Source organism: Gossypium arboreum, chromosome 3 (assembly GCF_025698485.1).
Source record: "Gossypium arboreum isolate Shixiya-1 chromosome 3, ASM2569848v2, whole genome shotgun sequence".
Lineage (NCBI taxonomy): Eukaryota > Viridiplantae > Streptophyta > Magnoliopsida > Malvales > Malvaceae > Gossypium > Gossypium arboreum.
In genome coordinates, this window is record NC_069072.1 from 4,618,591 (window position 1) to 4,688,224 (window position 69,634).

Below are 69,634 nucleotides of genomic sequence, written 5' to 3' on the forward strand. Positions count from 1 at the left end.
GTGACTCGGGGCCTGGAATCGTGGCCTTGATGAAAGGTAGCTGGAACGACGGAAACCGAAGGGTCGTGAGGCTTGGCTTCTGGAACCTTCTATTTGCGGCACGAGGAGAAAGAGAGCTAGGGTTTCTAACCCTATCTGAAAGTCATTTGGGCCCCTGCTATTTGGGCCTTCGGGTTTGGGTCTGCTGTAGGTTTAGGTTAGGTTTGGGTTTGAAAGTTATTTGGGTTAAGGTTGTAACTGGTATAGGGTAATGGGTTTGCTGGGTAGTTTTGATTTTGGGCCTACTGTTTGGGCTTTGTAACCTGGACTTTTAATGGACTGTTAAATAAATATTTATTTATTTATTTCTTTTTGTTTTATTTAAGCCCGGTCAAATTTGGGCTGCTACAATATTATTTTTTCCTTTATTTTTTTTAGATTCAATGTAATTTTCCTTAGTTTTTGGCTTAAATGTTTGTGTAATTATAATTATCAAATTTTCAATTATATTTACATGTCAATTTTTTATTGGTGACACATGGTATGCTCTAAAGTTTTTATTCATGTGTTAAAACCTTGTTTATATATATATATATATATATATATATATATATATATATGATTAACTAAGGATGATAAAGGAGTGCATGGGCAAATTAAATCCATCACCACTTCATAGTTGACATTCTCTGTTTTATTATCCGCCTTGTTTCATTATGAATGTATAATCTTAAAAATTATTATTATCTCTGAATATTGGGTCACTCTCCTTCAATTTAAATTTTGCTACTTATCTTTAATATTTTCAATTTTTCAGTCAATTAAATATTTAAACATAATTCTTCAAAAAAATTAAATATAAAATATATAGATTTTTATATTACGTTATTACATTTTACAATTTTAGAGTATATATATATATATATATAAGAATAAAATGATAACTTCATATAATGGAGCGAGTTGGAGTGGGTAAACAATTACCATAAGTGCTCTAAATCCACTATCCAAAAGTAAAAATCCACTCCACCTTGTCTTGCATTGACTTTTCAAAAGAAAAAAGATCTGCGGATTAATTTGAAATCAATAAGACAGGTTGAAAGTACTAAGTGGGTATCCAAGAAGAAGAAGAAGAAGTATGAGATTTCGAATTATGAAAGTGCTTTGACTACTCCAACACCTCCATATATTCAAGAGATTCCACAAATTCTAGATAATTTGGGTCATTTTCTCGGTTACTATTTCATGCATAAATTTGCACAACTTTTTTTCATAAAAAAATTAAAATTATAAATTATAAATTATAATGATGAAAATCATAATTTTTTCTTATATTTATGTTTAAAGTTCTACTTAAATAATAATTTTGTCGTAAAACTACAACAACTCTTTTTAACTAATAATTGTAGCGTACATCCTAATTTTTTAAAATTTCTAATTACTGTAATTTCTTTAAATTATAATTTTTAAATGTATAATTTTCATAAATTTTATTTTATTTAAACTAATAATTCTAAATTAAATCTTATAAATAATTTCTTTCTATATTTGTCTAATTTAAAAATGAAAATCCAATGAAAGTACACAACATTTTATTATTATCAATTGAAACTAATTATTTTAAACAACAATCAAGTGACAAATAGAAGGTCCAAGAATTAAAAAGAGAGATAAATTTCAAATTTTCAAGAGTACAGGGACTGGAGGCATAGTTAGACAAAAAAGGGAAAACTAAAGGAAGAATATAAGTTTGTTCACGCAGAAGAGACGAAAACTCTCTATCCCTGTACCAAAGGTGAATTACGAATGGATCGCTTGGAAACCTCAAATGATTCGTCTTCCGGGGCTTTTCGTCTTGCCGTAAAGATTAAGGTTCTTTTTTCCTCCAATTTTCTATGTTTCAAAAAAGAAATAAACTTTGCTCTTTAGCTTAGTTTTCTGGGATTCTACTGCTTAGGATTTTGTTTGTAGCTGTTTTATTGGAAATTTTATCCCTTGGAATAGAACATAGAAGGTGGGTTCTTTCATTTCTTTTTCTTCAATTTGTTTCATCAGTGTTACTATTAGATCGATTGTAGATACATGTACTTAATTTAGCTGTTCCCCCCCCCCCCCCCTGCTTTTAGATTAATGCAGTTTTTTTGTTTAATTAATTGATGACTTAAGTGAGGAGCCCTTTTTGAATCGTTTTAATTGGGAATTTGGGGATTTTAGTGGTGTTGTTGTTCTTGCTGGATGGGAAGTGATCAAAACATTGACCTTTTTATTTGACTTTATCTGGTCACTGCGAAAAATTAAGGATTCGTGAGGAGAAGTAACTTCTGAATCTTTTCTTTATCATTGTCCTGATCTTGGTGACCTTATAGGAAGAAAGATATTATAATCTATTGAATAATAAGGAAAAACTTACAAAAAATTAACCTCCCAATTTCTTGATGAGTATTTGTTCTGAAACTGATTTATTCGATAGAATTAAGAAAGGGATACCATTTTTTGACGGTCTCTCGTAACTCTTAAGTTACCCTTGTGCTCTATGCTCTTTCCTGTTGAACATATACTGGATGTTTTTTTTAGAGAGGGTCTTTGATATTTCTTACACTTCCCATATTTTCTTATCAGGAGGTTGTGAGGTTTTGATTGGTGAGATATAATTATTTAGCTGAGAACTTCTTGCCGTCATTGAGAACAAACTAATTTAACTGGGAACAGTTCTATTCCATTTCTCAGCTTTATGGTAAAGTGCGGTGTCTCTTTGTTTCGCCTTTCTTTTCTTATCATGCTTTCCAATTGTACACAAGGCATTCCAATTCCTTTGCTCCTAATACAATTGGCCGAGGGGATGGTATCACCCCCCATTGGTACTTATTGTTAAATGCTTCTTCTTCTTCTTCTTTTTTTTTTCAATTTGGTGGATTATATTATTTTTTGATGGTCTTCTTTCATGTAAATGGTTGTACTGAAATAAATTGAAGGTTTTGGCCTTTTAATTTGACTCTGACACCTTCCATTTTACTCTGTTTTTTTCTGTTCTTATCTCAGATACTAGATAGAGTCTTGGTGGTTTTGAGCAGATTCATCTAGGATAACCTTTTCTTCTGATTAAGATATTTAGCCATCAAAGGTTGTTCTGGAATTGATTTACTAATATATTGCAACCAATAAGATATTGATGGGGGCATTCTTAAGTCTAAACAATTCCAGGGCTGGAATGAGTGAGCCCTTAGATGTTTCACAAAATGGAACATGCAAAAGGCAGAAGTTGTCATCATGTCTTTCTGAAGAGAATCCAAGATTGATTCCTAGCCTTCCTGATGAGATATCTTATCAGATTCTTGCCAGAATTCCGAGGATTAATTACTTGAATGTGAGGTTAGTATCTCGAGCCTGGAAAGCTGCCATCATGAGTACTGAACTTTTTAATACAAGGAAAGAACTAGGAACAACAGAAGAATGGCTCTATATATTGACTAAGGTTGAAGGTGACAAGCTTTTGTGGTATGCTTTGGATCCATTGTCAAGAAGGTGGCAGAGGTTGCCTCAAATGCCCAATGTTGCTTTTGAAGCTGAATCCAGGAAACGTTTAGCTAGCCTTCGGATGTGGAATGTGGTTGACTCTGGCATAAAAATTGCAGATGCCATTAGGGGTTGGCTTGGGAGGAAGGATGCATTGGACAGAATGCCCTTTTGTGGGTGTGCTATTGGTGCTGTTGATGGCTGCCTCTACGTGTTAGGAGGATTCTCTAGAGCATCAGCCCTGAGCTGTGTTTGGCAGTATAATCCAGTTCTAAATTCGTGGAATGAAATAAGTTCAATGTCAACTGGTAGAGCCTACTGTAAGACTGGCATCTTAAATAATAAGCTATATGTTGTTGGAGGGGTTACCAGGGGCCATGGTGGATTAACTCCACTTAAGTCTGCTGAAGTGTTTGATCCTCATACTGGTATATGGTCCCAACTTCCAAGCATGCCCTTTTCAAAAGCTCAGATTCTACCCACGGCCTTTCTGGCTGATCTACTCAAACCGATTGCCACAGGAATGACATCATATAGGGGAAGGCTATTTGTGCCTCAAAGTTTATATTGCTGGCCATTTTTTGTTGATGTTGGAGGGGAGGTATATGATCCCGATGTAAATTCTTGGGTTGAAATGCCAGCTGGCATGGGTGATGGTTGGCCTGCAAGACAGGCAGGAACAAAATTGAGTGTCACCGTGGATGGTGAGCTGTATGCACTCGATCCATCTAATTCTCCTGAAAGTGTGAGGATTAAGGTATATGATTACCAAGATGATGCATGGAAAGTTGTAGTCGGAGAGGTCCCCATTCCTGACTTTACTGATTCAGATTTTCCCTATTTACTTTCTGGTTTACTGGGAAAGCTTCATGTGATCACTAAAGATGCCAACAACAATATTTCAGTCTTGCAGGCTGATGTGCAAAACCATTTTACTTCCCTATCATCAGCTTCATTGAATAGCTCACCTGGTGCACATCCCGAGTCTGCAGAACCTGCAACAGCATTTGAACTGGATCTTTGGAGGGTTATTGCTACAAGGACAACCGGATCTTCCGAACTAGTAAGTTGTCAGACACTCAATATCTAGTGCCACTGTTGGACTACTTAGGGATCTAAGTTTCAACTTTCCGAAAATTATTTGGTTGCCCTTATTTGTTTCACTAGATCTGTTGATTTTACAAGCGGCACATTGAAATTGTGATTTATGTAAGTTATAACCTTTACTCTTGTATCCTTGTATAATATAAAGCAAAGGAATTCTCTTGAACTGGAAAACAAGTGCCTGTTGTTTATCTTACGTTGATTTCACGGCTCCTTTAAGTGACGGTACAATATTCAGTATTCTTATGACTTGGCAATTGATCTTTCTAGTGGCCCACGTATTTAGCCACTTTTGTAGTTCGAAATTATGCATACGCCTGTATTAAGCCCAGTTTATGCAACACATTGAAAAGAACCACCAGATAATGGATATTGTAGTTCCTGTAGAATAGCTTAAGTTACAAATAGGATGCCTGCAAATAACATAAAGGATTATAAGAAAGACTTATAGCCAACCAATATTTAACACTTGAATATCATCAGTCCAAGGGATCCAACTTACATGGCACTGGTTATTTTATTATTTTACACAATGATTACACCATGAGATGGCATGGCCGGTGAAACACACCATTTTTTTTTTTAATTTTATTTTAGACAGTTACAAAGGGGTTTTCCCTTGGAGAATAGTTTTTCCAGCCTCCATGATGCTTCTATGATGTGCTTTCTTTTCCCAAAAGCACTGATTCTGATATACTCTGCACCACCAGGGCCAAAACCAGATCCTGGTACCGTTATTATATGAGTCTTTTCAAGAATTTCTGCAAATATATTCCATGATTTTGAACCAGGAAAATGCACCCAAACATACGGGGCACTGACACCGCCATAAACTTCTAAGCCAAGAGAGGCAAACGTATCTACCAATATCTTTGCATTCTCCTTGTAGTAGTCGATCACTGCACAGATAGCCTGAGAATCATAAAAAATACAAATTCAGCAGTCCTCTAGAATACTCAATCATAGAGCAGTTAAAAGAGTATAGATTTTATTTTGTTAGACTTGCATGCCAAAATAATGTTCTTTCACCAACTATTGTTTCTTCCTCAAAGGTTTGGCTCAAATCAGAATCGACTGCAGCCATTTCAACAGAACTAATTTGGCCATTACGATTCATTACTATCATCAAGTATACCTATGCCCGCAAGCAGAATACCAGCACGCCCTCATACTCCTTATACACATTTGACTGAAAAGCTGAACATTTATGTGCAAGGCTTTCTTGGACTTACCTGGAAACCTTCTGGAGAAAGGCATGCTAGTCCACCAGCCTGAGCTATATTGGATGCTCCATTGAAACAGGTGCATACAATGCGGTTGAAATCATGTATGACAGGAAACCCACCTGAAAACAAGAGTTCTTCAGGCACTACCGTCCAACCAAGACGAACTCCAGTGAACCCAGCAATTTTGGAGAATGATGAAATTTCAATTGCAACCTGAGGAAATTTTCTTTTCTTTTTCAGTCTCAAGACAAAAGGGTAGGTTCAAAACTAAAATTGATATACTATGTTTCAAGGACCTGAGAGATTGATTTCAAATTCACTTTTCCATCCAGGTATTTCATTAATCTATAAACATAAAATTTATGTTCTCATGAACCCTCTAGAAACAATTATACTTTTGAAAATCCAAATCCTTGTTAAAATGGTGAGAATCAGTTTTTACAAGCTGCCATAAGCAGTTCTATCAAGTCTATTTAACAATCCCAAAATGAAGAGATCCTTTTTCAAATGCTTTCTATATTCGTAAATAACTAATCATTAGTCAACGCCTTGCAAGTAACTGTACTCGAACAAATGTTGACTGGTGTCTAGGATTTAGTTCCACTTCATTAGAGCTTAATCTATTGAAAGGCAAAAGGGTCAAATGTCGTTGGTTAGCTCTCAATTATAGAACCATTACACCCTGACATTCAGAAGACTGAAGCAGGACTTTTTTTCTTAGCTAGATGACATGTCAGCAACGTACCTCTTTGGCACCAGGAATTTCAAAGATTGATTTAGGACTGTCATCAGAGATATAGGCTGCATAAGCGGAGTCAAAAATAATAATTGATCCATTATCCCTTGCAAACTCTACAAGGTGCTGCAATTGCTTCCTTGTAGCTGCATGACCTGTAGGATTATTTGGTGAACAAAAGAAGATGATATCCGTTCTTGGAGTGACCGTTAAATCAGGGAAGAAATTATTCTGAGGGCCAAGCTGCATGTACTCAATGTTTTGATACTTCCCAGTTTTGTCTTGAAAATTACCAGCCTGGCCGATTATGACACTTGAATCTATATAACCCTGTTACAAAGTACATTTTCCATATTAAATATTACAGCTCTAATTCAAGGATCCATCGTAAATTGTTGCAAAAGGCAAATATGATCAGATATCCTTTTTATTTTTTTCCCTTTTGATCATATTAAAAGATTAGTTCAATTTTGGGAAACTAAATTAAGAAAATGGTACAGACAGAACAAAAAGTATGACGACGATAGGCAGATCTAAATTGTGAAAAGTAGACTACTTTGGTTCCTGTAACGCCTAATCTTTAGGCAGAATTCTAATTTCTTTCTATGAAAAAATTAGTTTCACGTTTTGTGATTTTTTTGTATTTTCAAATGCAAGTGCCCCACATTAGTATAGAACATCTTCAAAGTTACAAGCAAGACATTGATTAATTATGGCAGTTTATTACTAAAATTATATCCATATTCAGCTTGCTCGAGGATATTTTCCGCTATTAGAAAAGCAACATGCAGTGGAACATAAGGTTAAACAAATAGAAGCATGATAACATCACCGGAAAAGATGGATCCTGCACGGCTATTGTCACTTTTGAACCTAAAAGCAGCTGCAAATATCGACAGAGAAAAGTATTTAGTACTTTTAACACAAGAAATCTGCAGGTTGGCTCAGTTGTAACATTACTTGCATAAGATGCAGGCAGCTGGCTGAAGGAACAAAGACGGGGGCATATAAAAAAAAAAAAAAAAAACAATCTTATATGAAGAGTCACCTGAAGGCGGGAAATATCACACTGAGAACCATCTGATACAAAAACTTCCGTATCCTTTACGGCGACATCCTTATAAAATGTTTCGGCAATTGCTTTCCTCAATGCCTGTTATTCATACAACGTTAATATTTGAAACGTTTACCTGATAAATAATTGTTTAAACAATCATTCCTACTAAAGCACAATAAGCGCAAAGTTACAACTTAGGCATCAGAAGGGAATTCAGTATATTAGAGCAGTGTTAAACTTCCACAAAGCATCATTCTGTTTCAAAACTGTATAATACCGTCTACTGGAAGCAGGATAAGTAAATGATTTATCCACCGAATTTCCAACTAGGCTTAGAAAACAAATCTAATACTGGAGAAAGTCATACTACTGTCAAATACTTGGCATGAGTCGGCTACAAAGAGACAAAAGGGTCTAAGACTCATAACTAATGGTAGTAACAGATGTGATGAACCTCAAGAAATGAATCCGATAGAGTAATCAGCTAACAAACAAGTCTTCTTTACAATAAACCAGAACAGGTGAAACAAAGACCTATACCTGATTCCCTTGCTCAGCTCCATAGCCCCTATAACCGTCAGCGGTTGAAAGGGCATGTGCATACTGCAAAATAACAAAGAAGTGAAATATTTATCTCTCAATAAATGAAGCAACCTTCCTTTGCTCCCGTCACAAAGACAGACATTGGATTATTTAAGATAGCCGTAGAAGGCGTAGGCGCTTTTGTTTATGTGTGCAGCACCTAGGCGTGCACCTTGACAACGCTGGCCTTAGGTTCAAAACACTTTCTTCAAGCGGGACAAGAGGTGGCTTATCCCATGGACTCGTTATCAGGAACAGGCCTCTTAAGTATTAAAGCTTAAACTCAGAACAGACTGATGACTGCCAAAACATATCGATAGGTTCAGAAAGAACATTTCGTATGTAGGGTTGCAATTTTACGGGTTTGGTTGCACTGGGACGAACCCTGAATTAGATCGCAATCAACTTGCCAACCATCAAGTTTAACAGCTATACGTGTGAAAATTTTGAAAGTTAATGATAACATAAGCTAGTTGCATAGAGACCGTAGCAACACAAATAACAACAGACTGGAATTGACCAAGACTTACATTAGCCATGCTAAGGCTGATTTGCTCGGGAATTGGCTCTGTGGTATCACCAATTCCAAGGCTAATTACTTTTGCATTTGGGTACTTTTCCAGGTGCTGCAGCTCCCGCTTTGAAATCTGGTTAGAATCCAATTAGAATAAATAGAATCATCAAATGGTAAATATTGGGTCACATTGGGACACCCAAGAGAAAATCCAAGCAGTGGTAGTTTTAAAGTCAGTAAAGAGCTTGGTAGAATGAATGTAACAAAGAAACAAGCTGAAAAGGCAACAATATTTTGTCCTTAAAGAATCAATTTGATCATTTAAAAATACCTGCGGTATGAGAATAAATAAAATGTCCATCACCAGTGACAAAAGAAGGGCTACAAGTATTCTCCCCTCCTATTATATTGAAGTGCTACTATGCAGAAGCTAAAATTTTAAAATGGTAAAAATAGCTGACTTAAAAGCCTTTAATGATGTAATATGAGATTTTAACAACCACCTCAGGAAACAAATAGTTATTTTGCAGCTTTTCCAAGTTTACATTACGGGGTACATTTGTGCAACGACCTGCGATCAGACAAGTTAGACAGTTCAAACCAGTTTGTAGCTAAAGAAACCTTAATAAGAAAATTAAAAAGAAAAACAAGAAGTTAAGAGGGATATAGACAAATGCAATACATGGCACGTACCGTTTCCCTGCTTACGTACTCTCAAACTGTATGCCAATCAACAAACAATGGCACAATTTTAGAGAGTGAAATGCATAAAATAATAGCAGGGATGTAAGAAAATTTTATCCATGTTTCAAGAACATATACCTGGCCAGGACCATCTTAGGCTGCAAAGAAATTCCACAGGCCATAGAACTGCAAGCTGATAGCTTGTTCATTTTGGTTTCGGATTTTTTGCAAAAACACAAGCTCCTTTAACCTTCTTGCTTTTATGCGGGATGAGTAGTAAGAATGCAACCCATCCGCTTTGACAAATATATAGATCCATGCCACAGTCAAACAACACTCTAAAACTTCATATAATAAGCCATATGTCACCCTCAACCTGGATATAATATAAACATCAAGGAAGTGACCCATGCAGAACCCAGTGCCAGGAAGAAGACGCGTGTGAAATCGATCATTTCACACCAGATGTCAATTTTCATAGCTTTGTCTATATTCCACACCTTCACCCAATGTCCTCCTTTATTTCTTTTTCCCCATTTGCGTATTGCTCTTTACTTATACAAGGTGCCCAAATGTATAGTCTAGTCTCAAATTTTTTTTTCTATATAGAGAAAGGTCAATCAACCTCTAATAGCAAGCTATTTTTATACATTTTTTTCATAGACATAGCCAATCAACTAAAAGTTAACATTGAAGGATATATTTCACCCTCAGCCTGGATTTATTATGGATATCGAGGAGGTGACCTATTCAAAAGTCATTATTCAGATATTTTCATTTTGATAGTAGTTATTGCACTACAGCATGCATTGATCTTTCAATATTAATTCAGCAAAGAGTGACATGTCTATTTCCATTGCTTCACCTAATATCTTCCCTTTGTCCTTTTTCCTCATCTCCATGATGCACTTGCCTTTTATCATTCAAAGGATCCAAAATTTTCCCGAGGTGTTTGATTTGAAACAACTGAAGTGCCACAATCTCTTTTGAAAGGAAAAGCACAATATACCAGTCCAAATGAAATGTTCTAAAAAGGAACATAGGGATTGCTTTTTGTCAATAAGATCTTTCTTTTCACCGACCATCGCTTAAAACTTAGAATCTACAGAGTTTTATGCATGATGGCCTCTCACTTAGTCTAGTCTTCGAAAATATTATTACCTATAGAGTGAATGATAAGTCAGCCCTAAACATTATTCTAACTCCCATTCGAGTTTAGGCAAGTACTGCTTCCACTTATTTCATCAGAGCTGCCAATATATAGAATCAACCTTTAAATATTTACATGCAACCGTTGGCTAATTGATTACTTTGTTACATGTTGGGAAAACCATATTCCAACTTGAATGTTAAAAGTAGCAATGTAGCATAATCTGGAAGCCTACTACAGGGATTGACTCCATAATTGATAAGAGTTCTTTATCCTCTTTGATAAGTCAAGTGAGCACTCCCTCCGTCATGTCTCGCTTCATGTAAATGCATGCACCATAGGAAAATCTTGACTCAAAAGTTTCTAGTCATTCAAATAAAACAACACATATCTACTCCTACTATTAACTTTTGAATTTGGTGTACTAAGTATAATATATTCGTTTGTATACTAGTAATTTTTTCGACCAGATTTGTTAATAAAATTATTCATTAATTACATTAATACCCTTTGTATAGTTTTTTTACATAGTTTTTACATGTTAAGCAAAATAGAAATAAATATTAGCTCATTAGTTGTCTAATGTTTAGTTAATACTAAGTAGTATTACGTGGTCGGACCGTAATATGGAAAGACAACTTATATTAGTAAATGAATCTAAATATGTCCTTAGTCTAATCGGAAATTAGCAAACCTATTGAAAGATTAATATATCATCTATCAAGTCCAATTGGGGAGATACTTTTTCTTGGATATCAGAGCGGATAACTCCTAGAAGATAGAAACATAAATGTGACTAACTGGATTAACAATATATCGGATAAGGCCTAAGTAAAATAGATCCTGAATCCATTTATGGGTTTATTCATTTGCGATGTTCATAGTGTGGCATACCTTAATCCTAAGTGGATGATGGACTATGCATGTGCGAATCGCATATTTTGATGTAAATAAAAGTTTGAGTTCAAATAAATAATTAATCGAAAGTTAGTGCGTTGGACATATGACTTCTATAGTATGTAGCATCATTCAAAATAGTGGAATTCATAATCCAAGATATAGGTAAATGATATCCTCTCATTAACATTACATGATAAATGAAAAGTAAACGTGGCAACATGTCATTTGTCTTTATGATAAATGACTTAATTACTAAATAATAGTAATAGAAATGGGTAAATGATATCCTTTTTTTCCTGATCAACAAGTGCCTGCCCAGGCCAGTCATTCACACGACCAGTCGAACAAAGTGCAACATCCCTCAACTAGGTGTTCGCATGCCTGGCCCGATGTTGCTGATAGGGTTGGTTAAGACCCCTAGCAGGCTGTTCGAACAGCTTGCTATCATGGTTAAGTCATCATCGGCTAGGCATTTGCATGCCTGGCTGGCTGGTGGGATAATCGGTTTGGCTCTTGCCAGTTCAATCTGGGCCAGTGACGGCTTGAACAATCCGATCCAGCCAGCGGTTGGACCGTCGACCCAGTTTCATATGCCAGACCCGGTTCAACCAGTTTAGGGTCTCAATCTTGATTTTTTATTTTCGAGTCCAATTTTTAAGTTCAATTACCCATTGAGCCAATTGTTTGATTTGAAAATTAATTTTCAAAAATGTCATATTTATTTTAATTAATTTGATTAATTCAATTTTACTTAATAAAAATTAACTTTTCTAAAAATCATTAAAATTTTCCAAATTATTTTTTCAAGAAAATTTTTTAATCAAATCTCTAGTTTAAAAAATTCTCATGACTGTCTAATTTAATTCCCCATCAAATAAATCAACTCAATTAAATTATTTCCAAAATCGTAAAATTTTCTTCTGATTCAAATGCAGTCTGGTCGAGCTTTAGTTGAGCTAGAAGAGGGACCAATCAGACATATACAATTAAGCTTGAGTAATTGCAATTATGTCTAGAAGTATCGCTCAAATAATTCGCAATTTACTTAATCATGGAGTTAGTCCACAAGAAGTACCATGATCAAAAACTTCTTATTCTATATTTTTACGAAAACAATTCATGAAGAAGGCTTTAATATATATATATATATATATAAAGGGAGAAATTGAAAAAATCTTAAACCTTAAGGGGCCTATTTATATTTTTGGGAAGGCTATAGTATATTTACAAAGGACTAAATTAAAAAAAAAATTAAACTTTGGGGGGACCATGGCCCCCCTAGGCCTCCACATGGCTCTGCCCTTAAATTCATCCAATTGCTTTGTCTGATAACCTTATCATGTATGTGTTACCCTCATATGATATCATTGATTCCTTTGAGTTAAATACGTTTACTTAATACTGTAACAGCCCATTTTTCGCTAAATCGAAACAGTGGTTTTGGGACTACAAATCCAAGGTTAAAAAATTATTTTAATATTATTTTATGTGTTTACAGTATGTGAATAGGTATGTGTGAAAGTTTCGTGTGCTAATTTTACTGTTTGGATGTTTAATTTGACAAAATGACTATGCATAAAATGCAAAAGTTGCATTCTATATAATAAAGGTGTCTATTTGCTATGGATTATTAATTGAAAGGTCCTTATGTTGTAATTAAACCTTGGATAGTGAGAATGGACATAAATGGGCATTAAATGGATGTTTATAATGGTTTTTAACCAAGGTTAATTTTTGTAAAATGTTTATTAACATAACATAAAAAAAAGATGATAACATGTTCATCTTTACTTGTTTTTCAATCGAAAATTAGAAAGAAGAGAGCCAAAAGATTAGGTTTTCATTTGGCACTTGCATAGCTTGATTGAGGTATGTTTTGAGCTCAGTTTTTGATAATTTTTATATTTTTATGATCGTTGCTTTGAGTACTAGCTAGCCCGTGTCTTAATTTTTGAAACTGTTAAAGATCTTGAGAATTGACATTGATGAGTTATTGTGTTCTTTGATTTTTTATGATGAAATATGAATTTTTGATTTTAGATTGTAATGTTTTGTAAAGTGATTTTTAGTGGAATTGCATAAAAGGGATTTATTTGTGAAGAGTGTAAAATGTGTAGTTAAATGTGTGAAATATTAATAAATATGGGCTTTTATGGAGCCTATAGATATTCGGCTAGCTTGGGTTTAGTTGAAATTGTTGTAAATTGTATTTTTATGAAATAGGGACTAAATTGAGAAAATATGAAATTATAGGGGTTAATGTGTAAAATGTCTCAAATTGTGTGTTTTGGATGAAATTGAATGAATTGAGGAATAAAAGATTTAATTTTGAATTTATATAGATCAAGAACAAAAGAAATCAGATTTAGATCGAGGGAAATCGAAAGTTATTGAGTAAGTGATCGGATTTGTCTATTTCGACTACGAGGTAAGTTCATATGCAAATAAATGTTTTGATTTGAATTATATATGTTTTATTATCATTTAATTGATATGAATGTCGAACAAGCAAATACAAGCATGAATTTACGAAGTTACGACATCCGAAATTCCCGTATGAACCTTAGGAATAGCATAGGATACAAATGTCATGACATTAGGTTACCGAGATGCGATTACATGTAAGACCATGTCTAAGACATTGGCATTGTATTGAGATTACGTGTAAGAACATGTCTGGGACATTGGCATCTTTAATCGAGTTCGTGTAAGACCCTGTCTGGGATAATGGCATCGATATGGGTTAACATGTAAGACCATATCTGGGATATGACGTTGTACGAGCTTATATGATTTCTGAGTATCCTTAACGATTTCGAATGGTTCAACGGGCAAAGTAAAGTCGAGAAAGAATGTGTGAATGGGTTAAATGACTCAGGTACGTATGAGATTTATATGAGTATGGAAAGGTGAAGTATATGATGAATTTGATTAAGATATAGAATATGTGTTCAAGATGAAAGGTTTATGAACTTGTATATGATTTTTTATGCTTAACGTATTTGAATTGATGTGCAAGTGTTCATATGATGACTTTATTTGTATATGGCTTACTAAGCTTTTAAAACTTACTTTGTGTGTTATTTCCATGTTTTATAGATCATCGAAGCTAGTTCGGACATCGGGGATCATCGAAAACCATCATCACACTATCGAACACTTGTTGGTATTTTTAGTTGCTTGTAAATATGGTATATAGCATGTATAGGCTAGTGAGTTGATGATATGTATTAAGATTAGATATAGCCATGAGATTCGGCTTATTTTTTGTTGAAAATGTTGTTATGTATTTGGTCTTATAATTTGGCCTAAGTGTTATGTTTGAAAGTGTAAAAGTATGCCCAAAGATCAATCACGAAATGGTTGTAATAACATACTTGGTTTATCATGTTTATTAATATAAGGCATTGCCATTATTATTTCAGTTTCTTTTCTGTTTGCATAAATAAACTGTTTTATAATAATGTCCTGAGAATAATATGATTATTCTTAAAAGATCCCTAGTCAAGTATTATTGTTTGCTAGGACAATAATAATGCATTAAGACTAACATGTAGTTGATTGATGATAAAGAGTTGTCATTGATATGGAGTGTCAGAATCAATGCATGAATATATGTGTTAGAGAATAACATATTGGACTGACCCGCTATGAGTATGTTTCTTGGATTATTATGTAATTGTCACTACATTACTCATAGTGATTAATATATATATGATCCTCATACTTGAGATCATCTTTATCCCAACATCGTGAGTTGTATATTTTGATACAGTCAAACAAACACCGTAACTGGTTGTTCTATAAAGACTGATGTCGGATATACCACAATCTATGTTGAGGGATATAGTTGATCAATATAGGATAAGTCCCTCCTACATAATGGGAGTAATATCTCAGGCCACTTGATTGAGTGAGGCTAGAAATGCATGGCCATGCTCAAATAAGTTGATATGAGGTCATACTTATTTGTGTATCATAGTCTACTCAAGGTATCAATAAACATGGGATGGACTATGCAAGTGTGACTATTCCATGACTTGTATCCATTCCAAAGATATAGGACTTAAGGATTAATGCATGAAAGGTTAATCACAAAAGGTTATGTCGAATCATGACTTCTTGTAACTTAGGTAGCATTGATGCATTGCTAGATGCCACTCGTTGTTTGTAACATTAGAATCGTTCTAATATTACTGCTAACGTTACAAGAACCTATAGGGTCACACCCTATGGTTGAAATGAACGAGGTAAAACATAGTTGGTATATTGCTTGGTTGTCACATGAATTAAATTAATTATAGAATTAATTTAATTGGGCAATCAAATTGTTGAACATACTATATGTACAAGGATGTTGTACACATAATCAGAACATAATTTTATTGATATATGAATTTAGTTCGTATATAAGTTTAAATAAATATAGTTTATCAAATCTTTATTATAATTAATGTAATTATAATTTTCGGTTAAACAATATTATATTTATTTGAATGATAATTATTATGTTCGGATTAATTTTAATGAATTAAAATTAGTTATAAATATATACCAATTAAGAGGGAGTTATATATAGCAAGGGTAAAACCCTAAAAGGATATATAAAAACTAGCGGAAATATGCAATGTGGTCTAGCAATAGTTTAGCAAAATACTCTCTGAAAATAGTTTTCTGGGATTTCTACCGTTCATTGTCAATCGGGTGGACTACGTAGAGGCTGACATCGGAAAAGGTTGCGGCTTGGTTCGATAGCGGTTCAGCATTCCTGTTGCCTAGGTGTCGCTGTCTACTCATATTGAAGTTTCGGTAATTTCGAAACCTTTTTATCACCCCGATTCGTTCCTTACACATGGATCCTTGGTTTGGATCGCCGGAATTTTTTTTTTAATTTTTCGCTGCGCCTTGGAGGCACCGGTGTTCCAACAGAAAGGTGATATATGGGATGTGTATAATGGCTTATATATTGGAATGTTTTGGAAATATTTGCCTTAGTGATTGATATAGATAAATGGTATGTTTATATGGCATGGAGTATATAATAATATGATGAGTTGATGTAATTGAAATTTATGCAAATTGTGATGATTTTGGGTATATTGAATTGGTATGTTTGTGATTATGGAATTTAGTAATGGGATTGGTTGATGATAGATAGCATGATATGTCATTGAATTGGTATGTCTTGGTTGCCTATATATGTGTTAAAGTGGTACCATTTTGTTAGCTAGTTGAACATGAGAAATGGGTGACAAAATGGCTTTACAAATGGCCTATTTTTTACCATACGGGCAGAGACACGGGTGTGTGTCTCAGCTGTGTGCGACACACAGTCATATTACACGGTTATGTGTCCCCTGGAGAATAATTAGAAATTCAAGCCAATCTCGAGCACGGCCTAGACACACAGGCATGTCTGGTGGCCATGTGAGGCACACAGCCTTGGCACATGGGCGTGTTTGGCCATTTTGAAGGGTACACAGGATAGACACACAGGCATGTGGTCGACAGTGTGACCCAAGTCAGTATGTATGCCCTGTTTTCACACGGTCTATGGCACGAGCGTGTCTAATAACCGTGTGAGGCACACGGTCTGTTCAGACGAGTGTGTGACCTATGATTTCATGAAATTTTTCTAAGTGTTCGAAAACTTTTATATGTGATCGGTTTAGTCCCAAACCACTCTTAAGAATGTTTTAAGGTCTCGTAGAACATTATAAGGGATAATGTGAATGTTTGTGAATGGTTATGATAATGATTGTATAATGCATGTGATTGAGGTGTATCATCCGGTAATGCCTCGTAACCCTAATCTGGTGACGGATACGGGTTAGGGGTGTTATAAATATAATCTTATTTTATCTCATTGTCATCATTATGTCTTCCTAGTAATTAATATATGATCACTGTCAACTAATAATTTTGATAAATTCCTCGTTCCACATATTTATGAATTCCATTGTTGCTAGTAAAGTCATGCCATACACAAATCATGTACTTAACATATTGGTTATCGACACTATCATCTTTAGAGCATATGCCTCTACTTATATAAAAGCACATAAGTTACATACACATAGTCAATTACTAACTCAAGATTTAGGTAAGTCACACCATAAACGTCACAAGTGAATCAATTTACAAACGAATTCAAGATTAACTCAACTTGGATCCAGTTCAATGTATCATTCTTCCAATTAGTATATCTATGTCTCCACCCGTGGAGTCAACTGCTCAACCAAGATTAGTCATCTACCTAATTGGAATTGTAGATGACATAATAATCCTTCTAAGTATTTGAATCAAATGCTCACTTTGACTCTTTTACGGGATTATGAACTCGTTTAGATTATCTATTGAAGTAAGTTATCTTTCTTACAATGTAATCATTCTTAGAGTGTCACTTATCATCAGTTTGAACTTAGATAATTAATGAGCTAATATTTACTTGTCACAATTTTGCTATATATGCAAAACATGAAATGCAAAAACACAAAATATATAATAGTGAAATGTGAAATTAACTTTATCTATTTATTTATCATTCAAATACATAAAAAACATTTACATGTTTAATACAAATGGGCACATTTCCTATCACATTGGACAAGCACTGACTGAATAGCTTTCGTAATGGTATGTTATTAAGGAAAGCTCAATCATGATACTATAGTAGAATGACTTCGTAATTAAATGAGTTTATAATTAATAGGCGAAAAGATGGAATTAATTATAAAACATTTGAGTCCTAATTACTTATGTCCAATCAGTCTCTCCGCTAACTTGTTAAAACCATAAATGAAATGCATATTGAATCAAGTGAACAGAAATAGATAGAAATGATAGAATTAAATAAATGAGTTACATTCATAAATGAATGTGGGATTCACTAAGTATGGAAATGACTCGAGAATTAATTTAAATTTTTAAAATTATTATTTAATTAATTGAAGTTTAAAAATGAAATTAAATTAATTAGTCATTATGAATCTATTGAATATAGAAATTAAATATATTTTTATAAAAATTTTACGGTAAAGTTGTTATAATTTTAATGAAATTAGAATTGAGTTAAGAAAATTATTTAATTGAAAATTTTAATTTAATAAATAATACTTATTTTGGGAAATAGAAAAACATGTATTGAGTTAAGTTAAATTATAAAGTGTTGGATTAAAAGTCTAAAAACACATATAATTAGACCCAATACAAAAAGACTCAAATCTCTATTAATACATATGAAACACACCTCTTCTCTTCTAGTTCAACTAGGGCATTGCCTTCTTCTATTAAACAAATATTATTTCTATTAATTCAACTAAGATTTTACTTCCTTTCCTTATAAATAGATATGCTAAAAATATAATAAATTATACACAACCTCGAGATATTGTTATTTTACCCTAAAATAGTTGGAATTTATTTTTAGGTGTAAGTTATATTTTCAAAAATAAAAATTCTACCGATTTCTCTAGGAAAGAGAAATAATTTGTGGCAAGAGAATAGTGAAGAAAATCATTCTGTTGAAAAAAATGACAAGAACATATATTATTTCAAAAAAAATTATTACTATAAAAATAAAAAACAAATTTAATTTTTTTATTTTTTTTATTTTTCCGTTATATAAAAACACCGTTTTCAAACCGATTTTTTTCCAAATTTTTCGAGGAGAATGTATTCTGCCAATCTCCACTAGGAACCACACAGTTCATTCCAAGAATCATGTTGAAATTTTCCAATCTAAATTTCATAAATCCTCCAAATGTTTTTAAAAAACAATATCTTAAAAGGTCATCCTCGCATGCCACAACCAAAATTCCAAGAAACTTCAAACAACCAACCATCAAACGCCAAAAAAAAAAAAAAAAACCTTGACTAAAAATGTCAACATATTCAAATGCAATTTTAGTCTACCCAAATTATTGTGGAAAAAAAAATCCCATTTTGACTTCCATATATATGGTCAACCCTATAGTATTTAATGCATAAAAGCTTTGAAATAACTAAGAAATTATATAGCATACGACATGTTGATGGTATGAACAGCATTTTCAGGGAAGGCAATGAGTAAACACCTACCTTTCAACCCATTCCAATTAATAAAGATAAAAGAGATGGCTTAAAATATTTATGAAACGAAAGGGTCATTGACATTGTGGAATAATAAATTAGTATTCGACAGAAACCAGGATCTGAAACATGGAAAATAACAAGTCAATGAACACCCACAAGATATTATTTGAATCTAAGCATTTTCTAAACGGAGAAATTTGCATAAAACCAAAACAAAAAATGTAGAAAATATTAGATAGGAACAAAAATGACGGGAAAATGAAAACAACTAAGCACCTAATCATAAACCTGGAAAGTATCATACAAAACCAAATAAAAAAGAGACAAAAGCTAAAGATTGAGACATTTCACCAGTGTTTTTTTTTTTACCCTGTTTTTCCTATTGCAGGAGTGCTTTGTAATCATCTTCCACTTTCCGACCTTGAATAGGTCTTCCATTATTATCCAAAAAAAAAAAAGGTGGGGGAGGGAGGGGGGGAGCTGCTCTGCCTGTATATCAACTTTCAATGCAAAAAAACCATGAATTTTGGAAATTCCAAAACTGTGTTCCGGAGAAAAAATATAATAAAGAAGCTTTGGGAACTGACAAATTATTGTACTATGTTTGGAATCTTGTCGAGTTTGGACTTTTAAGCCATACGGGTCATTCACTCTCTCGCTGCTTTTCTGGGCATATACTTAGGTGAATAACATTTGGCACCATGATTGCAGGGGGGCCTCGGCCCCCTCCAATTCTTTTAGTATTTTGACATATTTTGGATCAGTAAAGGAATGTAAGGTAAAATTTAAATCTTTTGTAATAGTTAATGAGTTTTTTTTAAGATTTTGTTTCATTATATTTTGTTTCTTTTATAATTATGTTTTGTATTAATTTGATTTTAATTTATAATTATTACATATGTATATACAATTATGATTATATTATATTTATACTTATAAACTCTAAAAACGTTATTTAAATTAGAAAATTTATTTAATATATTATTAATATAGTTTTTATATTTTAAAAATAGAAATATAAAAACTAAATTCTTAAAAGCATAGGTAGAGAGATTAAGAAAAACTAAATTCTTAAAAGCATAGGTAGAGAGATTAAGTTTAAAAAATATAAGTGTATTATGAAAATTATTGCCATCAAAATGCAGAAGTTTTGCCTACTATCATTTTCAGCAATCAAAGCACCTTTATGGAAGGAAACTTGTGAGTGCTGTTTTAATTGCCCATGAAGTGATTAATGGTTATAGTAGAAGGAATTAGTTTCTACGGTGTCCTTTGAAGATTGATCTTAAGAGAGCATTTGATTTTTTTCAATTAATTTATTCTCTAAATTTTGTCTCAAAATAGGGTCAAGACTTAAATTCCATGTGCTGATTTTATAGTTAGGGTGTTAACTGCTTTAAGTATGGTTTGAGTTCAAGTCACATTACTGTTAAGGCTTTATCTTTTTATTGTAATTCACCAAAAAAAAAAAAGTCAAAATATCAATTTAAACAAAAAAATTTATGTGTCAACTGATAGTATCTAATCTTTTAGATTCCACATCATACGGATTGAGGGTCTGACAAGTATCACATTTATATTTATGATTAATTTTTTTTTAATTTACCATACCTTATAATACATTTATCAAACCTTTAATCTTATTTCAAGACACTTTTTAAAACTTAAATATTTTCAAAATCTAGAAAATAAATTATTAATTCAAAAAATCAAATACTTCCTAAAAGTCAATTTTCAAAGCACACCGTCGAAACAAATTCCTTCTACTATAACCATTAATCACCTAAGCAAAACGTTACTCACAAGTTTCCTTCCATAAAGGTGCTTTGATTGTTGAAAATGATGGTAGGCAAAACTTCTGCATTTTGTTGGTAATAATTGTAGCCACGTAAAAATTTTAGCTTAGTCGCTAATTGTGGTGATTGAGTGAAAATTTGATAAATTGAAATTTGATTTTAAAATAAACAGGGAGTCGCCACTGATCCTTTTTCCTAGGTGTGATCGGACACCTATTAGATTTTTTTTTTAAAACAAAAAGAAGGCCGAGTTTAGGTCTACGTCAAAAGCCAGATAAAAATTAGGATTCGGGAGTCGGTTACGTGCGAGGAAGGTATTAGCACCCTCGCAACGCTCAAAATTGGTATATGGTAAACATGTGTTGTTTTGATTTTCAAAAATACAAGTTCAATATAAGATTTAATCGCGATCCAATTGAAAAGACATGAAATTTTAGTTTTCGGTTTTTGAGAAGGATATACCGTTTTAACACGAGCCGACAAATTCCATCCAACATAACGATGAAACTTACGGCTTAATTTTAAATCGATACATTGCCTCACTTATTAAAAAACAAGAATAAGATTTTCGAAATAATGCAATGCAAATTGATGTGAAATAAAAATAAATAAAACAGTCAGAAATACATTGAAGCAAATAACGAATATGACAGTAATAAAAAAAACAATAACAATACATGCAAGATTAAATGTAATAATAGTATCAAATACGAGAAAACAATGAATATACATATATAAAAATGATATTAAGAGTATGTACGTAATATATTTTGTACACACATATATATAAGTAGTAATAATGTTAGAAATAAACTATATATATTATTTGAACTATACATGAAGTGATAAAATATATAACTAGTAATGTTAAAGTATATACATAATAATAAATATTGAAAGATGTATGTACGTAGCGTATATAAGAAATATATATATATATACATAATATAATATGCAAAAAGATAACATAGTTATTCAAAATATATGCACGATAAAAATACAATATTAAAAAGTATATATACATAAAAATGCATGTAATATAATATTGACATAATATATACATATTGGGAATAATGATATATATATAAAATCCTATTACGTAAATATACATCTATATATATCAAATATACATATATAATAAAACAGTACTAAGATTAATGACAATAAATAAGGATAAAAATATATACATGGGAATAGTATATCAAATATAACTAAGAATATTAAAATATATACATAAGATGACATATAATTCAAACAACAATATTGAAAAATATATATATACATAACATAGAATAAATATATATATATGCAGCACATGTTAAAAGAATACATATAATATACATAAATTTCAAAGAAGATAATAATAATAATAAAAGAATAACTATTAATATGTTGCATAAAGTATATATATATATATATATATATAAATAATAATGGTGTTAGGAATATACTATAATAGTATAAAGATACATAACTAATAAAATTAATGTGTGTACATAATAATATATAAAAGTATGGTATTAAACATATATATAACCTATATAAAAGATATATGTAATATGATACATAAGTATATTAAATTCACATACATAGACATAATACAAAAATATTAAAATAAAGTAGAAAGTAATACTATATACAAATATATATGTATGCATATATAATAAAATATACACTAATATTATATAACATTAATACAAAAATGATGATGTAATATAAAAATAAATATAATATAATAATAATATTAAAATAAAGTAATTAAGATAATTCTATATATATATACATACATAATAATAATATACACTAATATTTTTAAATAATAAGAGTAAATATAATTATAATAATAATATTAAATAACAATGATATAATAATCTAGCGAAATTAATATTACAAATGCTATTTAAGAACAAAAAAAAAACAAAAAAAAGGACGAAATTGAAGTCAAAACTGAATTCTTGGGGTGAAATTGGAAACAAAATAGGGAAATCGGACCAAATTGCAACGCGCGTGTGACCTAAAGGGACCAAAAGCGCAATATTCTCGACTGTTAAAACGCTGCACTGCACGGAGGGACTAAATTGAAAACCATGAAAAATTTTGGGGCCAAATTAAAACGTAAAAACTTAATTATAAATGCATGAAAAAGCGGAAGGGCCGATTGCGCAAATAGCCCTTCCGTTTTAAAAACACGCGGATCCTGCTCGGAACGGGTCAGGTCAACCCAATCCAGGGCAAAACGACGTCGTTTTATGCCCTGGATCCCAAGGTCAAAACGGCGTCGTTTCATTAACAGTATAAAAGTCAAGTTTTTTTTCTAATTTTCATTTCAGCTGAGTTTTAGGAAAAAAGAAAGGGGAAAGGGTTTAGGGGGCTCTGGGCATGGACGATTTCCGGTGATCGGACCGCCGTCCGTCCGTCTCCGGCGATCGTCGAATACGGCGGCCGGAGGTGCAAAATCGACCCCCTTTTAAGCCCTTTTGTTTCCCCACCCTAGATCTATAGTTAAAGTGTCCAAAAACCTCAACAAAGCCGACGGAAATCAGGAGAAACCTTTCGGTTCTACTCTCCGATCGTCCCAAACGAGGTAAGATTTGATATCTTTCATTTATCTATTTAAGGATAATAGAAATAAAGAGGAAAAGGAACAAAGAAATCACCTTTCCCTTCGATTGCTTCTCAATATTAGTTGTCTTTGTATTGATTTGTTTTTTTTTTTAAATATTCGAAAAAAAAAGAGCCCCCATTACAAACGTTTTCAATCGGCTTTATAGCCTATTTTGTCACACTGTCTGCTTTCTTTTTGTTGCTGTTGCGTGTCTTTCTTGTTTTGCAGGTGGAGCAGGTGGTGGATGTGGCAGACGGCATGGGTGTTGCGGCGCTGAGGTGACCTTGTCGATGGGGTAGGTGGCTAGGGTTTCATACCATTCTGTTTTGGTTTTTTCTCTGTTGTTGGGCTAGGTCTAGATTTATTGGGCTTGATTATTGGGCTCCGGGTATGGGTTTGAATAATGGGTTAAGGGGTTTAGGTAATTGGTATTTAGGTTATGTTGTTTGGGTTAGTTGGGCTAATGGTTGTAAATGGGTCAAACGGGTTTGTAAAAGGGGTAAATGGGTTTGTAAAGGGTTTAATTAAATGGGTCAGAATTAGCCTGTATAAAATAATTTTCATAATACACTGATAGACAATAATTTGTTATTTGGCATGGTTTTGGAATTTAACTTTTAACATATAATTTTTTGTATATTACTCTTAATTTTAATTAATTCACCATCAATTAGAAATTAATTATATAATTATCTGTACTTTATTTAATAATTAAAGTTCAGTAAAATTTAATCGTATTTGGACATTTTAATTTAAACTAACCTTTTATGATAGTAAAAAACAAGATTTAATATATCATTTAGTACCAAAGTTTGACTATTTTTCTAATACGGTACCAGTGTTATTTTTGGTCCAATCCGTACATGTATTTGATAAAAGTTATATATTTTGATACCTAAATGTAATGGTGTTAACTTTGTAGTGTCTAATTCGGTTTTATGATTAATTTGATGAAAGTTAATTGATAATATTATTGAGTTTTAATTTTTCATGATTTTGTTAATAGAATAAATTTAGTGTTACTTGTGAATTTGATTAATTTTACGTTTAATTTATCAAATACAGTCCAATAATGTAATTTAATATGGGTATTTGGATTTATTTGATGAAAGTTAATTACTAATATTAATAGCTAACTTTGTATTTTTATCAAATCAACTCCTAAAACTCGAATTAATTACTACAAAGTTAATATTGTTACCTTTGGGTACCAAAATATATAACTTTTATTAAAATAAAAATACCAAATTTGATCAAAAATAACACATATACCACATTAGAAAAATAGTCAAACTCAAATATCAAATTATATATGATGCGAAATAATAATTATAAAATTATTTTTTACCAATAATATCTAATTATTTGTATCATATATATTTAATATCTATATATTTCCAACAATTATACATATATCACTATGGTATTGAAATGTCAAACTTATAATTATTGATTTCAAATCTAAAATTTATTAAAATTGATCTCACTGTCCGTAAGGTAGATTCAAGTCTACTATTGTTTTTATTTCCTTTAATGACAATACGATGCCAAAAGTGATCCTACAATTCTCTATTCTTATTTTTTAATTTTTATATATTTTTAACAATAGTTACCTTATTTTATGTAGCCTCCCAATTTGACCCTTTTAATAAGGTTCTTAAATTAATTTACTTTTTTTATTGCATAAATACTATGGAGAAATTATAACATAAGCCCTTCACACCACTTAGGATATAGACCTAGCTAGACCTATTTATGGGTCAAGCTATCCACCCAGACTTGAAAGCCTGCCCGAAATTTAGGAGGGTTTGGACAAAAAAATTAAGCTCGTTTAAAATATGGGTTGGGCTTGGGTTTGAACATTCAAGGCTCGGGCCTAGCCTAGTCCATTTTAAGTTTATAATATTTTATATTATGTTATTTTTATATATTATGTAATTGAGAACACATTAAACTATACTAAATATATAATACTATTCTAATGTAAACATTAAAATAGTTAAGATGATTATATAAAATTTTAAATAAAGAAATATATATATAATTATTAAATAATAAAATAATATAATATAAATATTTTTAAAAAATTTAAAATAATATGGGTTGACATAAAATGGGCTTGAATTAGTCTTTTACATATATGGACGAGTTTGGGAAAAATTTTAGGCCCAGGTATTGGGCCAGGTCAAGTTTAGGTAAGCATAAAATATGTTAATATCATACTTAGACACGACCCAAACCCTATCCGATCCGACCCATGAGCACCTCTAAACTCAACTAATAAAAACAATGCACTTTTTTTTTTACATGTTATCTCTACATGTAATTCTTGATTTTTTTTTTTACCCTAATTATTGAAAAAGAAAAACTTTGTAATCTATTGTTTTTTTTTACACAATGGACTTTTTTTTCTTTTAATTATTAAAATTAAAAAAATTAAGAATTGCATGTAGAGATGACATGTGAAAAAAGCTGACATGGATTATTTTCATTGATTGAGCCTATATCCTAAGTGGTCACAAAGGTCTATGGTATAATTTTTCTTAATTTGATATTTAAAATGTCAGACTCAAGTTTAATTTTTTTCCATTTAAACATTAAAATATAAAAATACCTTTCATACATCTTGAATGAAGAGGTTTTAAATACATTTGGTAAAAGACGGTTTAATAAAATATTTAAAATACTAATTATCAAATATTAAAGTTTTTTATTACAAATAAGAAACTTTATTACACCAATATGTGAAAATTACAATTTAGAATATAGATGTGTGATTAAAATAATATACAATAAGTAATGGAACGTGTTGTTTAAAACTAATTAATTATAATAACACATGAAATATGTATGATATAAAATAAAAAAATAGATTAAATTGTGAGTAAAATGAAATTTAAACACGTAAATATATCACATTAACAATAATAAAAGGACTACATTGTTTAATTATTAATATATACAATTAATTGATGTAATAAAATGCACATAATAAAATTAAAATGTAAAAAAATTAAAAAAGCCTTGGTTAAATGGTAAAATTTAAAGTTTTTCCAATTTAATTGGCATAGATTCAAATCTCATCATATGCGTGTTTTTATTTTTTTTAAATTAAAAAGATTAAAGTATTCTCGAAAAATATAACTTATTTTAAATACTGAAGGTTATTTTTGTAATTTCTCTAACCAATTTGGTGCTCGGTTGGCTCGTGACATCAATCTAGTAAAGATCTTTTGTGTTAAAACATTTGGTGAGAGAAAACATTTTGTTTTAAAAGTTAATTTTTTAAAAAATTTAATTAAAATTATTATTGACGTAATGGTAAAAATTTTGTTTATAAATTCATTAAACATAGGTTCAATATCTAGACATGTTAATTTCAGTTCTTTTATTTAAAAACTATATAAAAATATGAAAAGATAAAAAAATCATCAAAATAATAATAAACATTTAATAAAAAGAATATATTAATTATTTTCTAACTGAATTCTATCTAGCTAACATGTAATACTAACTCGATATCAAAGATTTTATTAATATTATAGATAATCAAATTCAAATATTATTTATAAAGAAATAAGTTATAATATATATTTATATGAATAATAAATTAATATAATTCCGCAAGCAGATTCCATTTAATATATATATTTGTCTTTTAAATATTTTATAATATATATTTTTTATGAGCTTATATTGTTTTTATTGTTTTTGGAAAAGAAGTTGTGTAGTATTGATATAATTTATAATTAGCATACTTAATTTTGCTGAATTGAATTATTTCTTCAAATTTTAATTCAAACTCAACTTTTTTCTTTCAAAATCAATATTTTATAATTTTCTTCAAATTGTTTAAAAAAACCTTTTATCTTTATATCTCAAATAGACATAGTTATAAAGGATTCAAAAATATATATACAAATACATAATATTTTCAAATATATATAATAAATTATAAGAAAAAAACATTCCATATGAAGACATATGTGACACAATAATTTGATAACCAGTAGGGAAGTGACTGGTTTCGCTAGTTTTAAGCAATCTCTGATAAATTAGCGAAGTTGAGAAGTTTTGTGATACGCTCTAATTAATATAAAAATTTCTAATGCTAATTTCTAACAAAACATTGAAAATTTTGGTAAAAGTTAACAAGAAGTGTTACAAATTTTGGTAAATATTAGATATGTGTGTGTGCTCGAAGTGCATGGGAAATTTGTTCACTGAAACCGTGTGTGAAAACTACTGTATTTTTCAATAAAAAATTATTTTTATTTTTCAACATTCAAAAGTTAATGGATAAAAATAAAATATCAGTAAAGTCATGGATGAAAACGAGATACTAATAAAACATCAAAGATTATGAATGGTTAATAAACTTTGAAGGGTTATATATAAAACTGAAACATGTTACAAAATTATGTATAGTCAATAAATTTTACTAAAAGAAATTGTCAATTTTGAAAATAAAAATATAATATATTATAAAATTACATAATATATCAAAATCATTTTATAATTTCAGTCACCATTTTCTCTTCCATCATACATTCATGCATGCCAATTTCTTTCTTTTCTTTTTTCTTTTTTTTATTATCAAACAACCACTGTTTCACATTTCGGAAAAACACACCCACACACGGTTTCATCATTATAAATATTCAATCTTATCCTCCACAATTAATTTCAAACTTTTATGATAGGTGTGGGAAACAGGGGTGAAGGTATAAAACTTCGAAATTAAATTTTAAATATTAAAAATATAATTTTACTATTTATACTTTTATAATTTTAAAAAGATTAAATTAATTTTTTATCATTTTTAAAAAAGGTAAAGTATAATTTTATTTTTATTAATTTAAAATTTTTAAAAATTTAGAAAACATAAATGAAAAAAAAATCATTTTAAGGGCGCCCTGCCACCCCTAGCTACACCCCTGGTGCCAAATATATTTGTCAAGTTCAACAACGTTCTGAACTTATTTTGTTTCAAAAATGTAAAATAAAACATTTTTTTACTTATTATTGTTGAAAATTATAGATTGCAAATTTAATTTTTGATGAGCACTTATTCAATTTTAGAAAGTGATAATTATCATTCAATAAATACATTTTGAAAGTGATAAATTATTATTCAATGGATACATTTTCATGAGACATATTTCTTTTAAGAATTATGTCCAACATGAAGGGTTGTGATTCTTCAAAATAGTATCCTTTGAGTACATATAAATAGATGCATGGTTTATAGTGCTCACAAATTGCAATTACAATCAATCTTATTTTCAGAAACTAGAGTAAGAGATAGAGAATTCCTTAATTTTACTAATTAAAGGAAATTTAAAATTTCATTGTATCCCAGAAGGACTTTTGTCTTAACCCTTTAGTAACTTTATGTGAGAGCAAATAGTTCTCTTTGAAAAGCGTCATCCACGCCTCAAAATTTACTATTTATTTTCATATAAGTATTCAATTTTATCGTCTATATATTTATTCATTTAAAATTTATATTTTATATTTTTCAAATACACAAGATTAAATATCAATTAATTTAGATACAATGTGAATTTATATAGCATAAATCATCAACTCTGTGTTTCAAAAATATAGTATTTATTTTCTAAATTCCTAATTGGTTTGTGACATGAAATTGGTGAAACTTTTTTTTTAAGAAGATGTAAATGCAAATACGAGTAAGTTCACAATTACAAAAATAAATAAGCAATTCAAATAATTAAAAATAAAATAAATAATTATAAAACACAATCGTAATAATAATCGGAACATATTTAAAGTTAGACTATAAGTTAGAATAAATATAAATTAAAAACAAATAATTTACGGAGGATGAAATTCAATTCTCGTATATTGAAAATTTTAAATATTAACTTAGCTATTTGGCTAAGGTGATATTATTTAATAGAAATACATCGTTATTTATGAATTTGAATAACGGTTGTTGAAAAATCAACCATTGAATAACGGGGATAGTAAGATCATTAGGTTATTTTCATCTTTTTCGATCTTCTACAAATAAGACCATAATTGCAGGAACTCTCATTTTATTGATAAATTATTATTATTTTTAAAATTTATCTCCAATTTTTATATATAGTATAATGGTTTCAACCTTGAAATTTTAAAATTGTTTGCCAAGTATTTGTATGATATAAAGTATTTTTCGACATAGTTAGATATTACAAATCAAAATTTCATTATCCAATAATTGAAAATATTAGAATATTTTGACCAATATTTTCAAAACCAAACTAGTGGTTAAATTAGTTAGGCCACCAGTTCAATCGACCCTTCCGGTTCAATTAAATAAATCATTAAAATTTTCAAAAAAAAAAAACTAGTTCAACCGGTTCGTACTGATTCTCGATTCAATTAATCTAATGGCTTTCTTCGAACTAGTACTCTTGTCAATTCTTGGTCTAATCGGTCTGGTCCAATTCAAACAATTCTCCAAGGGTTCACATATATATATTCCTCCTAGGGTTCGCTTAACAATTCATGCAATTCGCACAGTAAATCACATTAGGGTTCGCAGGTTTACTTATAAAAGAGGGGTTCGTATGTTTATTCCTTATGCATTTAACCCTAATTTCTTAATGATTCAACATAATCAATCATATATAAATGAATTTAAATTAAGATCCCACACCTGATTTGGAGACACAAAAGCCTTAATTTGTGTAATGAGAATATTGACGATCTACCGAGAGGAGAGGGACAATTTTGAAAACCTTTGAAATCCTCGATTGAGAATTGATTCAGTAATGGAGGCGAGAAAGAAAAGCTTTGGGAATTTTTATTGAAAAAGTCTCTAGGTTAAAATTCTAGGGTTTGAACAAAATTGGCTATTTATAAAACTCTTTTTCCCTAATTGAAATAGGTATTAAGAATTCATGTAGAGTTGGGACTATTTTAAATCAATGATTGGATTAAAAAAATGGTTTTTGGGCTGGGCTAGTTTGAAATTTTAACACTTATATGGGTAAGAATAAGGAAATAAAATATTTTGGCTAAATGCACATAAGAGGGTTTTGAAATTCGAACCTAAAGGTAAGTTAAAGCCTTACTACTGAACCAACAAACTCATTTTTACTAATTTCTTAACAAAAATAATTTTTAAGGCATATTAAATTCTCTTACCATTTATTTTAAAAGGATAAAATCTAATTTTATTCTTATTTATTCTAATCCTATTTTTGAGACGTTACAACGAAATCTTAACTTAAGGTAGTGGCGATGTCGTGACGAGCATGCATGGGACGTTAGAGATGACGCGACATATTCTCCACGTAAGCCATGTTTTAGACTTCAAGTAAGACTGCTTCTCCCAATTGGACTCTGATTATTTCAGGACTATTTTAGTATGATTAGACCTCTAATATTAGCCTATTTAAAGGACCCTTGTATCCCTATTTCGAGAGGTCAATTAATAGGCAATTAAAGATGTAGTACTATAGCATTTTTTTTGGGGGGGGAACAAGATGTAGTTGCAGATGAATTTTGGTGAGAATTTATGTGATAACCATGAAGAGAATTTTGTACCCATTTTGAGAAAACTCTATGAGAATTAGGGCTTTGTTTTCAGGGTTCAGGTTTGTACATTTTGTACATTTAAGTTTATTTTCTCCATATTTTATTCTCATTTAGTGAAAAGCCATACCTCATTTACCCGTAGTTTTTCCCTATTTAAGGGTTTTCTACGAAAAATATTTGTATTCATTCTTCTCCACTTTTACTATCTCGTTGTTTATACAGGTCGCTCCCCAACATTTACTTTCGAAATTGACAAGAATTAATTTGCTCTGGTTTTTTTCAAATGGGTCAATTTGCTGAATGTCAAAATTGAGAGAGGCCAAAAAGGTCTTTTTATCTATATATATATATTATAAATTTATTACATATTTTTTCATAGTTCATACCAATGTTGTTTGAACCAGAATAGTTCGATTAGTCAAACTAGTTGGACCAAGAACCGATTTGGAGAAAGGTTTTGAATTGGTTGATCTGGACAAAAAAACCAATTGAGTAGGGTGGCTGAATCAATTGGATGAAAAGTTTTAAATTTCTTAATATATATTTTTTATTTTTTGAAAATTTTAAATATTTTTTAATCAAACCGATTTAACTACTTGTATCAACAAATCAATCTCTCTATCCGTATGAAAATCAAGATGGATAATAATAATGATGAGCTACGGAGCATAAAAAGACTAATTGTTTGCGATTGAAAAATTAAGCACAAGCATATGTTTTGCGAAAAGAATTAATTAATAGATCTAATGATGGTCATAACTTTTAATTTTGTATGGAGTATTTATGTTTTGTCATAATTACAATATGTAATTTTTCAAATTCTAGGTAAAAATTGAGACAATTTTATAATGCCTAAAATAATGAGAATTTAATTCTTATTGTTTTATCTACCTTTACCAAAAAAACAAATCCATCTTTCTACTAATTCCAGTTTAAAAAACATTGGTTTATACACCGTAAATAAAAATGTGGGGCAAATTTTGCCTAATTCCATTACTACCGAAGTGGTGCAATTATAAGATGCCACCTGTAACAGTAGTATTTATCCTCTGCTATCTACCGACTCTTTACATATATATAAGTAGCTCCGGCCTTTCTCTTGGTTCCATTTCCCTCCAAACTCGTTCAAATCAAAAGCTTCCTATACCAGAAAGCCTCTTCATTTTCATCTCCTCTTTCGCCAATGTCGAATTTCTTAGCGGCGGCTACGCTTGCAAATCCAAATCCAATAAAGTCTTTCAAAGGTTAGATATTCTTTTTCTTTTTCCTTCTTGATTAGTTATCAAAGTGACTTAACGTTTAATCTTTTTAATCTTGGAGAATTACTCACTAAGCTGGCTCCGATGGATACTTCGGAAAATATATATATTAAAAAAAAGAAAAGAAAATCCATTTTTTTTATTTGTTACGACGTTCGGTTTCGGAACCTCGTTTCAAGCCTCAGTTTCAGTCCTACTAAGGCTAACATTCTCGTCGCAACTTCTTGGGATAACCAGGTAAATTTGTGTAATAGTGGACACGTCAGCATATATTAATTTATTTTAAATCCTGATCTGTTCGGTTACTGAGAAAATATCGGCAAAAATAGGTGCATGTGGAAATTAATTAGGGTTTAACTTGCGCTTGGCATTGTTACTTTTTTCTGGTTCGTTTTGAGAAATTCAGACTGCATGGCGTGATAAACAACGTATTTTGTTTAGTTTATTTTTTCCTGAATTTACTAGAATATTTCTTGGCATCCAAACAGAACAGTTTTGAACCAATTTGTGTGAGTACGTGCTTCATTTTCCTTAGATTTTATATTAGTATTTATAGACCGTTAAAAGTGTAAGTGTTTTCTTTTACATATATTTGTGAATTTTTATTTATAGGTGAGATATTGGGAGATTATGAGAAATGAAATAAAAATTTTCCAGCATGCTGTATGCCTAAAGATCGTAATTTGCAATGCATGAGCAACCGCTAATAACTATTCTTTCATTCCATTTATTCAGTACTTTTTGTTAATTTTTATAATGATTTGGTAAGGGGACATTTAGAACTTTGTGCTTAAGATTCCTTTATATAGCCTTTTTTTTTCTTTTCATCTTTAGGTCCCTTCATAAGTGAATGAGCAATTTCGCTAAGCATTTCTTTATTTCTTTGTTTTGCGTTTTTCTATGTACAGGTTTAATGCTCGGCTTGGAAAGATGATGGAATGACTGTGTTTTCTGAAGGATGTGATAAGCAAGTGAAAATATGGCCTTTAATGTCTTGTGGCCAGCCAATGGCTGCGGCTGTGCATGATGCACCTATCAAAGAGATGGCTTGGGACCCTGAAATTAGTTTGTTAGTCACAGGAAGCTGGGTCAAGACATTGAAGTGAGTCAAACATTGCATATCTGTATGAATTAATAGTTTAAATGCTTCTGAAAGTTTTCCACTTGTTGATTAGTAAGTGGCTATTTCCTCTGGAACTCTGTTATAACTTATATGGCCTTTTCTTTATGCTGATATATTGATTTCTTTTTCAATCACACTCTTAGGTTTTATTTGGTTGGTACGAAAAAGAAGGGGTAAGGAAGGCATTTTCTTTTTACATGAATTTCCTACTTATGGTGAAGCATCCTCTCACGAAGGTTGTTGGCACATTAGATAGAAATTTGAAAAATCTTCAACTTATCGCATCTGCATGTAAGGTTTTGTTATTTTCTAGGTCCATATATCTCAGTTCACGCTAACTCTCTATTCTAGTTGTATATTTAAGCAGAGTTATTTGCAGTGATTATTTCGTGTTTGTCATTTTCATTGCATTGGAAATAAAGGAATAAAATGACATGAAATCAAGGGACCTCCAATAGATAGCTGTCTCATCTGCGGAATAATCAATGTCACCACGCCATCTATTTTTTGGTGACCTGCATAACTACCTCGTGGTAGTTGTAGTAATTTATTTGCCATATAAAGCTTGGATCTTCACAACTTAACACCAAATATTTCATGGACCTAAAAAGTATCACCATGTTACTGATGATTTGTTTTCTTTTTTCCCGAAATGGCATTTATATATTTTTATTTTGCCTTATGCTTTGATTCTAAGGGTTTATTTTCTTCCTTTCAAATACAAACAGAGCACAAGAGGTGTTTGCAGCCGTCCCAGATCTGCAAGGCTTCTTGGTCTGCATCAAAACCTATTTATCATAATGGTACTCTGCTTTGATTTGTGCCTTTATTTTTAACATTTAATTCCTAGCTTTGTCATTTTCTTATGAGGTCCAAATATTAGTAAAATATTCTGCTTGGAAATATGCTAAACACATTTATGATAAATTGGATGAATTGGACTTACGGATACTTCAATTTTACACTTTATTGCGGTGGTAGCTTAAAGGCCACCCGTTGGTAACTAATCTCACAGGCAATTGTCAGTTGTTGACATTAGTGGGTTTTCTTTGATTTCTCTTGTTTTGCATATGATTTAATGACTGCATACAGCATGCCAACTTTGTTTGTATAAAAGATTGTGGGAAGTTATGGGATGCCAAAGTCCTTCACGAGGTTTTGATCTTTTATCAATGGTGAACAATTTGAACTCTTGCCAGAAATATATGACATTTATAAAGCATGATACAGGTATTCCATCAACACTTTGGAGGATCATTCTCATTCTTTGGTCCTTTTGAAATTAGGGAGAACAATGTTAACTTGTTTGGGGATACATGTCTTATGCTCTTAAGACTTCTTATGTCAGTGAACTAATTTCAGCACCAAATGTCTTTTGTATGATAGCACTATATAGTTGCTTTCATCAATTCCGTTTTGGGCTTTGTGTTTTTTTATACAATTCCTATTACTACTCATAACTGTCAAACCCATAAATTAGAAGATAACACTCGCTTAAGTGCGCTCAAAACCACATCTTCCTAGTTGTTGCAACAGTAACAATGCCTAGTGAGCTAGCTCAATAGGCCCTTTCTGAGTTCTGCTTATATACACCATTCTCTATTATCTGTTAATATCTTCATTTTCTCCCAATTGTGCAAAGATCATTCCAATTTTTATTTTTTCAAGGCATATGTAACATCCTGAGTTTTAGCAGAACTTTTTGTTTATGCAAGTTCCCATTATAATTTATTGGGGTGGCTATTGACTGAAACTAATTCTTTTCAAGTTTTCTAAATGTTGTATGTGAAAATAATACCAAATTGAAAGTGCAGCATACTTTTTCGTCTTTAGAAAATAAAGGTGTTGGGGTTTTATGGGTCCTGATAATTTTAAAAGCCAATGCTCGAGTTATTTGGTGTTGGTACTTATCTAGCTAAGGAAGTTTTTGGTGCTTGTTTATTATGCTAATTCTGGTGTTTAGGTGTTGGCTTTATCTGTATGTCATTTGGATGGTTCATTTACTGATGAAAGTTATTAACTAAATCCTTAAAATATTAATTCAATTGCCTTCAATTCCACTCCTCGGGTTTAGTGAGGCATTAGTAACTTATAAACGAGATCAAAATGGAATTTTGGCTGTGAGCTTGTTCTATAAGTTCCTTTTCTCCCATATTAAGCTGACAATTTATCAAAATGTGATCTCATCTCAGGCCATATGCAGGTGTAGTCAGCCTAGGCCGTGCAGCACTCTCAATTATGGTGGTTTCCCTAATACAACGGCAAAGGCATACATTTTTTTTTCATCCATCTCCCAGAGGTATATATTTACTAGGTCTCCTCTGTTCTTAATGCCATTAGTATTTAAGCTTGGCGTGTGTTTCCCTGCTATTTAAACCGATTCTTTTATGCTTCTGAATCAATCAAATATTGGATCCTCACAAGCAGAGATGTTAACATTGATCTGTATATCCCTGTACAGATATCGTGTTAAATAGATACATCAGACTTTTTATAGACCCTATTGTAGATATTGAATTTTGTCCCAGTAAATAATATTAAGAAATGATGGGAGAAAAAAAAAGTTACGTGGTGAATGGATTTTTACTGTTTTTATTCATGTAAACAGTCTTTACTAACGTTTTCAGTACACAAAAACATGGGGGGGTTTGTACTTTGTTTTTTTGCTACCACACCTAATAATGTTTTCTTGACTCTTCAGTTGGCAAGGCAACCCTATAAAAGTTACAAAGCCAAGAGTAAACAACTCCGTACAAGTAAATATAGATTACAACAGGATCAATGGGGGGAGGGGGCGAAAAAAGGAAAAAAAGGAACTATATGCACAAATGTGAACAATGAGGAGTCCAAAACAACAGAACAAAGTGTTGGAGAAGACCCTTTGTAATTGCATTTTTGCAGCGAGTGGGTCATCTAGGACCAGATAATTCATCTGGAGGGATGTGTGATGTTGAGTCGGCAATAATCCAATTAGCATTGGGTTGGTGGTGGCTGTAGTGGTGGGCTTGGTTGAACTCTTGACGAACCATTTCCTCTTTCTGCCACTCTTCCCATCTCTCAGCCAACCCGTCACCTTCCAGCATCCTAACCACTTCAGACATCTTCGGTCGTTCCATTGGGGTACCTTGAGTGCACAACAGAGCCACCTGGATTAGCTGCTCCACTTCTTCGTCTATGTAATTACCATTCAGATCTGAATCCACCAGCGTTTCCAACTTCCTTTCTTTTAGAAGTCCTTTTACCTGAAATTTCAGCATTGCCATCAACTTTACCAAAACAGAAACAAGAACCATTTGCACTTCGTATAATTACAGCCTAAACTCAGCTGTGGGACAAAAAAGTTCAATCTTTTATATGCATTTGGAAGGTCATCCCCCAACACATGATTTCTTATCATACACAAAACTAATGATCAGAAAGGGTAAAGGAACCCCATTCATCTTGATTCCTAACAAGTTAAAAAGGAAAAGATTTTATCAGCCATATCAACAAATTTTAACAACTGTTTCTCTGTATGTGTATATATTCCTTTTTCCACCTTTATCTTCATCTTCATCTTGCAGGGAAAATGTTGTCAAGTTTCAAGTCTATTTTTCTGCTTTTGCGTTCACCTTACAGGGAAAAATAAAGTTAAGCCTTGGCACTATAATGGTGGTTCTGCTATATACTTAGTTTAATGTTTTCAGCCAACCAAGTGGAGCCAGAATTAAATAATTCCAACGCCAGACAAGAACGGAAAGAATCGAACTTTGAAGACATGCATAATAGGAAGATGGAACGTACCCAATCAAGCAACATGACATCATCATCATTTGCAAGCCGAGCAAGATCAAAAGCCCTCTGTCCTGTAATGAGTTCGAGAAGCATAACACCATAACCGAAAACATCAGTTTTCTCTGATGATTTTCCAGTTGATAGGTACTCGGGAGCTATATGACCAATTGTGCCACGAACAGCAGTTGTGACATGAGTATCTTTGTAGTCCATCAGTTTAGCAAGCCCAAAGTCACCGACAACTGCTTCAAATTCTTCATCCAACAATATGTTTGCAGCCTTCACATCACGGTGGATAATCTTAGGGTCACAATGATCATGCAAATATGCGAGCCCCCTTGCAGCTCCGAGTGCAATCCGTTTCCTTATAGCCCAATCAAGTGCTGGTTGAGACTCCGAACGCTCTAGAGAATGTAAAAATCAGATCAATATATGGTCCATTCTAACAAGTAGAGTGGATTCCATGAATTTCTCAAAATATTCCACTTGGATTTTATGACAACCCGCACTTAGCAAAATGTAAATTTATGAAACGAAAGACAATGTCTTAAAACAAGATTATAACATGTGATGGTATTTTAAATTTCATTTTGCAGTGAAGAAGCAAGAAAGCAGATATTGATAATTGAAGCTCTCACAGCTAAAGTAATTGAAGTTGGAAATAAACTGGTAACCAAAACAACACATAATAGAGAAGGCATTGGAGAAACAGGAAAGATACGACTAAAGAAATAAACAAGGAGACAACATGTTGTACCTCTTAAACAAGATGCAACACTACCATTAACCATAAAGGGGTAGACTAGCAGCCGTTCAGTAGGGGTCATGCAAAATCCACGAAGACGTAGTAGATTCCTATGGACAGCCATGCTTATCATTTCTACTTCTGTTTGGAACTGCAGCTCTCCACCTTGAGTACGCTCCTCTTTCAGTCTTTTTACTGCCACTAGAGAACCATCAGCTAAGCGACCTTTATAAACTTTACCAAAACCTCCTCTCCCCAGGATGTTTTTGTTGCTAAAATTATCCGTTGCCACTTGCAGTTCACGCAAGGAAAACCTTTTAAGTTGCCCCAAATGAACTTCTGGGTCCTCCTCAGCTATAAAGGAAAAAAAAAAAAAAAGAGTGAATGCATACACACAAAGGAATAATATTAATTAAAACTATATGTTGAAAAATCTCTAACCAGGTACATCAAAGAAATGATCCGGTGCCTTCCTTTTTCGCCACAAAGCAAGCACAATTGCAGGGGCAGCAAACAGCAGGGCAGCACCAGCAGCAACCCCTCCAGCAATAGCACCAGTGGAACTAATACCTGCCAGCATGAAGAATATATATTATATACAGTCAGTACACCTGTATTAAGAATATTATAGTTATCAACATTTTCAGCTGGTACAAACACCAATTCAGCAGGCAACATTTAAATTGAGTGAACTTGTGGACTGAGGGATCAGACAATACTCTAGCTCAATAAGGAACCAAAACCCACTCTTAAGTCCCATCATCGTCAGATTTAGATCTGAAAAGGTTCCTTCTTAGAAACGATATAGATGCAAGAGAGTTCTAGATCAACAACAACAATTCTTTGTGTTACCGAGATGTGGTAACACCAAAACAGTTGTCAATACAACAATTCCGAGGAATATCTCGAGAAATAATATATATATATATATATATATAAGGAGGCCCTAAATTTAGGCACATTTTTTAGATTTGTTAGCAGTGATAAATAATAAGAATAACAATAACAATAAATTCAAGAACAAACCTGATTGAGCTGGAGGTGTAGGTGGGATAGGAGGTGGTGGAGCAGGTGGAGGATTATTGAGTTTATTATTGGCAAAACTGTTAGACAGAAAGATGCACCAAATCAAGAGAAGGGCATGAGAGTATTAAATATGAATAATGGTAACAAGTAGGGGGGTCGGATCAGGAGTTAGGAGTTAAGAGGGTGGGAGCAAAATGAGAGAGCAGAGAAACCTGATAGGAGTGAATAGTGAAAAGGAACCATTAACTGGAACATCTCCTACTAGGCCATTGTTTGAAAGATCCCTGCACCACACATAATATAACATACAACTCCATTAAACCTATTCTTGACACTAAGCTTAAACAGCTAATGATGAGAAAAATTCTAACAACACTCACAGCACTTGCAGTGTGTCAATAGTAGTTAAGGACCTAGGAATTGTTCCTGTCAATGAGTTGTTGTTGAGACGCCTAATCCACAGAAAGTGAAAGCATCAATTAAGTTGCACAAGGGTAAGATGGATAGATATTTAACTGGTAAAAATCTTGCATAAAGGAACAGTTTAGCACCACATATACATATATATATTTTTGGGAAAAGAGGGGGGTGGAGGGGCGGGGATGTGTGCAAAAAAGGCTACTGCTCAGGGAAACCGTTTCAGAATGGTGCGATTGGTTCATCGCACTCAAAGCACCCCTAGTCCAGTGACTTTTATGGACCAAAACCACGTGACGTAAAAAGCTTATGCTCCAGTTGCTAGTAATATGGAATTTGACCTTTATATGGATCTTAACAACCACACTCACATCAGGTGTAGGGTGGGCATCACACTCCTACCCAGTGTGATGCCCAGAGCAAAAAAGTCTACTGCTCAGGGAAATTGTTTCAATATGGTTCATCTCACTCAAAGCACCACTGGTCCAGTGACTTTTGTGGACTAAAACCATGTGATGTAAAAAGCTTATGCTCCAGTTGCTAGTAATGATGGACTTCGACCTTTATATGGATCTTAACTATCACACTCACATCTGATGTAGGATGGGCATCACACTCCCACCCACTCAACCAGAGTGTGGACATTAGATGTAGGTCTTTTAGATGGTATGAGAGCATGTGCTAACCTGATTTGAGCCTTCATACCGGGCATCACACTGTGCTAAGCAAAGGACATTGTCAATGGTAGTTCTAGGTTTTTATTCCCAATGTAATAATTTTAGGAATCCTAGTCCAATTATGATTAGCCAAGTCTATACCCATACACAATTATCCCTTCTTCAGATTTAGTAGAATTCCGTAAAGACACATGCTGATAAGTTCTTTGAGAACTCTAAAGTTGTGAAACTGTTAAGCAAAATCAAAAGATAAAAAGCAACATCATAATTTGTGATACCAATTATTATAATATAATTGGTCTCTATAGAAGCAGAATCACACATTTTGTCATCCAAATGAGTCATAATTTGCTTTTGACTCTAAACACACTTTTTGTTTTTTCATTTTTACAAGATAATAGAAAAAATACAAACCAAACAGACCTAAACGAATCCTTTATCCATATTGCTAAAATGTTCAGTGAGTTGGAGGGAAGGATTAACAGATACGAAATAGCTTTCACTATCCCAATAGGCTTACCTCCTATCTACTCTCTCTGTATGACCCAACCTACTAATACCGACATTTAACATGCATAGGACGAGAAGGAAATTCTCATAACTACCTAAACTATAAATAAGCATACACATTTTTAATAATAAAACCATTTAAAAGTCCAGTTTAGCTAGCAATATCCCAATGCATATAACCTTCCAGCAATACTAAACAAATATTTCTAAAAAGCAAGGGCACACAAAAAAAATTGATAAAATTAGCCACATGAAAATGTAAAATGAGTTCGTACAAGAAACGGAGTTTTTTAAGCTGGCCCAGAGTAGTCGGGATGTCTCCAGTTAATTTATTCAAGTAAAGATCCAAGCTCACCAATTCCGTCAAATTCCCCAGCTCGTCTGGGATTGTCCCAGATATGTTATTACTATAAAGCTCCCTGTTATTTTAAAAAAAAAAAAAATTCATTTAGTAATTCTTGGACAAAAAAGTTCAATCATAGCACATATCCAAGTAACTTTATACGGAACATGCAACTAAATCCAATGGAATACAAGCATCTTAAAGATTAAGATGGAAAAACAAATAAACAGAAAAAAAAAAAAAAAGAGCATGGAAAATCAGTGCTTACAACCATGTCTACTTTTCCTAGGGTGGATGCATTGTTGTCAGGGCGCAGAACCAAGCACAAAGGTACAGCGCCAGATAAAGTTGTGACCTCAAAAATCTCAAGCAAGGTCCTTGCACCTTGAATAGGGGTTCTAAGATCTAGAGTGCACCTTGTGCCCTTGAGGAGTACTTGAAACTTTGAGTTTAAATCAGGCATTCTAGAAAGTTTTGTTTATTTGATTTTACACAGTTATGAATTTAAGAAAAATGATTCCAAATGAAAACTACCTCACGGGAAATTATCTAAAGGGAGTCCTAATCAATCGAGAATGTAATTAACTATTTGGCAATGCATGCAGGTACTCTGATTTTCCTTTATTTATTCATCTTTTTCCGCTTAAAATAATTACAATAATCTGGGGCAGCATGTATTCACCAAGTTCAATATCATCAACTTACAAATACTGCAAATTTGGAAGTGACCCCAGCTGTGGAACCAGTTGACCAGTGAGATTTGCATTCCCAAGATCACTAAATTCACAAAAGGGAAAACATTTAATATTGTGAAACTAGGAACTCAAATTACAACAATGACAGTAGCAAAAGTAAACTTACACTCTTGTTACACTATTTTCACTATTACATGTAACATGAAACCATGTGCAAGGATTAACAAGGGTTGGGTCCCAACTTTGTAACACATTATTAGGGTCAACCATATTGGTCTTCAATGCATTCAAAGCATCACCTGTTTCATAAAAAACAAAGCAATGGATCATTGGAGGCTGCAAAACATCAACCAGTATATATATCTTCGGATAAAATATAGCTAATATAGGAACGTGAAGAACTTTCTTAATTACTGTAACTACTTGTGAATCAAAGAAGTGTGTTTCTCATATTTGTAACAGCGGGGGACTTCAAAAGGAATTAGGGTAAAGAACATTTCAGAAAAACTCCAATGCAAATAAAGCCATATGATAAAACCAGTTTCCGGGGGAAGGGGGGGGGAGCGCTAATTGTGTACAATTTGGTACTCATAAAACTTATTTCTACATTAATTACGTGATATTTTCATAAATATACATTCTTAATTTTCATATAATAACTTTTCCTTGTAGCATGAATATTATTATAAAAATATATGTTAAGTATTTATAGTTGCTTGTTTTCAATATTATTATATATACTTCAATTTTCTAGCTTAAGGCTTCTTGATCCCTAATTTTGATTCCTTGCTACCTCCCTGAAATATTGAGAAGGACAAAAACTTCAACATAACTTGTAAGGTCCAACACATGAAAACAAAATTCACAGTCGTCAGGCATCGGTGAAGACAATTAGACAAAGCATTGGTTTACTACACCAAACTGAGTATCAAAATCGAGAATCAGAATGTAAATTATATCCAAAAATTTCGAAGAAAAATCATTAAGAAGCGTGCAACTATGCCTACAGTCAAATCAATTAGTACACTGAAGCTAATTGAAATTTGAAACAAGCAGTCAACCTTATTCCACTAATAAACCAATCAAATAGCTACTAAACTGAAAACCTTCTAATCTCGACCTATAAACAATAATTCCATTTTAAAAAAGTCGGAAAACAAAAATAAATGAATAAAAGAGGAAAAAAAGAGAGAAAATAGTGATAAAAAAACCTTCGGCATTTCCTGCAACTCTGAAAGCCAAATCCAACACGAAAATCAACCATAAACAAAAGGAAATCAATCGCTGCGTCATATTTTCCTTCATTTTTGCCTACTTTTGATTTCAAAGAGCTAAATCCCCAAATTCATCATCAATCATCCACTTGACGAATCGCGGAAACATCAATTCAGTCTAAAACGAACATCACAAATCACACACATATCGGCCGTTGACCGAATCAACGAGCAAATAATTCAAAAAAGAAAAGAAAACAGCACGATACACTTCGAAAAAGACTCTTCTATAATCTAAATCCAAAAGAGAGAATAGAAAATGCTCAAGATTCCAGCAAAATTCTTGATTCTATTTCTCTCACTTGACTTCTACAAGGTAATTATGCCCTCTTTTTTTTCTTTTTTCTTTTTTTTTGCAGTGTTTTGGGGCAAATTGAAGAGAAAGAGGGAGAGAGAGAAAATTATGTTGTGTTTGGTAAGGGGAAAGAAAAAGAAAGGAAGAATCGGAGTTATTTTTATTTTTCTTTTATTTTTCAACTATGAAAAATACTTTTTTAAAGAAAATTATGAAAAAAAAAAATTATAGTAGACTGGGTTTTTTCAAACATTTTTGTTTGGCTTAGTCAAAGTAGCATTAAGTCAGCAAAATGTGGTTTCAGGGAGAATTAAAAAAATTTACTAATTACGTTATTATTACACTATGATTAATATTATTATTAGAGATTTATTTGAGAGATATACAGCTTAATGAAATGAAAAAAAAAAAAGGGAATTAAAAGGAAAAGCGGAAGCCGGTCAAAGACGCACGCTTCAAAACAACTGGTCCCCACTGTTTGTTCGTTTCTTTCCTTCTTTTCTTATATTTAAAATCTATGTTAATTTTGGTATATTATTGTATTTGCATGTTGTTTTTGATCGCCTAACTTGGGTTGAAGAAAAAAAAAATAGGACTAATTGCACAAAGATTCAAATTTTAAATGTTTTAATTGAATTTTATCTATTAATCAGATTCAGTTTAATGTCAATTTAAATATTAAAATGTTAGTTAGTATTTAAAGTAAGGTCCTACATAAATATAAATTTAGCTTTTAACAAGTTTTTGTCACTTTTATTTTAATTTTTATCAATTAAATATTTAAATTTCAAATTTTAATCAATTTGCTTTTTGTTGAATGTAAAAGATGATTAAACTATTAAAATTTTAACAGTACTAACGGGCAGCTCGCATGATAATTTAAAAGTTTAAATTATTCGTTTAATAAGTACAAACATGTTTAAAATATGTTTTATATCAAATCTAAGATATTTAATGTCCAAGCTCACGATCCAACTAGCAAAACAACTTAATTAATATAATTTTACTATTTGATAACTTAATTATAATCATTTTAAATTGAAATATTAATTTGAAATTTATACCACAATTATGAACATTTGAGATATTTAACTCAAAAACTTTATAAAAGCTATGACTAAAATTTTTAAAATAATTATTCAAACTAGAACTCCAATTGCATTCCCAAAAAAAGTTGAATTCATTTATTATTTCAAACAATCAAGAAGATAATTAGCTGTAAATTAAATAAATTTCCATTTTTTTATGTTTACTCTCTGTCTCAATTACTTTTATTTAGCCAAACCTCAACCTCCCCCTTAAAACAAAACCTTAACCGTAGAGGTAAAGGCTCAATCGAGGTGAGATAAAACGTTTGAAAAAATTCGAGTTAGTCGAATTGATAAATTCTATTTTATTAATTAAATTCAATTTAATTTTTTAAATAAATAGAATTCTAGTCAAGTCGAATCGAATATATTTGTTTAAGTTAATTTTAAAAAATCTAAAAATAATTATAAAAATTTTATTTTCCAAAATAATCCTAATCAAGTGTATAATATGCTCAATAAAGACGTAAATGAAAGAGTTAAAAGATTGTCTCTTTGAATATCTTTTGCTTCAAATGAAATTAAGAAAATAAATAAATTCCATGAAGAGCACCTGTTGTATCTTTCTTTTATGTTAACTTGGTCATTGCATAAGAATATTATCATAAACCAACAAGTATATATTTGTTCTTTTCAAAGTCACCTAATGTAGTTAGTACAAAAGCATCCTAGGCTCTGAACTCATCATTACCACTAATTTCTTTAGGATTTGCATTTGAATAAAGAGCACAGTGTTGCTTTCACTCGGCAAACCAAAGTTTGAATCTGTTCATTCAACTCTGCAATTCAGAAAACTTAAAGATTATGTTTGGTTCACTGTAATGAGATAGGGCTGTAATTGAATAGAGTTATAATTGAATAGAGCTGTAATCAGTAATTCAACTGTTTGGTTGAATAAAATGGAATAAAACTGTAATAGTATTCTTGTGTTTGGTCGAATGGAATAATGTTATAATAGTATAAGGAAAAAAAAACTAAAATGACCAGAATACCCTTAGTAGAATTTTTTTTAGGTAGATAACTATTGTTGTTATTAAATTTTTTTGGGGCGTCATGAATCACATGGGGGAGGATGTGGCCTGATAGTGTGGCGGCACCAAATCTGTATTGAAAACCCTCTTCCAAGTCCCCCAAAAAAATTTGTGATAACATGTTAATTTGCATGACTTTTTTGTGTTTAATTCGGTTAATTTTTGAATTGATCCCTATTAAATTAGTGCTTTTATGTTTTAATATTGTCAGGGATGCAATTGAGACGCTAAGAGTAAAAAATGAGCAGAAAAGGACCAAATTAAAACACAATTAATAAAGTGAGGCCGAATAAAAAATGTGAAAAAGGCCAAGGACTCTTTAGATTCTTTTGTCTTTGTAAAAGCCAAAAATAAAAAAAAAATCTAATTTTAATTTTTATTTATTTTTAATTATATGTTGAAGCAGTTAAAGCCAAAATTAGTAAACATTATGTATATAAATAGGGCTTTAATGTACTTAGGAAAGACATATTTAATTTTACATTTTGATTTCAATTTAGAATTGAATAGAATTATTTTCTTTTCTCAAATTTGGTGCGTAACATTCTGTTATTTCATGTCCAATTCTTTCTTCTTTCAAAATTTGTCTAATTCCTTCAAGTCCTTTTCTTTCCCAATTTCCACCATCTTTCGTACAAACCCAATCATAGCCAACCAAAGCATGATTATATTCATGCTTCACTAAATTCCATCTTAGCTTTAAGCCGGTGTTCTTTCCGATCGGGAATTGTGAGATACATATCCACACTAAAAATCCTTCCAATCGGTATTCACATTTTTCCTAAGTATCGGGATTGATAACTCATCCCTTAAAGTTAACTCGATTTCAAGTCAAAAAGTGCACGTTTGGTTGAAGTCGTGTTTGTTGACAGTTGGAGAAACGAGTTGGTCGTGTTGTATTTGGATCTTCGAGAACAAATCAAGGAAAAAGTGATCGGGTTTAAACAACCCACGCTGTTGAAGCCGTTAATTCGAGTTGGGTTCTTCAGAGCGCAAGGCTGCCGGAATCTTGAATCGGGAACACATGTATCTCTGTTAGATAATCAGTAAGGGTTGGTTTGCAGGTCGTATCGGGACCAACTACGAGAGAAAGAATTGGTGGTTAGGACATTCTTAACTGCTATAACCAGCTTATTGTTTGGAGGAGAAAATTAATTTTCAAGGATCGATTCAAAAATCCAAAGTCTACTGAGTCTAGGACTAAGGCTTATTATCTTTAATTACAAAATCCGAATTTAATTTCCAATTTAATTTCTAATTTATTTAATTATTTATTTATACTGTTTCAATTATTTAGTTTTTAAACATTTCAAACCTTCTCTGATTTATTTGTTTATTTTCCAACAGGTCTGTTTGGAGTCATGGGCACGACTATTGACACGACAGAAATTCTGATCACAAGTTAAACACGAAAGTTGATTATAACACCAATCCCTGTGAACTTGACCCTACTACCACTCTTTAATACTATTTAGAGTTATTTTGTAGGAATTATTTTTATGGTTTCGACGCCCATCAATTTATTGTTGTTTATCAATTTCAAAAAAGAAAAAACAAAAACAAGAGAGAAAAATATTATTGTCATTCCTACTTGAGCTATTGCAATGTTTGGGCCATAATCACTCCTTTCATTGATTACTAGTTTGAGCTGTTGTGAAATTGTTTGGTTGATGATGATCTTTCTCGACTTTGCATTTTTTGTCTTAATATTCTTCCCTATAATATATATTTTTTACGGAAAAAAATAAACTAATCCTTCAATTTTATTTGGAACTGTAGTAATTTTAGTTAACTGTAGTAATCCTTCAAATAACCTTATTACGAAGATGCGAACATAAACATAAACATAAATCAGTGTACTCAAATAACCCTTAAAGTATTTCAAAAACATTAACCTAAATTTGTTTGAGGTATGAGATACTCACTTTAACCAATGCAAAGTAAAGTAATAAAGCAAGCATAGGAGAAAACAATGTATAAGATAACACTTTCAGCAACCAAACTACATGGCTAAGCCTTTTCGTTGTTGCTGCTCTTCTTCTCAGCGTTTTGCTTTGGAACAGGCTGAATTCTCTGATAAGGAGTCCTAGTCAATGTCTCTCCCCTCAAAGCAGCAACATACCGATCATTTGTATCCTCTTTCCGCTGGAGCTCCCTAAGGTATTCTACTAATCGCTCTTAGTTCACTTTCCCAATCATCTAATCAAAAAAAGGAAAGAAAGGGGGACACAAGATAAAATTATGAACCCTTAGTTTATGATGCTTCAACGAATCAGGTAGGCAATCATGATATAAATTATGCAAAACATTCAATTACTCGATGAATTAATAATGGGTGGAACTCAAGAATAAGGAGGATGCTTACGAGGGATTCGGGGCGGGCGTTTTCGCGTAGCCGAGCCTCCAACTGAGGGTTACGGGAGTTGGTAAGTTGCATGACACCGTAGCCAATGACACCCAGAACAACGCCGCAGAGGGTGGCAAAGGCCAAGAAGAACGGCTTCGAATCTCTTGTCCTCCTCACTAGCCACCGCCATGTCTCACTTTTTTCCCATAGTATTGACATTTTTAATAATTTCTGGATCACTCTATTCCTGTTTCATTAATTAGTAAAACCGATCACCCTAACAATTGAACCCTCCCTAATTCCAAAACAAATATATAGCCCTTTTTAACTAGGTTGAGAAAAGTTCTGTAGGGCGGTTGGCCTCTAAAAATCAACAATTTATTAATACCTTATTCCCACAGCAAGAAATCTTCTAACCCATTCCAATCGCATAGTAGATGGTAAACTAAAGAAATCTTCTGAATGTTCTTCTCTTGTGATAAGATGATCTGCAACAAGTGAGATATTAGAAGTTCATCACAAGTAGAATAGCCGGCAAAAGATATGTATCATGCCAAAAACATAACTTCATTATAATTTGCCTTTTCCCAGTAGCATATTGTAAAGGCAATAAGAATGCTCATTCATGGATAAGTAAATATGTGGGACGAGAACACCATAATTAGTTTCAAAATGAAATCAAGACTATCCAACAGATGCGACAATAGATAAAAACAAGAATTTTATCAACAGAAATGGAATGTGCTATGTCACATTGTTCATAAAAAAGATTTTTTCTTCTTATATTTAATAAATAAACAAACCATGGATAGAAAGTTTTAAGCATGCAAATATTTTATTTTTAGTACAAGCAAGCAATTATATTACGGGGACAAAACTCTGTACCTCGTGCCAATCAAATTGAAACTGGTTAACCATGCAAATAGCAAATTCATCCAAAGTTTCAAGCCCTAATTAATTACTGTAATAGAAAGAGCATTGAGGAATATTCAAAGTAAAAAAAAAAAACAAAAAACAGAAAGTATAAATTAGATTTAAAGGCTGTAAATAACGTAGTGGTAATGGTGGTGGTCTCAAGCATCGGTTGATTCTATTCACTATTTTTCAGCAACAAAATACCAATCAAATTAATGAATAAGCATGCATGATCCAAGTCCAACATTGAATTTAATTAATGCTCAACTGCAAGTGTTAAAATATTGGGTATTTGAAGTTGAAAATCTTAGCAAGTACTTGAATACAAATTTTGGGTTTTATTTAATAAAAATTATTTTCTTCATTTCAAACATAAGGTAATTTATCAAATCTATAATTAAACTTCAAGAATTTCTTGATTGGACTGATTCAGATCCTAATAAACAAGTGTGCAGGCAATTCATGGTCATTTTTCATTCATGTCAAGCATACAAATAGCAACTAATACCCAAAGTTTCAAACCAGAATTAATTACTATAATAGAAAGAACACTGAAACATTGCTGATAAAAGGGTATTATGAAATTATCTACTGTTGGAATATTCAAAGTCAAAAAACTAAGAAAATTGAAGTATAAATTAGATTTGAAAGTTGGAAACTGCATGGTGATGGCGGTGGTTTAAAGCATCTGTTGATTCTACTATACCAATCAAATTAATGGATAAGCATGCATGATCCAAGTCTAATATTGAATTTAATTAATGCTTAAGCACAAGTTTTAAAATTTTGAGTATTTGAAGTTGAAAATCTTAGCAAGTAATTAAATGCAAATTCTGGGTTTTATTTAATTAAAATGAAAATGACTATATATAAATAATTAGAGTAAGTTAAAAAGCTTACCAGTACTTTTTATAGTCTTCTCATCTATATCACAATGAAAGTGATGCCAGCTATTCCACCTGCAAACAATGATAAAATTAATCACCTTTTTTTTATAAAATAAAAAGTGAAAGAATTGATACCCTATTGGAGGGGTACGAGCAACCCCATTGGCAATGAACGTACCCATGAACTCTATGCTTGCTATGTCACACTATAAAGATGATAACAAAGATGATAACTTGAGATTGAAAGTTTCAGAAATGGAGAAGAAACTTGAGGAAACTACGGAAGAATTGACACAGAAGAAGGCTGAATGGCAAAACCTAATCAAGGAAAAATAGGAGATGGTAAATCACTGCAGATCAATGACTGAAGAGTAAAGATGGGTTACAGAAGGAAGTTCTGGAGGCAAAGAGAACTCTTAATGATTTAAGGGCTAAAATGGTACATGAAACAAATCTTGTAATAACCGAACAAGATCCCTTCCTATCTTCAAACAAAGTTGAAACTAATCCCTCAACATTTTGACACAAAACTCGATCTCCATCTACCTCAACATCTCTAGTTTCAGATTATTCAATACCCTACAATGATCAGCTAATAAACGAAGAAATGTATATAGTGCACTGGTCAAAACTCAGGCTTTTCTTGTAACAAACAATCCCATTTACTTAAACAAAGACTTACTAACTTGAAACATAACCAAAGATTCCCATCACAAAAATCACCACCAACAATTTGCCTCATTAAACATACTAACAAACTATCAATTCCTGTAGCAGAAACATCAATCATTTCTTTAGTAACCCAAATTAATTGTTCCTTTACTGAATCAACAAGCTTTCCATACAATTCATTAACAATTCCAACAAGTAAACTTAAAAATAGCTTATACCCATCAATGACAATAGCATGTAAGTGCTTAATATGAATTTTGGCGAAATAGGGTTCGATTAAAACACCATAGAGAATAGCTTGATTAAGTAGAGTGTATTCTTGGGGATCTGGGATAGTTAACGAAAAGGGAGGTCTTAATTTCGATTGAAGAAGATCAAAAGCTTGCCTTAGAGAGAGCTCTAGCTGATTGCGAGCTTCATAGGATAAGACTCTAATCAGTTGCGAAGCCATTAAGAGTAGTATTCATTAAGACAAAGCAAAAACTTAATACCTTGTCAGCGAATTGCTTCACTCGATTCAGCACCAATTTAACATCTGGGTGTTAGATCGTTAGCCCTTTCCTCTCACACTGAAGTCGATTTTTCTCGAGAAAACTGAGAAATCTAGATTTCAAGCTTCATTTTTGTTTAGAGGAAATTGAAACCGTTGACCCTGATTTTAACTGGAGCTTGAGGATGAATTTGTGGAGCCTAAGAAGAGCGAGAATCGAAGGAATTCGACTTAACTTGAAATTGAATCTGGGTTCAGGCTTGGATAGAGTTGGTGAGGATGCTTCAGTGTGAAAAAGAGGGAGAAGGTTGGAAGGAAATGGGAATTGTGAAAAAAAAAAAAAGAAAATGCTCAGATGTGAGAAAGAAATGGGTAAAGTTGAAAAATTTTCACGCTGAATTGGTATTCCGTAGGGGGAGTGCCGAATTGTAAATAACAGTTCTGCCTTGAATAAGGCTGTATGGAATAGGGTTGTAATAGCCCATTACAGCCAACCAAACAATGGAATAGGAACGGGCTCACTAAATTCAGCTGTAATAGCTTAGCATTACAGCCAACCAAATATACTCTAACAGTACGTTTGGTTCACTGTTTACTTCATTCCATTCCTGCATAATTTCGTGCCCTACAGTGATTTTTTGCTATTACACCGTTTGGTTCACCGTTTACTTCATTCTACCGATTTGCTATTACGCTCATATTCCCTCAGATGCTGTAATAGGTATTCTGGGGTGAAGGCACTGAATTGCTATTCAACACTAGACGCGTAAAATTTATCCCAAAAATAGCCTGCTTTCTTCTCCCTTGCTCCAGATTTCTTCCAACATTTTTTCCCAAATCAACAGCACGTTCGCCTTTCATCTTCATCTTCGGTACGTTTTTTTTTTTATTTCATCTCCTGTTTTCTATTTCTCTTTCCTCATAACTTCATAACTCTTCTTGTATAAAACTTCATAACTCTTCTCATGGTCATCTTTGATTGTCAAAATTTGTTATGGGTCTCTGATATATTTCTTTGTTTCCTTGGCTTATGAAACTGAAGGCACCGGCTGTTTTTTTTTTTGTTTAATTCTTTGATTGTCAAAATTTGTTATGGGTCTCTGAAGCTTCTTATCTCCCATTCCAGGTTGGGTATTTTTCCCCCTATAAATCCTTTTCTTAATGAATATTTTTCATTTGATCTCTGCAAATGTTAGTTCATTTGGTGCTACGGTTCTTTATTTATCTTTAATTTTGTATTTGTTCATCTGAGTATTAAGCAAGTTATGTTAATTTCACTCAGTCATTGGTTTTGGTTTCATAGGAAGTTGGCTTACGGTCAATTGTATTTTTTTTAGGTAACGATAGAATTGGATTTTTTGTAGGCATTTTATGTTGGTGTTTAGGAATTTATGTTATTTTTAGATTTATAGGAAGTGAAGTAATGGTTAATTCAAGTTATTTTAGGTTAATTATATTTGTTGGGAATTTCTCTTCAAGTTCTTATAATGGAGTGAGAAAGTACATGTAAGGTGGATTTGCCATGTCAAACAGTTTTTCTTTTTCTTTTTGTGTATGTGTATGTGTATGTATTCTCTTTAGCTTTGAAGGATGGACCTAATAATTGTACAAAGGGACAATTTAAACTCTATTACTGCTGATTTTTTGTTAGATTAGAGTGAATTAGATATTAAAGACGGGTTTGCAAAAGACAAGTTTGCTAACTGGGGATAATAATCCTTTCAACCTTCTATTACTTTGGTTTTGTTAGTTAGTGGCTTGGTCAATTTATCAAGTATTTTTTGATTCAAAGCTTAGCTTAAAAGTCAATATATGTGTAAGAATGATAAACCTCCTATTAGATGCAGCCTATGCAAACAATGTTGTAATGAGGACTTTAAAAGTACATCCAGCTCCTTGTGGTGCATTAGTTTAATGTCGTGCAGTATGTTCTCAACCCAAATACCATGTAGTAGTATAGTAGCCCAACTGAATATCTTCTTGTGCCTTACCATGCCATGGAATTTTTGGCAACTAGTACAAATGCCTATACATAGATATGGTTTGATGGGTTAATGTAATAAGAACTAAAAATTTTCATTCCAAAAATTTTTATTTAAAGGTTCAGGACTATGTTTGAAATGAATGTTTTTCTATGGCAAAACACCCAATGTTCAGTTCACTAATTTCCTTGAAACTATGGTATGGAAAATGGTATTGCTAATGTAATGAACTGAAAGTTACGGTATCGGAAATTGAGTCTTGAGTACTGTTTCCGTGAAATTAATTTATGAATATTTATTAGAAATATTTATGAATTATAGTTGAATGGTTATTTAGTGTTTAATTAAGTGAAGTAGCTTGAATTTAGTTTAAAGGATTAAATTGCATAAGGAATAAAAGTTTAATTATAGATTAAAGAAGTAAAAGGGACTAATCTAGCAATTAGACCCTAAGTGCCATGTGTGTGAATGTATGATATAACATGTGTAATAGTTGGTATATATGTGTAATAGCTATAAGATATTTTATGTAGCTATTACACATGTTAATTTTATATTTATTATAGGTTAATAATAATATAATATAGTATAATGAATAAAGAATAATGAGTAAAGAAACATAGAAAGAGTTACAGAGAGTAAACGTGAGAAAGAAAGAAAGAAAGAAAGAAAGAAATAGAAAAGAGAAATTTGAGGATTAAGGCCCTAAAGCTTGATTGGTAAGTTGTTTTAGCTCATTTTCTTATGATTTTTATGTTTATGGATGCATAATTCAAAGTTCTACATGTATGAGGTTAAAATGAAGAAAAATAGAAAATTTTTAGATATTGATTTAGTTGAATAAATTGAGGTTTTATGGGTTAAATTGATAGGAATTGAAGTTAGAAGTGAAAATTGAGTGATTTATTAAAAGAATTCTAAGTTAGGTTTAAATAGGGATTAAGTTGAATAGAGCTCAAAATTTATGTTTTATAATGAATTTTATGAGTTAGAAATTGTTAATGAGTTGATTAAAGAGAATATGAAGCTTAAGTTAAAGAAAAAGATTAGTAATGGAAAAAGGACGAAATTGGAATTTTTGTAAAAGTTTGATAGAAAGTGAAAATGTGTTTTATGAATTAGTATATTGATGATTTTTAATTGTATGATTGTTAGTAGCAAACGTAGCATCGGATACGTCATCAAAGAAGGGAAAAGAGAAAGTAAATGAAGATATCGATTAAATTCGATAAATAGTGGTTTGTATTTCTATAAACCGAGCTTAATTGTTATTGCTATATTTGATATTTATATTGTATGAAAATGTGAATGAGGTAAGTATTTTTACCATATTGAAATGAATGTGATTTTGAATACCCTATTAACAGTGTCGGGCTAGTCGGATATAGTTGGCATGTCATAGGAATTGGAAGTATTGGGATATTCCGACATTGAGTCGATGAGACACTATGTGTCGACTCTTGTTAAAGTTCGGATTTGTTCGATGAAGTACTTTGTGTACTATAATGTTAAAGTTCGGATTTATTCGATGAAGCACTATGTGCTTATCCCGGAGTGGGGGTTGGATCCGTGTATCCGTCGATGTCCGAGTTATGTTAATAAGGGTAAATAAAGTAAAGATTATTATAGTATCTGATTGATATTGAATAATAGCAATAATGTGTTTGAATTACCATGTTTTAAAGTTGATTAAGCTATTGTTTATAGAAATACCACTGAGAGTATTCTCAGCGACGGTTTGTTTCCGTCATGCAGCTAGGTACGAAAGTATAAGGACTCAAAGATACAAGCCGATCCCCAAACTCAAATTGGTGAAGTTTCTATCTTTTTAGAAAATGGCATTGTACCTAGGATGTCTTTTGGTTATTTTGAAAGTATCTATGTTGTTAAGTGATATTTTGGTATGTTTTGTAAATGTTACCAAAACCTTAAGTATGGTATGTTTTGATATGTTAGTGAAGAGTAATAAGAGGAATTGTTGGTAAATGTTGTAGAGAGAAGAAATGAAGATGTTATAAACTTAGTTATCAACATTTTTTACTAAAATAGATTTGGACAGTAGCGGTAGTCCAACTTTGAAAATATACCAAAAATAGTATAAAGTGAATTAGATGATGAATAAAATATGTAATTGAAGCTTAATGAATCTATTTTTATATGGAAGAAACAAAATAGGTAAAAGAGTTGTATTTTATGAGATATTTACGTTTTGGTGAAACAGGGTTAGAACAATTTCTGGATTCCCTGTTCTGACTTTAGAAATTCACCATAAATTGTGTATTAAGAATTAGGACTCAAAATTTATTTGTATGGATTCCTTATTGAGTCTATTTTTAATTGAAACAAATGGCATAGTCATTGGATTTCTGTACAGGAAGAAATTTGATTCGTAGTGCACAAGGGTCAGAGTAGCCGAACCCTGAAACAGGAGAGACTTTTTCTAATAAACTGTACTAATTGGCCTGACCAAAAATTCTAAAAAAAAATTAGTAAGTAGATATATGAGCCTAGTTTCAGGAAAAATTTACGGAATTAGATTTTGAGTTTCGTAACTTGAGATATGATTTTTTTAGTGACCGTGACGCAGATGGATAGTTTACTACGAAAACTGTTTAAGTGCTAAGATAAGTTTTGTAATGTCTCCTGCTTGACTCCGGCAACGGTCTTGGGTAGGGGGACGTTACAGCTAAAGTTATGGATTATATTGGTTTTGGATTGTGGTTTTCTGGACAAACAAGGGGGGGAGCTTGTTTGAATATTCTTAAGAATATATTAGGTGTAGAAACTTGCTGTTTATCTTCGTGCTCTTGCTTATGGTCAATCTCTTGAGCCTTTTAAATATAATAAATGTTCTATGTGGCTGGATGACTCTGGATTGTCCCTTTCTTTTTAGTGGTGGTGGTCTTTTAGTGGGGGGTCTGAATTGATAATTTCCTAATACAATGGTGTTTAACTTGTTTGTTCCTTCCATATAACTGTTTGATATTTCTCTATTCTTTGTTATCAAAAGGAAAACTAATAATAGATGCTGAAGCTGATTGTGATCAAATCAATAATTAATTCAATTTTTAAGCAGGTTTTGGATCGCGGGGAGAAGATTGAACTTCTAGTGAACTGCTCCTCCACTTGATAAAAGGAGCATAGAAGAGGAGACTATTTGGATACATAATCAACTTGTAATGAATTCATATATATTGTTCTGCAAGAAAAGAACTAAAGAAAGATCTCAGAAAGGTATCATTCTCTTGAACAAAATTAAGAAGGAAGATATTATGAGGTTCTGGAATTGCATCATGTGGAGAAGTTTGATGTAAGTATACTAAAACTTTTGTTCAAAGTTTGAAATTAAAATGCAAACTTACATGCATGTTTTCTCTCTATGCTAGGTTCCATTTATTGCCATGTATCGGAAGGAGCAATGTCTGAGTCTGCTAGATGATTTTGAGCAAAATGAGGTTGAGAATGAAGATAATGATGATGTTGGACCAGCAAGGCAATTGAATTGGCATAAGGTAAGTTTTTTATTAAGTTTTTGCTTATGTGCCAAGGGTCGAGAGTGGCTTAGATGCCTTAATCAATGGCCGAGCCATAATAATGGTCTCTATACTGTGATGGTATACTGAAAGTGTGACATCCAAGAGCAAGTTCTATTTACTGCATTATTTTCAGGTACTTTGGATTATAAAATAATTAGACATGTGGTTGCTCCTTCAGAAGCGTAAGAGTGTGCTTCAGATGCAGCAAAAGAAAATTTACGATGAGGAATGTTTGAAGATTGATAACAGTGAAAAGTATACTTTGAATAAGCAGTTATTCGAATCAATATCAAAGTCTCTCAATGAAGCTGAAACGAAGGAAGAGATTGATGACATAGATGCAAAGTATACTTTGAATAAGCTGTTATCTAGGATCAACATAATTTGCACCATCTACAATTTATGTTTTTTGGATTCATTCGGTTGTAGGTGTTGAGTAGTATATGTATGATGTACCTAGTGTAGGTCTATTCATTATTTTTGAGATTTTTATATACAAAATTCTTAAAAGATCCATGTTTAAATGTTAATAATATTATATTTTATTTGCTCAAAAAAATGAATTTGACAAAATGAAAAAAAAAATTCGGTAGCTCCGTAGTAGAACCACTAGTCTATCTCTCGGCATGTAATAATTTTGAGAAAGAAAATATTGGTATAATTACTGTTTTATTTTTGTATTCATATGTACATATCGATCCAAAGTTTTTAATATTATTCTATACTAAGATTTTTTAATAATCTTTTACTTTTTATTTTTAATGAATTTCAGATAATTTTGTTGAAATATAATTTTGTAAGTTTTATAATTGATTGGATTTAATATATTCCTCATATAGATATCATGCAAATGTATTCCTTCGATTAAATTCAATTTATATTATAATAATAAAGTCATGAAGACGTGACTCTCCTAAAATGGTAAATTTGTAATAAAAACCTTTTAAATTTTATCAAATCATAAATTAATATAATGATAAAATTATAATTTGATCTCTTATAAATTAATTATTCATTTTAACCCTTAAAATAATTTTTAACTTCTCTTCGCTTTTAGCACATTAAATTGTAATGTAATTCAAAAATAATAAAATAGATTATATATTATTTTAATAATATTATATAATATGATTTTTAATTCATATAATAATTATATTAAGAATGTTATTGAATTGTATATTATTTTATTAAATTATATTTAATAATAATTATGTTAAAATATGATTAAAATATTTATTATTATTTTTAATAAAATATATTTAATAATAATTTTCTTAAAATTTAATAACAATAATAATAATTATCTACTTAAAAAATTTTGCTAAGGATATTTTGGTCATTTAAGTCTTTTTCCTTATACTATTACAAGGTCTATTCCATCCAACCAAACAAAAGAAAGCTATTACAGCTCTATTCCATTCCATTCAATCAAACAATTGAATTATTAATTACAGCTCTATTCCATTATAGCGCTATTTCATTACAACTCTTCAATTATAATCTTATTCTATTACAGTAAACTTATAAGAGTTTGGTAAAGGGATCACCAACTTGTTCTCAAAATCCTATTAACTTTGTAAATTTTCAATGTTGTCGTTTAGCTTGTTATCAGCTTGAATAAAAAAAAAAAACGAATTCAACAGTTTAGCACTATTTCTCAATAGTACTTTTTATCTCAAAATGTTTCTTAAAAACGATGACCTTAAAGCTATATCATGCTATGACTAGAGGCACAAAACAAACAAGGCAGCGTTTAAAAAAAGCAAAACAACATAAATAGCGCTTCGCTTTTTTAGTTTTACACGTATGTTTACCAAAAAGCACAAAGGCTAAATTCCTGAAATGTTTCTTTCAACATTTGAGGCTTCAGGAAGATGCTAATAAGCAAAAACAAACACAACTTACACCTATAACCAATTTGCAATTTTATCATCAAGTATAGGATCTTTTAAAATTCTCATTCAAACCCAAATTACACCCCAAAATCAAGGGAGTCGTGTTCCACTCCTAATCAGAAGACCTTTCGCCCAGAAGTCATGGGAGTTTTTTCTGCACCACTGTCAAAGCCAAAGCATTTGAGAGAGGTCAAGTAAGTTAATAATTTAAACTGAGAAGAATTAGTGGGGCCAGTTTTGAAGAATACAATGATCAAGAGGAAATTCCTTGTTCTCCTTCAAGTAGGAACAAGTAAGCTAAAAGAAAGCCTAAAGCTCCTAAATAATTAGTGAACATGGGTTATCCGGTCATCAACTCGATCTCTTGTTCACTTCTTCATTTTCATATTTTCTAAACAAATTAAGATATTTAATAGTTAAAACAATAGGCATTCATAAACATGTTACCTGAACAATTGAAGACTAAGGGATGGACTGTGGACTCGGCGGAAACGATGGCTGTGGCTGTGGCGTTTACCGTCTGGACGCAGCCGCTTACGCTTCTCGAAATCAAATACGAAATAAGGATTAAGAAAAGTTCTGCAGAGAAAAATCTAGGGTTCCAAATTTGGGCGTTTAAGAATCGGGGTTGAGGAAGAAAAAATGGCAATGGGCATGGAGTTAAAAGTTTTATTTTTATTTTTTAACTATAAAGGAGTAAAACGACGTTAGGGGAGGAAATTAAAATCGAATTACACCTAAATTCAGAACCACCTCGATTTTGTTGTTATTCGACCGGTAAATTTTTAATTTATTTTAAATTTGAAAAATCGATTAGTTTATTTAAATTGATTCGAAAAATTAAAGCAAATAACAAAATAAAAAAAAATCAACTTTTTTTAAATTCATTCATGTTTTACTCGCACCTAGTCCGGAGAAACAACCTTCTGTATCATCTGTTTCATTTTAATGCATTAATGTCACGTAAAAACCACGTGATCGTATATGATACATGGGCTATGGTAAAATACTAATTACAAACATATATTCAAACTTTCCGGAAGTTTTATAAAAATTCACTTACTCGAAAATATAAGTTTAATAAAAATACATTAATCTTTTAAGGTTTACTTATTAAATGATTTTTAAATAAAATAATAAGTTTAGCTTTCATTAATTATTACTTATTTTATTTATCATTATTTTCAATTTTTATTCAATCGTTTTTAATTAAAAATAATAAAATCTTATTTAATTATAAAATTTAATTATTATTATTAAATTAAACTATGAATTGTTTTATTTTCTAATATAATATTAAGTTAAATATAATGTAATTTTTAATTAATATATGTATATTTTTCAAGTTATAAATACATTCACATTACAATTATAAAAAATAAATCCGAATAATTTATTTAATCATTATAAAGTACGATTAGATTGATAATTAAGATATATCTATACTTAATCAAAATAATTATAATCAAATTTAATCATTATAAAGCACAATTAGACTGATCAAGAAAATATATTTAAACTTAAATATAGGCTAAAACCCACATGTAAGTTACACAGAAAGACTTAAGTTCTCAAGACATTAACTTTGCCCATTGAATTAAAATTTGGATGGCTGTAAGTTTATTTTTAAAAAATTGTTATTAATGATAAATATATTTTGATTTTTACTTCTCTCTTACTTTTTTTAAAATAATTTTATTCAAATGCATGTTAATTATTTGAATTTTAATTATATATATTACATAATGTCACACTTATTATATATGGGTAAAAGATTTTTAAAATGTATTTATAATTTTATCTTTAAAATTAAAAATAACATTCTCTTTTGAAGTAATAGTCATTGCTATTTTTGCTTTATAAATACTCCTACAACAATGTTTATTGGTTGTATAAAAAATTATATTTTAGATTTTTTCAATTAAGTTTGTATCTGGTTGATTTTAGAGCTGATCATGGGCTGGGCGGCCCGGCCCGACCTGGCCCGAAGGCCCGCTCAAAAAATGAGAGAGTTTGGGTAAAAATATAGGCCCGAAAAATGGGCTTGGGAAAAAAAGAGGCCCGTTTAGAAAACGGGCCGGGCCTCGGGTAAGAGTTTTTTAGCCCGGCCCGAATTATATATTAATATATTTTTTATTTTATTTTTAATCATTTTAAATTTTTAATACAACCTTTTTTATTATATTGTCAATTTGTATATTATTTTAAGAATTATTTTAGTATTATTTTTATTTGTCTTAATATTTGTTTTTATGTTTTTAAATATATTTGATTTATTATATTTTTAAAAATTTTTATTTAATGAAATAAGCAAAAAAAATTAATATGGGTCGGGCCGGGCAGGGCTCGGGCTTAGTAATTTTATTTCAGGCCAGGCTTGAACAAATTTTTAGGCCCATATTTCGGGTCGGGCCAAGCCCGGGCCTAGTAGACAGGCCTAAAATTTTATCTGGGCCCAGCCCGATCTATGATCACCTCTAGTTGATTTGTACCAACTTATTTAATAGCTTTATATATAATATAGATTAATTATTCGATCTAGTACTCTTAATGTTGTTATTTCATCAAATTAATACTTATAAATTTTTAAACAAGTTGATTAATAAAATTCCATTATTTATATTATTATCTTTTGTATATGTACTCAATGGTTTTTGTATGAAAAACAAAATATATAACCAAATAACAACTCACTAATTACCTAACATTAACTAATATTAATTTGCATCATGTGGTTGAATCATGATGCAAGAAGGTGATATGTCATAATTTGATACGTCAAATTAGACTCTTCAATACCTTAAGGAGCTTATTCTCAAGCAGTTTAAGTATCTTTTATATGTTTTTGTTGATTTTTAGTTCTAAGCATTAAATAAACGTTTTTTTGTTTAGTTTTACACCCTTTTGAGACTCAAATTGACTAAATGTGTCATGGGGAACCTAACAATATGATTAAGTTGGTGTAGGGAGACAATAAGGGCTCAAACTCGAGGAGAACATCATTCAAAGTGAGTATCGTTACACCAATACCATGGAAGTCGTGATATCCCTAAAGGTGCTAAAATGAATAAATTGAGTCATTTTCCAATGGTATCGCAATACCGAAGGATGGGTATCGCAACACAGAGACCCTAAAACCCCAATTTAGCTACTATTTTGGGTACCGTGACACTAAAGGTTGGGTGTTACGATACTATTGCCTAACGGGTGAAAAACTACAGAGGCAATTTTGTGTCCAAACAAGCTTAAGCCTTTTTTTTTTCATTTAAGGGCATAATGGTCAATGTCAAGTTAAATGTTAGTAGACTATAAATACTACTTTATAAGCTTTCGATTTTAGATTTTTTTGGTTGAACATCTTTCTTTAGTTTCATAGTTTTAGGTTAGGCTTCTTTTCTTTTCATTTTTAGATTAGGTTTTCTCTTTTCTTTTTATAACATATTTTGTTTTTATTGTTTTCGTTCTTGTTGAAGACTATATAAAAGAGAAATTATCAAATTCTTGGGCTTCATTGGATTTCCCTCAATGAAATGAGTATTTCTTAAACTTTTCACTTTTATTTTATGCCTACCACGTGTTTGATAAAATGTTTGTTTGAAATTTAAGTTTGATTATGTGCTAAATTGGTTAATAGTTGGTTGAATGGCTATTTGTTAGTTTAAGTGAATTTTATTCTTGATTAATTGATTTTTCGATTATATTGAAATGCTTAATACGCTAGAATTGACGCAGTTAGTGGAAAATCTAAATAAATGAGACCAAAATAAGAGTTTATCATTAGATAGTTCGATAGAATTCTGCTAAATACTGAGACCAAGAAGCGGTCTATATGCCTAGGTGAGATCGAGAGGAGATTATTATCTAAGAGTGACAAACAATATAATCGGTATAGATTTATTAACTTAGTTAACGATTAATGAATCAATTGACCATTGTTTTATCATTTACATTGTATAAAACAATAGAGAAGAAAATTAGATTAGTTTGTTTAATTGATAGTTTAATTTTAGTTTATAAACAATTTATATTTGAATTTGCACTAATATTTTTTTACTCAATTAGATTAGTAATTGTTTAACTTGTAATTAACTTGATAAATGCATTTACCATTTGGAAATCCCTTGGGTTTGATCCTTTAAAATATTCGAAGTGTTCCATTGTAACACTACAACTATTACAACTGACCTGTCACACTTGTAGTAAAGCCATTAGATATTTAAGTATAATAGTGTTGATTCTTGGCCCCCGTGTGCGGTCAAAAGACAACTTATATTAGTAATAATCTAAATTATTCATAGTTTAAAGAATCAAAATTGAGCAAATTGATTCAATGGACTATTATTTCGTCTATCAAGACTAATTAGGGAGATACTATAACACTCCAAACCCGCCTAGATGTTATGGCCAGATGAAGAAGTGTTACGTAAATTGATTGAAAATTTAATTTTCGTATATTTTGGAAATCGTCATAAACTCTTAAAATCTCGGATTATTCGAAGATATATCTTATCTAACTATTTTATTGGAAACGTTGTTTGTTTATATATTTAAAAAAAAACTTACAATATTGTAGCGGAAACTTTTAGAATGTTGATTTTTGAAAACATTGTTTACTGTTTGAAATCCATTACTTTTGTAGAAAAACAGATTTTGTCAATAAAACATTTAAGCAGTATTTTATGAAAAATGAAAATAAAGTTCAAAATCCAAACAACCAAAATATCCAGACAATCCAAGATTTACAAAAAATAAAAACACTTTAATCCAAATTAAATTAATAATAATAAACAAAATGAACGAAAAACTTTTATAACTGAGCTTTGTCGCACCGACCCACCTAAGTCTGAGGATTACTTGAAAATATCAGACAAACGGAAAGTGAGTTTTCAAAACTCAGTGTGTAACAAATGACTCAAATAGATAATTTATATTAGAAAGATTAAACAGAAACAGAGTCATAACATAACAGTACATATACAGACATATTTTCCTACCCCCATCTACTACACGCCATCTCCGACCATCCCAACACATTATATGGGGTATCAAATGCACATCCAACCCTACACACCACTTAGTGTTGATATGACACTTTACAGAATATTTGCAGCTGTGCTGCCAGATAAATAAGCGAATTATCGCCTTTTACAGAAACGCTTCCTCCATATAGCAAAACCCACTCTAAATGCAAACATAGAATGTAACAGAAATCAATCATACTTCAGTATATACACATAACATAATAGATATAGAACATATACAGAACATACATAGCATTTTTCGGTTTACTCATAACCTATCATGCAACTTAGTTTATCATATAATGTTTCAGATTTATGAACATATATCAAAATTAATACTAACAAATGACCATATTTCATGTTTTACAGTTCATTAAATCACATACTGACTTTACAAAAGGCCAACGGTCAATCAGAACTAAGTGTACAGCCCTAAGGAAAAATTCAGAATTTTGGGCTCACACGGCCTCACACATGCTTGTGTGGCCTACACAGCCCAAATAACATAAACCGTGTGTCACACAAGGCCTGTCACACAACCGTGTGGCGTCGATTGGGTAGATTTTTAGCTTTTGTTGTTCACTATTTTTCGTGTTTCTCGTTACACACCTGGGTATATTCAAATGCAAAATCAACAATTGAGTATTCCCACTCCTAAATCAACCATTAACACAAGTAATTTCAGAAACAATGTGCGAAGCACAATTCAAAAATCAATCTCAAATGAACTAACTAAAATCCCAAAAAACACAATCAAACTCTTATCACTTGAACTAACAACAACTATGCGAAGACTAAGTAGCAAGAGAAACGCCAATTTCGGGATCCCCACCTATCGAAAATTCGCATAAATCAACACTATACCATAAAGAATACAACTCATCCATTTACATCTTTCAACAAAAGTTTGATAGAGAACACTTACGCGAGATAATTTAAAGATTGATGGCACGACAGGACTTAGAACAAAATATCGGAAGAGAAGAAATTTGAATAAAAAAGATCAACCAAGAAACAAGAATGTGAAAAGCACAAGGGTTGCACCGCAATCAAACTTTTAGGGAAAAAGAATTTTAGATAACCAACAAAAATAAAATTAAAACAAAATTAAAACCAAAAGAAAAACTACCCACTAACCACCTACTCCTAAAACCCCACCACATTCGGTAACTTACAACCCCCAACATTCCAAAATTCAAATCCCAATCAAATTCCACTACCAATACAACCTAAGCAGGAATTTGTAAAAAGATTGCCCTTGTTGTTCATGCAGAGGTTCAAACCAAATACCCCTAATATATTAACAAAGCCCTTAACCACTGAAGCAGGTACTTATCACATGACAAAATTTCACAAAAGAAAAGCTTAATATTTTTGGGACGTTACAGATACCTTGTCTTGAGTATCGGAGCTAACGACTCCTAAAAAGATAGAGACATAGGTGTGATTTTTTGGACTTACACTACATTGGACATGACCTAACGTGAATTTATCCTAGATCTGTTTATGAATTTATTTATTTATGACATTCATAGTGTGACTTTACCTCAATCCTGAGTAAGTAATTAATTAAGCGTATGCAACTTGTATTCTTTGATATATTAAAAGCCTAAATTCAATTGGTAGTAGAGTTGAAAGCTAGTATGACAGGTATAAGACTTGCGTATGACATTGCTTTACTTACAACAATGGAATTTATAGCCTAATGAAGGGTAAATGATATCATTTTATATGCATTGTATGATTGATGAAAAAGAAACACGGCTGAGGCAAATGATTTTATAACTATGAGTTAGAAATTAACATTTTCATGAATAAAAATGCAATGGTTACAATAAGATAAAATAGGATCATATTGGATAAGCGAATTTAACCTAAAAAGATAAAATAATATCCTATGAGTGTAACACACATATGACAAGGTCATTGGACAACTAAAATTATAAGTTGCGTTCATAATGGTATATAATATGGAAGAGTCCATGGTACTTTTAGTGGATTGACTCCATGGCTAAATAATGTTGTAATTAATAAAAGAAGAGTCAAAACTTAATTGCAAATTATTTTAGCCCTAATTATATATGATCAACCAGTCTCTCCGCTAGCTCAACACAACTCTATATGGATTGCATTCGAACTAATATGTTGAATGAATGAAAACTACGAATGGTGAAATAGATATTGCATGTACTACTATCCACAGTGAATGCATTTTTTCATAAAAGACAAGAGATGATTTATTGATTAATTTAGTTTTTTAAATTAATATTTAATTGACTGTAACTAAATAATTGAAGTTCAAAATGAAAATTAAATTAATTAATCAGTACCATTTTATGGAACCAAACAATTAAATATTTATTTACTCTTAGATTTTGATACAATAAAGTTGTCATGATTTTAACATAATTATAATTGGGTTGAGAAAATAACTTAATTGAATGAATCAATTGAATCTATTTTAATTAATTAAATAAATAGTATTTTAGGAATTAAAAATTAGTTATTGGGTTGAATAAATTATATTAATTGAGTTAAAGATCGATAACACATATAATTATATTCAATACATGAAAGACCCAAAATTTAGCCCATCATATTGTGATGGTTGGCAACCCTAGTGTTCCAAAAATGATGTGCTGCCCATCATATAGTCCCAGTGAGATTATGTTTGTTTTCTATTAAAATATTATTATTTTAACTTATTTTGTTCAAGTAAAACTCTTGTGATATTTCTTTATAAATTGGGACTATGGACTAAATCAAAATATATCATATATTAAGTGTAATTATTTCGCCAAAAAATTGAGCGATTTATTGTTCCTAAATAAGTTTTATTTTCGTGAGAACTCGAGTTAAATTTCTAACCCATAGAAAGATTTAATTTTCTCCACTGAAAAATTAAAAGTTTTTATTATGTGATTGGTTTGTGTTTGACGATAGTAAAAAAGATCTTGTAGTTGATTGAAAGCTGAGAAATGACCAGACCGCTAAGTTAAAAACACATGTAATAAGTTCGGTAAAGTTTATTGTTATAAATAATATAAAGGCTTGGCTTTACAAAAAAAAAAAAATTGTTACGCATCAAACTTTTCCAAACTAAGATGGTGTCCAGTTAACTCGTGAAATCAACTTAGTCAATAGCTTTATATATGGTACAAATTAACTTTGAGGTGAATTCTCTATTTTTTATATTTTTCAATTTCTTTTTACTAGAACCTTGTAAATATAATTTTTGTTAAAATATCAAAATATTTAATTTCATAGCACTTTAATATATAATTAAAATTGCACGGTAATTGAAATTGAAAAGTGAATAAATGAAATAAAAATGCATATATAATAACAATAGTATAATTATCTTTTAATTTAAATTTTATTTAATAAATAGATCCCAAAAGAGTTTATAGGATTTTCTTCAAACCTACGGGGTAAGTGAATATTTTGAAACCATAAAAGGTAAGCATAAAACTAATGTGCAATTTGATACTCAAATTTTTATTTTGTGTTATTATACACATAAAAATTTTAGTTTATTTTAATTAAATATATTTAAAGAAATAAATATATTAATTTTTTATATTGAATAAGTATACTTTTGTGTGTGTAATACGGTAAATATAAATTTGTGTTATATGGATAATGGTATTGACAATTTATAAAAATCAAATAAAATTAAAATGTTATTTATAAAATTGTACAAAATTAAAATTTATGTATAATATTACAAAATAAAATATAAAGATTTATCAATATATTTTACACAAATCATTACTAAATACAAGCACTTTGATATTTTTAAAGAAAGAGAAAGAATAGTCAGAATTTCTTTTTGGGAAATAGAAATAGAATAGTAAGAAGATGGGTAGGGATGAAAATGATGGAATTAGGATTTGAGTTGAAAATTGTATAATATAATTCTTAAAGGGACCACTCATTCCAGGTCGATATTTCATCCACATTTTATGTGAGCAATTTGCCATTTGGTCGGCTAATCATCCTTTATAAAAGTCTTACCCTAAAAGTATTTTAATAATAATAATTATTATTATCCCATGAAATATAGAGTTTCCTTCAGCTCAAGTATATGGCTTTTAAATTGAAAGTCGCACTCTTGAATTAAATGGCCAATCTTTTAAAAGTGGCCATGTTTTTGGAATTTTAAGTAATAACTTCAAAATTTTCAATCTATTTTGACAAATTTGCTTTTTTACTTCTTATTTGAATCACAAATGGACTAGTAAAAGATTTTATGTTTAAATTTTTTATATTAATTTCGAATTTAACCTGGGAATAATCTTGTAATAATAAATATTTTTACCTATAAATTAGATCTAAATTGGGTTTAAAATATAATTTTCCGTAGTTCTAATCATACTTAATTAGTGTAAAGTTCTTCACTAAATTTAATTACAAATGTGATATTTGTTATGCTAATCCATAATAATAGGCCATACACTTGCATGATTTAACCTTCGACTCTTAGGCCGTTACCAAATCGTTGATTAAAAGGACAAGAAGTGTGAGCCAATCTCAAGGATTCTCGAGCTCTAAGTTTGGTTAATCTGAAGTATAATCTTAGGTTTTCATTCATTCTCTCAATACTCTTCCTTATTAAAACTGAGCCCTATTATTCTTTACAGTTTTTGTTTGTGGATTAATATAATATTTGGTATTTAAACTTAACATTTTTTCTTAATTTGGTACTTAAATATTTTTTAGTCCAATTTGGTACTTAAACTTAGACACTTTTTCTTAATTTGAAAGTTAATATTTTTTGGGTCCAATTTTATACCTAAACTTGACACTTTTTTTCCCAATTTAGTACTTAATCTTTTTTGTCCAATGGTACTTAAACTTGTCAAACGTTATACAAATTACTGTATCATACTAACAATGTTTTTTTTAAGAGTTGGTAAAGATAATCAATAACATGGGGTTTTTTGTATTTAAATCTTCAATTACTCTTAGCTTAATTAATTAATTTATTTCATTTTATTAATTTAAAATAACAAATTTCTTTTATTTTGGGTTTTAGAACTCTTCTTTTGTCGTTCAATATTAATACGTTAAGTATAGTTCAACGACAATTTTCTCTAATATTGGCTATATTTATGTAGCATAACACGACTTTTTTAACACCATTAGTATTTCGGGGTAATTTGTATATCATTTAACAAGTTTGGGTATCAAATTGAACCTAAAAAAGCTTAAGTACCAAATTAAGAAAAAGTATCAAGTTCAAGTACCAAATTGAATGAAAAAAGCTTAAGTATCAAATTAGAAAAAATTGTCAAGTTCAAGCACTAAACTAAGCCACAAAAAATATTTAAGTACTAAATTAAAAAATTGTATTAAATCTAGATACCAAATATTATATTAACCTTTCTTTATTATTATTCTCCAAGAATCCTAATTAACTTAAAGCATTAAACAACGGTTAGAATTTCAACTCCAACACCACTTAATTCACTCATTTACTGTAGGTTCAGTCAAAGCTCGTGATTTAGCATTACGGCTCAGCCTCTCCTCAAAAAATACAAACAATACTAATATAAAAATATATTTTTAATATTAAATCAGCAATAATTTAAGCTCATATATTAGATTAGATGAAAAATATCAAGAAAATAAATACATCAATTTATTTTTATATTAGATAAATATAATTATCTGTGTATGAAATATATAAATATAAAATATTGCTATACCAATAATTGTGTTAATAATTAGTGAGAATTGATCAAATCAAATTTTTATGTATAAAATTACACAAAATCAAAGTGTATGTATAAAATTACACATTAAATCAAAATTGATGTATCATGTTGAGATTTTTCCTAAAATTTTAATTAAGTTTTTAAGGTATTAGTAGTATCTAGGCTTGTAAAAAACTTTTAAACTTTAAAAAAAATAAATTTAAGGCATTGCTTCTTTTTTTTTATACTTAATTGGTTACTTGAAGTGCCAAAACTCAATAAACTCAAGATAATGATGTGGCAATTAAGTTTGAACTTTTTGTTCCGTTTTTTCAACTAAGATGCCATCTCGGATGCCACGTATACTATTTATGACATCAATATTTTTTTAAGGGTGAGTAAAATTCATTTCTATTCGAAAAAGTAGAATTTTTTTTTTTACTTTTAATTAATTAAATCAATT

The 69,634-nt window shown here is 31.1% G+C and overlaps 3 protein-coding genes, 2 long non-coding RNA genes and 2 pseudogenes across 10 annotated transcripts; 2 read left to right on the forward strand and 5 right to left on the reverse strand.

The window, feature by feature from the left end:
* The first annotated feature begins 1,648 nt into the window (after positions 1-1,648).
* On the forward strand, positions 1,649-4,773 carry LOC108476390 (F-box/kelch-repeat protein At1g22040-like). Of its 3 annotated transcripts, none has more exons than XM_053025431.1 (3): positions 1,649-1,851; positions 3,019-4,294; positions 4,398-4,520. In XM_053025431.1, exons 2-3 carry the CDS (start codon positions 3,149-3,151, stop codon positions 4,449-4,451), a joined length of 1,200 nt encoding a protein of 399 aa, XP_052881391.1. In that variant the 5' UTR covers positions 1,649-1,851; positions 3,019-3,148; the 3' UTR covers positions 4,452-4,520. The 3 variants fall into 3 exon arrangements, with proteins under 3 accessions (XP_052881391.1, XP_017634092.1, XP_017634091.1); XM_017778603.2 differs by adding an exon at positions 2,599-2,713 and having other exon boundaries at positions 1,652-1,851; positions 3,019-4,773; XM_017778602.2 differs by having other exon boundaries at positions 1,652-1,851; positions 3,019-4,773.
* A 255-nt stretch (positions 4,774-5,028) lies between these two features.
* Positions 5,029-9,713, reverse strand: LOC108476391 (aminotransferase ALD1, chloroplastic). The gene is made up of 10 exons (XM_017778604.2): positions 9,534-9,713; positions 9,405-9,430; positions 9,215-9,282; positions 8,728-8,844; positions 8,156-8,218; positions 7,607-7,711; positions 7,391-7,441; positions 6,568-6,888; positions 5,829-6,035; positions 5,029-5,508 (listed from the first exon to the last, which is right to left on the reverse strand). The coding sequence occupies exons 1-10, from the start codon at positions 9,602-9,604 to the stop codon at positions 5,185-5,187; spliced, it is 1,353 nt and encodes a 450-aa protein (XP_017634093.1). The 5' UTR covers positions 9,605-9,713; the 3' UTR covers positions 5,029-5,184.
* Positions 9,714-32,474: 22,761 nt separating this feature from the next.
* LOC108476072 (uncharacterized) lies at positions 32,475-36,886 on the forward strand. 4 transcript variants are annotated; one of them, XR_008279892.1, is made up of 5 exons: positions 32,475-32,714; positions 33,638-33,903; positions 33,996-34,143; positions 34,581-34,655; positions 36,045-36,886. It is a non-coding gene; the product is annotated as an uncharacterized LOC108476072 (long non-coding RNA). The 4 variants fall into 4 exon arrangements; XR_008279893.1 differs by having other exon boundaries at positions 33,996-34,025; XR_008279891.1 differs by having other exon boundaries at positions 33,638-34,025.
* Positions 36,417-43,942, reverse strand: LOC108476070 (BRASSINOSTEROID INSENSITIVE 1-associated receptor kinase 1-like). The gene is made up of 11 exons (XM_017778141.2): positions 43,251-43,942; positions 42,206-42,338; positions 42,050-42,121; positions 41,277-41,420; positions 39,778-39,849; positions 39,610-39,681; positions 39,398-39,474; positions 38,813-38,941; positions 38,384-38,725; positions 37,636-38,030; positions 36,417-37,094 (listed from the first exon to the last, which is right to left on the reverse strand). The coding sequence occupies exons 1-11, from the start codon at positions 43,342-43,344 to the stop codon at positions 36,762-36,764; spliced, it is 1,863 nt and encodes a 620-aa protein (XP_017633630.1). The 5' UTR covers positions 43,345-43,942; the 3' UTR covers positions 36,417-36,761.
* Positions 43,943-47,568: 3,626 nt separating this feature from the next.
* On the reverse strand, positions 47,569-48,293 carry LOC108476071 (uncharacterized; annotated as a pseudogene).
* Positions 48,294-48,455: 162 nt separating this feature from the next.
* LOC108475041 (uncharacterized) lies at positions 48,456-56,718 on the reverse strand (annotated as a pseudogene).
* A 1,521-nt stretch (positions 56,719-58,239) lies between these two features.
* Positions 58,240-59,184, reverse strand: LOC108475763 (uncharacterized). Its single transcript, XR_001870012.2, has 2 exons — positions 58,899-59,184; positions 58,240-58,613 (listed from the first exon to the last, which is right to left on the reverse strand). It is a non-coding gene; the product is annotated as an uncharacterized LOC108475763 (long non-coding RNA).
* Between the last annotated feature and the right edge of the window lie 10,450 nt (positions 59,185-69,634).

What these genes read in the sequence shown, in the direction of transcription:
- LOC108476390 (XM_017778603.2), top strand. Translation starts at nt 3,149, where the DNA reads ATGGGGGCATTCTTAAGTCTAAACAATTCCAGGGCTGGAATGAGTGAG.
- LOC108476070 (XM_017778141.2), bottom strand. Translation starts at nt 43,344, where the DNA reads ATGAAGGAAAATATGACGCAGCGATTGATTTCCTTTTGTTTATGGTTG. An exon ending in ATTGACACACTGCAAGTGCT is followed by an intron (nt 39,682 to 39,777) that starts GTGAGTGTTGTT and finishes TGTGTGGTGCAG; the next exon opens with GGATCTTTCAAACAATGGCC. An exon ending in TCATTTCTTTGATGTACCTG is followed by an intron (nt 38,726 to 38,812) that starts GTTAGAGATTTT and finishes TTTCCTTTATAG; the next exon opens with CTGAGGAGGACCCAGAAGTT.
- LOC108476391 (XM_017778604.2), bottom strand. Translation starts at nt 9,604, where the DNA reads ATGAACAAGCTATCAGCTTGCAGTTCTATGGCCTGTGGAATTTCTTTG. An exon ending in CCTAAGATGGTCCTGGCCAG is followed by an intron (nt 9,431 to 9,533) that starts GTATATGTTCTT and finishes ATTGGCATACAG; the next exon opens with TTTGAGAGTACGTAAGCAGG. An exon ending in ATAACTATTTGTTTCCTGAG is followed by an intron (nt 8,845 to 9,214) that starts GTGGTTGTTAAA and finishes GATTCTAACCAG; the next exon opens with ATTTCAAAGCGGGAGCTGCA.